Raw genomic sequence first — 70,308 nt, forward strand, 5'->3', positions numbered from 1 at the left:
CGGCAAGGCACTGGACGGACAGACATACAATGTTGACGTCGGTTATCCACTCCGATGCTTCGTGCTTGATGATTCAGATGTTGTCTTTACAAGCAGTTCTTGCCCACCGATTATGTCGGAGTGCAACGCTATTATTGATTGAAAAGGTTTGCTTGCATTAACTGTGGTGCAGGATGGTTTTGGTACCCCTTGTTTGTCTAGGCTGTCAGTACTGGCATGTAAATTCAAACTTGCCTTATATAAACACCAGGGAATTGGAAAAGTCTTGAGGTATCTGAAGATGGGCTTGAAGGCAAGGGGCATGAAACTGCCACTGGCCCAGCCATTGCAGAGGAAGCAAGAGAGGATAAAACTGGGGCAATGTGTTGTGGTACAAGGCATCCCCACCAATGATGCAGCAAAGGTGACCTAATTTTGATGCCAGGCTCCCAACTACTCTCCTTTGTTGTGAGATAGCAGTGGTTGACTTGCTACCTTTGCATCATGATACCTTATGTTGGTGAGATGTCTGATAATTGATGTTGGGTGTTATTGCTTGTTTATACAGTAGCAAACTTTAACTGTCTGTTACACTTTTTTGTACTGGAGTGTGAACCTGTGTCAGGGATGGGTCCAGGGTTGAGGGGTCCAGGTATAGTGCCTGGTGCTGGGGACCTGACAGGGTGTGGAGTGGGTGTGTACTGGTGCACCTGGTGTGGGATAGTTGTCCCTGGCCACTTAGACTGAAGTGGGAATGTGTCAGGGGATGACTCCCAGGTCCCCATGACCCCTCTCTATGTGTAAGTGGGTTATAAGATGTTGAGATCATGAGTGATCTCATGATAGTCAGGTTGCCTTACACTCCCAGTCCATCAGATATATGCTGTATGAAGCTATATTGTCAACAAGGGAGTAAAGGCTTTTTTCCTTTATCCCCTCTCATGTAGGTTATATACAAGATTGTAAGGTAGGCATCATGTCATATCCATCCCTGGCCATCGACTTCCACTCCCTCCGATCCCTCCGGTCTACCTCCGCTCCTTCTTCACTAACCTCGGAGCTCCTGTATTCCACAATCACCTCGGTACCTCTCGATGGTCACCACCCCCTCTTTTCAAGTTATTACCTATGCCTCCCTAAGTATGGAGCCCCAAAGGCTTCCGGACAGCTCCGACGTCCGCTAGCACACTCCTGCCTCCGCTGGGCAATACACTCGCTTGCCCTGCAAGCCCACCTTCAGGCCTATCCCTCCTTTCCGTTTCTGGGTTATTGCCTACCATTCCGTTAACCCCATAACCCGACTCGTCGGTAATATTCAATCGGCTAACGTCTAACCCCATTAGCTCCGCTCTGCTCGGCTCCACCATTTGTGGGCCCGTCCTCATTGTAACTAAGGTAGATGACTTTCATAAGTCATCACTATGCCGGCTAACTCCGGGTGTGGCAGTGCTGCAAAAGTTTTGGGAGCTTGACTCTGAGTCCGAGGTGGATAAACCCGATGAATATGTGTCCAAGTTATTCATTAGTTATTTATGTAATTAGGTAATTGAATTATTATTAGTCTACACTTTCCTGGCCGCAAATTCCTTAGTAACCTCGTGTACTGCCTCAGTGGGTATTCCACGATGCCCTCTATATTTTTTGACCACCCATGCAGCCTGACTACCATTCAAACCACAGCGGTAACTTTCCATGTACCGTAGTGAACGGTTTGCAAACCTATAAGTTCAATGTTATGTCAGGAAAAAATAAATTGTGAGGAAGATTTCTTACCTGTGCATCGCGATTATTGGCACAGAACCCAATGCCTTCTGTGCATTGATTTCAACATCTCCAACCTTTGATGATAGTGGAAATTCACAATAGATGTGCTTGGAATAACCCCATACTTGTTCAATGAAGTTAAGTTCACAATGAAATTTTGGGAGGAAGAGAATACCAAATCCAGCAGCCTCACAGTATGTTTGAAGGATAGACTTGATGTTAAGAAAATCATCTGAATGGAAGAGAATGTTGCGGCAGCAGCATTGTGCTGCTGTTCCGCGACATTTGAATTTATCACACTGAGCACGAAGCCCAGTGACATTGTAACCCCGCTCTTCCAATATTTTGGCCATCCCTTTGAAGTATCCAGGATACTTGGGGTGATCATCTGGGTAATAAAGGTGTTGTATTTGGCCATTCCAAGTTGTGTCCGCCATTGGCTTAGTTTCCATTTTGGGTTTCCCATCAGGCCGGTATATCACTGCTCCACTTTCATCCCGTGCAGTCACAGACACCCCCCAACCCAGCTTAGGACCCTTTGGCATCTTTGTTGCTGACAAGGCATCATCAGCACGCTTGGCGTGAGTACGAGCATTATCAAAAATGAGGACATGGTCATCATTCGGATAGCACTCCCTCATTATCTCCATGGCCTTCGACGCTTGTTCAATCACATCACCATTTGTGAAGTACCCATCTCGATTACTTCCTGGCTTGAGTATGACACGAGCACTGTGACCATCCTGACCCTCCAACCAACCATAATCAGCAGAGACAAAGTCCGCGATCATGACTGATGCGCCTTCTCCCTTCGCATAGGGCTTCGCGGTCTCCAACTTGTGGACCCAACGGACTTTCCGACGATCATGTGCATAGAAAATCGATTCATCATGAAACCACACCACAGTGCGACGCCCTGATGTGGAATCAGGTTCTTCCTCCCCATTTTCATTCCATTTTCTCATCAACTCTCCATATTCAGCCATTGCAGGCAGAAACATGTGCTGCCGATATTGCACCACATCCTCGCGTTCATGCCCATCAGAATACTGACCCCTTTTCTCCCTCTGCCAGCGATAACCCATCCCCTTCAGCCACCGTTGGCCTGTTCGGACAGATATGGGTTTTTCTCGGTTCAAGCGCTCACGCATTTCTGGGGTGTTCAGGAACCGGACAACATCCATTGCTGAGATGTATGGACCAAGACTCCGAAGGTGAGCCTCAATCTCATGTCTAAGATCCTCGTCTGTCACAAGTATGGATTCCTTCCACTTTCCATAGGGTTCATTGGGATTGTTTCGAAATCGGCCAAGAAATCGCGGCACCACTTTCGCAGCCGAGATGCATATGATGGCCCACAGTTCCATGAGATTGCAATCCACTCTGAAGCCTGGATCCAACCCATTTCACTGGGTGAACTCACTTGGCCAGAGCTGTATAGACGGAGCAACTGGAGCATTTGCTCCAGTCTCATTCGCGTTAAGTTGTCCAGATCTGCGTGCTTATGACTGGGGCCTTTTCTATGGGGACGGACAATTTCACTGATTTTTTCAGCAGCCTTGTCAACATCTTTTCGGGAGGGGGGAGGGACAAATGGATGGGAGTGGCAGTGAGAAGTTCGCGTGGGGTCATCCTCATTTGCCACTACTTCATGCAATGAGTCCATTCCAATTTGTTCAGCTGTTTGTGGTAATGCGCGCTGACATGGGACATGGGGGCTTTGTGGATTGGTTGCTGTGAGTGATTCAGGTGGTAGACTCAGACTCGCGCTTGGGGTTGGTGACACATCATTGATCTCAAAGTTATCGCGACCCAAAACACTGTGGCAATCATCAAGATCACTGTCGATTTCACCCTGATTGTTATCACTCTCAGTGTCCGAGTCACTGACAACAATGGGTTTATGATTGGGGAAGTGGGAATGGGAGTCAGGCATGTTGTTGGGGGGGAAATGATCGTGTATAGTCCGCTTTCTCTTGTCAATCATTGTCTTTTGGATCATCTTGTTCACTTTTTTCTTTGTAGCCCATTGTTTGGCTGCATGGAGATATTTGGTCCGCTCTGCTGGGATGCTGTTGATTGTGGCCCCAGCATAATGGACCTGGTTTCCTGCTATTGCACCATGCTTGCTGACTAGATGGGACAGAGCTATTTGGGACAGAGCTATTTGGGACTGAGACAGACACTCAAACAGAGCATTTTTCGGAGGAGGGATTGGGGTGTGATCAATGTTTTCATCAAAGTCGTCATCACCGGACTGACTTCCACTACTGTTGCTGTCTAGTTCGATATTGAAATTGTCGGTATCGAGAATGTCATATGCAAGAGTGTCATTTGCTGTTCCTTGCTGCATACATTCATGCTGGGGTGTCGGTGTCGGACTAAGACATATTCTCTAGGTGAGCGCATATAAAGTTTCTGTCAATTAAAAAAAAAAAAAAACTAAACAACTCCCTACCTTCCTAGAGTATCCCCCAAGGTTATTTGCTAGGCGGCGCTTCCTGTGTATCCGGCATGAACAAGCTTTGGAGGGAAAAGGGATATGTTCACTTTGGTTTCCTTTTTTGTATTCGGCAAAGGCCGCAATTCAGTTTTACTCGCCCATGCCCACAAATATCAGACTTGTGAATTTTTTTTTACTGCGAAAGTTGGGTTTAGAGTCGGAATACAGCGTCAGGAAATATATTAAGTCCAGCTCAATGAAAAAAAAATATAATAAAATTTGGATTCCACGAAGTCGTTAAGTAGCTCTCTTTCTACAACTCTGTGGTACTGCATTAGTCCCAAAGGTGTTGAGGTGAGAGTCAAACAGTATGCGAGTTTCACCAGAATTTGCTTCCAGAGAGTGATGACTTATGAACGTCGTCTACCTTATATATATACTCAACTTGTACATAGGTTACACCTCAGTAATAAAATCGACTAGAGTTTACCCCCTTCAGTTCTGGTTGCCAGTTTAGTAAGTTAGGGCACGGACGTGTTACTTGGCACAGCACTCCTGGCATAAGTCGCTGAGGCCGAAGCCCTCCACCATGGAGACACTCCTTCATCTCAACCTGGTCACTGACACATCATACATAAGTAATCACTCTCTGGAAGCAAAAATCACAAAACTGCATTGCCCTTTATCGTCAACACAGGACTTCCACTGCTCAAATGGGGGCCTGGAAGCTGTATAATAGACATCCTTCAGTGATTTGGTGGATTTAGATTTTTAATAAATGGGGTATTTGTTAGAACTGGGCGAGGGCAGACGATTCTGGAGGGGAACTGGAGACTTAGCAAGGAGGGACCTTGGCCTCAGCGACTCAAGCGGAGCGCTGTGCCATTGCTGTTTGTCCATTTGGTCCTTAATTTCATAGGTGGTGAGCAGGAAGTCTCTAGGGGGCATTTCAGGTCGATTTTAGACTAAAGGCCTAAAACGAGTATGTACAAGTGCCGATATATATAATGGAGAGGGTGAAAGCACAAGGAAACAAAGGGGGACCAAATCGGAATGAAGGCATCCGAACAGGAACAAAGGGATGACAGAAGCGGAGCGGTACTGAAGGTCATAGGGCAGAACCTGTGGTACATCTGAAAGGAGGTAAGGAGGGCAAAGCCCAGAGGGGCAGGAGGATGAGGGGAAGTGGGGATGATGACTAACTGGCTAGAATGGGAAGAAGCAGCAGTCCAAATAGGGATGAGGGGAAAACGAGAAAGATACATTACAAGCGGTGAAAGTGCTGAAGATGGTCCATGGAGCTTGGAGGTTGCAGAGGTTACGGAGGTTATGGAGGCGGGGTTGAAGTCTGAGGAATATTGGCAATGGTGTTTACATAGTATGAGGTCACCAATGCAATGGACTAAAGCTGAGGTGGAGTCAAAGTCTGAGGTAGGAACTATGACAGAGTCTTGGAGCGAAGGTACAAGCAGTGTCCGAGTAGGGGTATGGGACAGCGGTGAGAGGTCGTAACTTGGCAGAGGGTCGGCAGAAGAGGGTCAGAGGGAAGAGAGAGGAGAGAGGAGAGGAAAGGTGTCAGGTCTGAAGGTGAGTGTCGGAGTGGACGGAGATAGGGTAGGAGAGTGACAGAAGGGTGGAGGTGTCGTGAGGAGGAGTAGGAGGAGGAGTGAGAGGAGTGATGTTTAGTCTGAGATGAGTATTGGAGTGAACGGAGATAGGGTAGGAGAAGGACAGGAGGGTGGAGGTGGCATGAGGGGTGAGGGGAGGTGTGGTGTCAGGACTGAAGGTGAATATTGGAATGGACAGCGGTAGGGTAGGACTCTGGAGGTGGTGAAGATGGAGGTCTGGGAGTCGGTTTGGGATCGAGTATGTACAGATATGACAGTATTGAAAATTATTGACCCTTCAAGTTTTGCCATGGCCAGTGTGGGCAGAAATGAATGGCGGTAACTGCCAAAATTGAAAAAAAGAAATCTGTTCCTGTTCCCTTTTCCCTCCAAAGCTCAGCAGAACCGAGTACTGTGTATGCCTCCAACAAAAAAACGAAATAATTTGGGACTATACTCCCAGATTCTTTTTTCCAATCCATATCTCACATATTCTTGTTTTCTGATTATTTACAGGTTTGAAAATCGCTTGCAATATGTTTGCTGTGCACAGCCACACCAGAAATTTCTGGGAGAGTGATTACTTATGTATGATGCCTACCTTAAATACATGTGATTAATGCAGCTTGGGACCACATGGTAAAAGTGAAGGTATTGTGTCAGGTACAAACCCAACATGATAAATAAGGAATGAATAGGGAGGGCCACGAGTATGTGGCCTATCTCCCTTACACTATGGCTCACAGCCTACCCTGTAACAGCCCATCCTAGGGCACAGTACTACTGTGGGTAAGAAAGTGAGAAGAAGGTTAGCTTCTCACTTTCCCACAGTGGCCACAATTATTGTATCTCAGCTGGTGGCACACCCTGAGTTGGTCTTTAGTGTTTATACAATAATAGTAGAAACAGTAAAGAACCACTCAGTAGTCACATGACTATCTATAAAGTGAAGATTGAAAGAAATAACCCACAACACAGAACACAACACTCCCCCTCAATCTAGCTCCACCTTCTAAGTCCCAGTAACTCACATTGCTCCTGGTGAAGATCTCTAGGGAGTGCCTTGGTTAGAATGTCAGCACAATTACTCCTAGATGCTACCCATTCAATCTTCCCAAGTCCACCTGGTCCCTAATTGTCAGGGCATGCCCTGGCATGCCCCACCTGACCCCCGCTCTGCACCACTTCTCCCTCCTCTCCCTCTTCCTTTCTCCTTTCTTTCTTTCTTTCTCTCTTACATGGACCACCTTTCCCACTGTTCAATGTACCACCGGCGTGCATGCCCATTTCCCCTCCTGTATCTTACCATCCCTACATCGCCACTACCACCGCCGCACTCGCCCTGCACCCACAGTGGGCCCTCTCAGGATCTCCCGTGGAGGCACCCAGAGAGCCATGGCTGTGTGTGAGGGTGACGTGGTGCGCCCCATGTGACCAATCCTGCATGTATATAATAACAGCTGGAGTGGGAACTGAAGAAGTAGCCTTCTTCTCACATTCCCACTTCAGACTAAGTGGTCGGGGACGCTCACCCCACAACGGGATCGCCCCTACGCACAGCCGCTATTCATCCCACCAAGTCCTGCATGCTGGGACCTTGCTGCTTTCAGAGCTGTCCCTGACACTAATCCAGTAGTACTTGGTGTCTAGGTGCTTCATCCTCCCATGATGTTCTGGATTTCTGCAGACCTTGATGGTAGACTGATTGTCCATCTTTAGGGGGAAGCAGTGTAAGGGGTTGGTGTAGGTGCCAACCCTGGTTAGCCTAGTTCCTCAGGCTGCCAACAAAAGTAACTTGTATGAAGTTATTATTTGCAACAGTATGGGAGGAAAGGCTCTCTTGCTCTTTCCACTTTCCCACACTATTGTATGTACTTTGTATATACATGTTTATTACAAGACAATTATACAATTATGTAATGGGAAATGAGGGGTGGGGTTACCACTCCTTACAAGCAGGCTTGAGGATAACCAAGTTCTTGAAGCAAGTGTGACATCCAAGTCCCATCTGAAGCCCCAGCATTTGCTGCAATCAGTTCTGCCTCTGTAGTGGACTTGGCCACAACATCCTGGCATCTGCTAGACCAGTTGACACAGGATGACCCAATAAATGAGGCATAGCCAGAAGTGGAGCAAGCCTTCTCTGTGTCACCAGCATAGTCAGAGTCAGAGTAAACAGAGGCAGTAACCCCCCCAGAAACAGAAGGTCCAAATTCCAAACAAAGTCCAATGTCCCTGTTGTCATGGCAGCCTGACACCACACGAGGACAAAGGGGAGGTGGAGCCACTGGCAAAGCATTGCCGAGTGGAAAACCCTTAGTCACACAAAGCGTCAGAGAGGTGCTAGTTTCATGATTGTTGTCTGCTTTGTTACATAGTTAGATAGGCCATAAAAGGGCAAGGATTACCTGAGTGCAATGCTCAACCATGCTTGACATCATGCTCTAGGTAAGTCCTCAGCCTTACAGATTGTACATAGTTTACACCATGCTTGACATTGCGCTCTAGACATCGCATCTTCACACTCCCGTTCATCTGAGTTCTTCCCATGCTGATCAACAGTCCCCACCAAGTACCTAAACACCCTCTGAACTGCATGCCAGTGAATCTTGGCTAGACAAGAGTTGAAGCGACTCAGAAGTCCCACAGCATATGCAATGTCAGGTCTGGTACCAATGGCCAAATACATAAGGCTCCCAATTGCACTCAAATATGGCACACCAGTCATAAACTCCTTTTCCTCCTGAGACATGTCCTCAACTTTTGAAAGTGTGATTGAGGGGTCAAGGGGAGTGACAACAGGTCTGGAATGCTGGTGATTGAAGTGTTGTATGATGTCCAATGTATGTTTACATTGGGAGAGCCAGATCTTTCATTGTGGGCGATTATGATGTACTTCAAGTCCCAAGATGTAACTGAGCTCCCCCAGATCCCACATTTCAAATTTGGACTTGAGCTCAGCTTTGAGTGAAGTCAGAGCTGCCAAATTGTTGCAGGCCAGAGTGAGGTCATCAACATAGACTGGAATGATCACTTTGACCTTGTCCTTTGCCCAGACCCAAATTGAATTATCACTGGGACATCTCTTGAAGCCTAGAGCAGTGAATGTCTCATGTAGTTTTTGATACCACTGGCGAGGGCTTTGTTTCAGGCCATAGAGAGACTTCTTCAAGTGGCAGACCAGATTCTCCTTCCCAGGTTCCACAAACCCTTCAGGTTGGCCCATATAGATATCTTCCTGGAGGTCACCATTAATGTAAGGGATTAACCTTACTTCACTATAATTCCAATTATAGTGATATCATTATTTCTTTATTTATTTGTGCTGAGATATGTAAATTACATATATATACCTCGGAGTAGTTGTAAAGGCCCGGTAGCCTTTTACCTCTACTCCATTGAATATACAGCCCATCAAAGCTTATGTTTAGACAGACCTACTGAGGCCTGAGGTGAACGGGGGAATGGAACATTACCATCCCCAAAATAGTAAGCAACCCTTCAATTAAGGAAAGCAGAGGACACATCCATATGGTGAATTTCAAGGTCTTCAATGGCAGAGATGGCAACGGTGGCATGAAGGGAGGCAAATTTAGTAACTGGAGCAAAGGTCTCAGTGTAATCCAAGTGTGGTTTCTGGGAGAATCCTTGTGCAACAATCCTAGCCTTGTACCTTTCAATGGATCCATCAGGGTTCTGCTTGATTTTGAATACCCACTTTGATCCAACTGGTTTTCTCCCCTTTGGGAGTGGCACCAAGTCCCAAGTGTTGTGAGAGAGCATTTGAATGTGTTCCTTTAGTGCTGCCTGATGCCAGAGAGCCCGATCATCACATGTTTTTGCCTCTTTCATTGACTTGGGTTCAACTGTTGAAGTGGCAAGGGCAAACTCAATCATCTCTTCAAGGGACAAGGCCTTGGGCTGTGATTTGGCCAGAAGTGAAGCAACAGGGGCCATAGCAAGTCTGTCCTCTGATGAATCTTCCTCATTGGGCTCCTCAGCACCAGACTCAGAGGATTCAACATCAGGGGTGGACTCTCTACATCAGCAAAAAATTGTTATGCTCCTGAGTGCTCCGGAGTATGGAGAGCACTGGGAGAATCAGGAGGAGATTGGCCAGTCCAGGAACAGCTCATTTCCTCCAGAGTTGGCCAGGTACTCCAGGGCACTCCCAGGAGGGCATGGAGCATTGCTTTGTGCACAAACATATCCAGTAAATACAATTTAAATGCTTCAAAGTGTATAGGGGTGAGAAGCTTCTGGGAGCTCCTGGAGCATTTGAAAATGAAAAGGAAAAAAGAGGGAAGATTCCCATGAATACCTCCTACCACAAGACTAACACAACAAGACACTGCTTAACATTTAGATCAAACACTATACTATATATCAAGGACACTGTTAGAACTGGGCAAGGGTGGACGATTCCGGAGGGGAACCAGAGACTTAGCAAGGAGGGACCTTGGCCTCAGTGACTCATATGGAGCGTTGTGCCATTGCTGTTTGTCCATTTGGTCCTTAATTTCAGAGGCGATGAGCAGGAAGTCTCTAGGGGGCATTTCAGGTCAATTTTAGACTAAGGGCCTAAAACGAGTATGTACAAGTGCCTGTATATAATGGAGAGAGGTGAAAGCATGAGGAAACAAAGGGGGTCCGAATCGGAACAAAGGTGTCCAAATGGGGACAAAGGGATGACAGAAGCGGAGCGGCACCGAAGGTCATAGGTTAGAACCTGTGGTACATTTGAAAGGAGATAGGGAGGGCAAAACCCAGAGGGGCAGGAGGATGAGGTGAAGTGGGGATGATGACTAACTGGCTAGAATGGGGAGAAGCAGCAGTCCAAATAAGGATGAGGGGAAAATGCGAAAGATACATTACAAGCAGCGAAAGTGCTGAGTATGATCTGTGGAGCTTGGAGGTTGCAGAGCTTATGGAGGTTGCAGAGGCAGGGTTGAAAGTCCGAGGAATGTTGGCAATGGTGTTTACGTAGTATGAGTGTTACGGGGATGGGGGAAATTCTGTCAGGGACCGACCCGGGGTCGAGAGCGCCCGGGTGTATCGCCCGAGGCTGAGGGTCCGGTAGGTATGACGCGGGCGCGCGTAGCAGCGGGCCCGAAGCAGACAAGGGTCCCTGGCCACTAAGACTAAAGTGGGAAATGTGTTATTGTCATTATCAAGGGAAGTGTAAGCTACTTGCCTAAAGTGGGAAATGTGAGAAGAAGGTTGCTTCTCAGTTCCCACTTAGGCTGTGTTTATATACATGTGGTTGAAGGCCACGTGGGAAGCGCCACGTCATCCGAGCACACAGCCACCTCCGTCTGGGTACCTCCGTAAGAGGTCCTAGGAGCGTCCGGTGTGCGGGGGGTCGTCCGGTGTGTCCGGGTTCGGGCGCGTTACGCTGCAGCCGGGTCAATGGTACATTGATACAAAGGAAGTCGTCCGTGTGATAAGAAAGGAATAAAGGGGAGAGAGAATAGAAAAGAAGGAGAGGAAGGAAGGGAAGGGAGAAAAGGGGAAGAGGGGGGAGGTCGGGAGGAGTGGATGGTGGGGCACCGGGTTAGGTGGGGCCGGGTCAGGCGGGCGTGCCCTGACATCACCCCCTCCTTAAGCCGCTTCGCCTCGAAGCGGCCAGGTGGTTCTCCCTCTCTCTCCCGGGGGCTTGGGGGTGCATTCTGTGGAATTCCTCAATTCGGTCGGGGGCATGGGTTAAGTGGTCCCGCTGGAGCCACTGGTTCTCCGAGTTTGGCCAGCCCGTGAATTTTACCAGGTACCAGAGTTTCCGGCATAGCCATTTGGAGTCTAATACCTTTTCAACTTCGTACTCCTCTTCTCCATCTACGAGTTCCGGGCCCGGGTGGGGGTCGAGGGGTCATTCTGCGATTTCATCCGGGTGGTGGGGCCTGATGTTCGTTACAGATACAACCAGGTGGATCCCTTTCTGTCGTGCGGTGAGTTGGAGTTTGACAGCGGCAGGGGAGACGACTTTGACTATCTTGAAGGGGCCGAGCCATTTGTGGTCCAGTTTCTTGGTGGGGCGGTCGGTCGTGTAGTTCTGGGCATTGAGCCAGACTTGGTCACCCTCTTGGTACTTGGGGGCTGCTTCACGGCCCCGATCGTAATAGCGGGCCATCTCGTCTGCTGCATGTTCTAACGCCGCCTTCGCCTCCTCTTGCATTTTCATCATCCTTGATGAAAAGGCATCAGCAGCCTCTACTTCAGACGTACGGGTGGGTTCTGTCCCCATCCTGGGGTGTTGCCTGGTGTCGAGTTCGAAGGGGGTCCGGTGGGTGGACGAGTGGATGCGATTGTTGTAGGCGAACTCTGCTAGCGGGAGCCAGTCTGCCCAGTCGTCCTGGCGGTGGTTGACGAACACTCGGAGGTAGGCTTCGATTTCTTGGTTGACCTGCTCGGTTTGTCCGTCCGTCTGGGGGTGGTAGGGTGTTGAAGGGGTGAGTTTGACTCCAAGGAGGTCTGCGAGCTCTCTCGAGAAGTGGGAGACGAAGGCACTCCCCCTGTCACTGAGGATCTCCTCTGGGAGCCCGTGATGCTTCCAGATGTGTTCTAGGAAGAGTCGCGCTACGCCCGCTGAGTCTATCGTCGTTACGGTGGGGACCGCATGGATGCGTTTGGACAAGCGGTCCACCACGACCAGGATGGCGTTGTACCCCTTCGACTCTGGGAGCTCTCCTACCATATCCACTGAGATTATCTGCCAGCGGTGGGTGGGGACTTTGTTTGGGGTGAGCTTCCCAACCTTTCGTGAGGGGAAAGGTTTGACTCGGTTGCAGGTATCGCACCCGCGTACGTACCGCCCGACGTATTCTGCCATCCGGGGCCACCAGTAGTCACAGGAAACGAGTTCTAGGGTTTTCCATCGCCCCGGATGCCCCGTTGCCCGTGCGTCGTGGTGCAACCATACCAGGTCATGGCGGAGTTGCTGGTCTCTCGGTACGTACACCTTTCCTCGGTATAGGATTAACTCTCCTTGCTTCTCCCATTCATCCAACCTCAGGGTCCCTTCTCCCAGTTCCCGCATGGCTTTCACCACCCTCTCGTCATGCTCCTTCGCTCCACGTATCCTCTCTAGGATCCCTGCCTCCTCTCCCTCTACCGAGATCGCTTCTGTTGCCCGGGCTTCAAACCAGGTGGGTTGGAGGAGTGTCAGCCCCTCGTTGTCATCCTTCCCCTTCGGGTGGTCAGCGCATCGTGAGAGTGCATCTGGCTTCCCCATGAGCTTCCCTGGGCGGTGGACGAGGGTGAAGTAGAAGCGGGAGAGGAAGAGGGACCAGCGTGCTTGGCGTCGGTTTAGCCTCTGGGCCGTGCGGAAGTACCCCAGGTTGCGGTGATCCGTGTAGACCTCAACCCTCTCTTTGGCACCCTCCAGGAAGTGCCGCCACTCTTCAAGGGCTCGGACGATCGCGAGCATCTCCTTATCATATACCTCGTAGTTGCACTCCACGTCCGTAAAGCTTTTGGACATGAACGCTACCGGGTGGAACTCCCCATCTGACTGAAGCTGAGAGAGGACTGCACCGGTTGCGAAGTTGGAGGCGTCACACTCGAGCCTGAAGTGGCCGGAATCAGTGGGGAAGGAGAGGACGGGGGCAGTGGTGACGGCCTCCTTAAGGGCGTGGAAGGCGTGGTCCTCGTCCAGGCCCCAGTTCCAGACTTTGGTCTTCCGGGTCAATGCATGAAGCGGGCGGGCTTTCTCAGAGAAGTCTCTGATGAACCGGCGATAGAAATTCACAAACCCTAGGAAGGACTGCACTTCCTTTACCTTGGTTGGGGTGGGCCAGTCAAGGACTCCTCTAATCTTCACAGGGTCCATCGCGACACTTCCCTCGGAGATGATAAGTCCCAGATACTCGATCTGCGTCCGCTCGAACTTGCACTTCTCTGGCTTCAGGAAGAGCCTCCTCTTTCGCAACGTCTCCAGGACTTCTCAGACGACCCTCTGGTGCTCCTCTAGGGTAGTGGTGAAAATGAGAATGTCATCCATGTAGCAGATGACGACCTCTCGGTCAATGAAATCCCGGAGGATGTCATTCATCATGGTTTGGAAGGTCGCGGGTGAGTTACATAGCCCGAAGAACATTACCAAGGGCTCGAACAGCCCTCGGTTGGTTGCGAATGCGGCCTTCCACTCGTCACCGTCCTTGATTCGGACGTTGTTGAACCCCCAGCGCAAGTCTAGCGCTGAGAAGTACTTGGCATTGCGGAGGCGGGCCAGGACATCAGAGATGAGCGGGAGCAGGTATGAGTTCTTTACCGTGATCTCATTCAGTTTCCGGTAGTCCTGAACTAGCCGTAGTGACCCGTCCTTCTTCTTAACAAAGAAGACTGGGGCCCCCATCGGGGACTTGGACGGTCGGATGCGTCCGTTCTGCAGGTTCTCTCACAGAAACTCGTCCAGCTCCTTCTGCTCTGGCTGCGAGAGTGGGAAGGTCTTCCCTCTGGGGAGCTTGGCGTCCGGCACTAGATCAATGGCGTGGTCCCAGGGTTTCCGGGGGGGGTAGTTGATCGAAGGCCTCTTTCGAGAACACATCCCGGAAATCTTGGTATTGCTCTGGCACCAGTGCCTTGAACGATACGGGTTCTGCCTCCGGGCCTTGGGCTTCTTGGGCCATCCGCTGGGAGGGTGTGGTAGTTGCTCTTAGCTCGTGTCCCCACTCTGGAGGAATGATCGCAGCATAGATCCCATCTCCAGGCTCTAGTGTGGGGTCTTGGTCACCTTGTGCTCGTGGTGGCCGGCAGGAGGATGGGCAGCGGGACATGACGACCTTTTGCCGTACCCAGTCCACCTCCGGGTTGTGGTGGAGCAGCCATGAGTGTCCTATGATGAGGGACTGTCGCCCGAGGTTCGCGACTGCGAAGCGGGCCCGCTCTGTATGGCGTCCGAATGTCAAGAGGGCTTCTAATTCTTCGGTTATGGCCCCATTCTCGTTTGGGGTTCCATCGACGTTACGGACGGGGATGGGTGTGGGGAGCGGGGTGGTCTTGAGCTTGTGTCTCCGGACGAACTCAGGGCTCACGAAGTTCCCGGTGGCTCCTGAGTCTAGGAGCGCTGATACGGACACGGAGGCAAGGGAGGTTAGGGAGGTCAGCCTTACGGCAAGGTTGAGGGATCTCGGGGACCGTTTGGAGAGGACATAGATAGCAGGTGGGGACACTGCTACCTCTGGGGCCGTCTCTGTGGTTTCCTCATCTTTGCGGGCTCGGGGTGCTCCTTTTCTCCTTTTCTTTGCGATGACTCGATGGAGCTTCGGTGCTGGTGACGGCTCCTGGGCATCGTGGCATCTGCGTGAGCTATCCCTTGTGGGTGGCTGGCGTGTGCTCCTTACAGGCTGGGTCTCCGGGCGTCCTCTTGGGTCCGGGTCCAGTCCTTTCCCTCCTGCTTCCGGTCCTTTCGTCGCTTGGCCCTTCAGCCCCTTCATCAGCGTTTGAAGGTCTTCCGGGTGCAGGCGTCGGGTCTGGTGGGTCTCAGGGTGCGGGTTCGTCTCTCGTCTGGGACGGGTTACAGGGGTCGCAGGTGGGGCAGGTGGAGGGGGCCCGGGTGGGGGCGTGCATGGCTGCGTCCTTTGGAAGTGCCGCCACTGGCTGTCAAGGAGCGTGGCTTCACGCTTCCATTCGGCCCAGGTGATGGGCATAGGGCGGAGCTGGTAGATGCTCTCGTGGAGCCGGGAGTTGATTGCCCGCTCGAAGCGGTCGACTAGCCCTACGTCGCCTAGCTGTGAGGTGGGCCCTAGTATCTCAAACTCCTGGATGAGTCCGTCCACGGGGTCACTTCCCTGTCGGACAGTAGCCAGCCTCTGCCGGGCTGTAGCCGCCCGGTTTGGGTCTTGGAACATGGTGTCAAGTTCTGCATTGAACTCGTCCATGGTGGGTGTAGGGGAGCCTGTCCTCAGTAGCGCCATGGTGCGTTGCGTTGCCCATGCTCCTGCAGTCCCTCCCTTCATGTAAGAAAGCATGAAGAGGACTTGGGAGAGGGTGCTGGGGAATTCGGCCGCGCGGACGTAGAGGTAGATCCCGCATTCGGCCTTAAAGCGGTCGAGGTCCTCTCTGACTCCCGAGAAGGGGGTGGGGGGGGTGACTTTGGGTGGTCTGGGTGCGTGCGCAGGCAGGCCCTGGGCTTGGGCTACCACAGTGGCCTGTAGTTCCTGGAACCGGGCCAGGAGGTCGTCATACTGTTCTTGTGTCACCATGGCGGGGGAGGTGGGGGGAGATGGGGTTGAAACCTTCTTCTGCTGTCAGGGACCGACCCGGGGTCGAGAGCGCCCGGGTGTATCGCCCGAGGCTGAGGGTCCGGTAGGTATGACGCGGGCGCGTGTAGCAGCGGGCCCGAAGCAGACAAGGGTCCCTGGCCACTAAGACTAAAGTGGGAAATGTGTTATTGTCATTATCAAGGGAAGTGTAAGCTACTTGCCTAAAGTGGGAAATGTGAGAAGAAGGTTGCTTCTCAGTTCCCACTTAGGCTGTGTTTATATACATGTGGTTGAAGGCCACATGGGAAGCGCCACGTCATCCGAGCACACAGCCACCTCTGTCTGGGTACCTCCGTAAGAGGTCCTAGGAGTGTCCGGTGTGCGGGGGGTCGTCCGGTGTGTCCGGGTTCGGGCGCGTTACGCTGCAGCCGGGTCAATGGTACATTGATACAAAGGAAGTCGTCCATGTGATAAGAAAGGAATAAAGGGGAGAGAGAATAGAAAAGAAGGAGAGGAAGGAAGGGAAGGGAGAAAAGGGGAAGAGGGGGGAGGTCGGGAGGAGTGGATGGTGGGGCACCGGGTTAGGTGGGGCCAGGTCAGGCGGGTGTGCCCTGACAAATTCCCCATTCCTCGATCCGTTCTTATAGTGGGATGAGTGAGGTCATATCTGGTCTGTACCATAACAGGATATGTAATCGATGAATGATCCCAGTCTTGCCTGGGGGTGGACGATCGAATTCCCATCGATCGTGATTGGTGATGTAGTGAGCTATTAAGGGATTGATGGTAGGTAGTCGGAGATGCCAGGACGGACGGGTCAGCCACGAGTACTTGGCGCTCCTCAATGGAGCGTACCGTGTGCGAGGTCGCAACTTGTGAGATGGGTGAGAACTTTGTATAGTTGCCATCGGGTACTTGGCGTTCACAGTGTGAACGTACCGGTAGCGGGTTGATGTCATAAGCGTGCAATGAGGACTGACTAGTAGGGCCTTCAGTGACTTGGCGTTCCCAAAGGGAACGTACTGTTGGCGGGGAAACATGATGACTGGCGAAGGAGGGAACAGACGGTGGATGGGCGGCGACTTGGCGTTTGTGTAGCGAATGTGCCGGCATCACGGGAAGGTGGGCCTCAAAGTATTCACGATCTCCATGATCGTGAGGTGACGTCGTATGTTGAGTACTGGGGGGAGAGCGGAGTGACGAGGACCCATAGGGTACAGATTCAATAGGACGATACACATGTCGAGAGTCTTCGACTCTCGACCTCGAGTTCTCGCGGCGAGGGCCGTTAGAGGACTCGATATAACCAGACTTATAAGACATATTGAGAGTTGTACAGTCACATGGGTTCAGTTGAGTCACAGGGAGGGTTGTTACAGAAGACGGTACACGAGACAGTTGTAGAGCAGTTGTTAGTTTGCATCAGCAAACCTGGATGTGGAGGCCTGAGAGCTCATAGAGCTCTCAGAGCTCTCAGAGCTTCAGTACTTTGAAATTGCAGGTCCCCTTCTCTGAGAGCTCCAAAAAGTAGTCAAAGCTCTGAGAGCTCATAGAGCTATATTTGCACACAGGGGACTATTATCTATATGAGCTCCCTGAGTGTTTAATTTACCCAATATCAAAATTTAAATTTAAAAGCATTGACTATGGCATCATGTGACTAGCCATAGCCAACTCCCTACCATACAAGGGACTGAACAAACTCAGCTTCACTTTCAGCACCAATGTGGCACCAGACACCAAGGGTATGTAGCCCAATCAATATATAGACCAAATTTAGGGATATAAATGCAGTTAATCTGAAATTACTTAGGGAAAATGCGGGAAAATGAGTGGGGGGGAAATGGGGGGGAAAATGAGGGGAAAATTGAGGGGGGGAATGGGGGGGAATTGGGGGGGAATTGGGAGGGGGAATGAGGGAAAAATTAAAGGGGAAAATGGGGGGAAAATGAGGGGGGAAATGGGGAAATTTGGAGGGGGGGATGAGGGGGGAAATGAGGGGGAAAATGGGGGAGGAAATGGAGGGGGGAAATGGGGGGGGAATGAGGGGAAATTTGGAGGGGAGGATGGGGGGGAATGGGGGGAAAATTGAGGAGGGAATTGAGGGGAAAATTGAGGGGGGAATGGGGGGGAATGAGGGGGAAATTGGGAAGGAATGGGGGGGGGAATGAGGGGAAATTTGAAGGGAAATTGGGAGGGAATGGGGGGGGGGAATGAGGGGAAATTTGGAGGGGGGAATGGGGGAGAAATGGGGGGGAAATTGAGGTGGGAATTGGGGGGGGAATGAGGGGAAAATCGAAGGGGGGATGGGGGGGAAATTGAGGGGGAACTGGGGGGTTTCTAAAAACTTGAAAAAAAGTCAGGGAAAATTAAGGAAAATTCAGAAAATGGGGGACTTTCTAAAAAAGGAGAATGTCCAAAAAATCAGGGGGAAAATCAGAAATTTTGGGATAAGTTAGGGAGAGATATTTCAGGAAATTAGGAATAATTGGAAAAAAAAATTAATTCACTTTTTTGATAATTCAATGTGCATTGGAAAGTGCCAAAGTGGGGCAATGTAGCAATGTATGTTTCAGTGTTAGAAAAGTCTCCCACCATGTTTTGGTGAGTGTCAGGGCACAGCCCCTCACTATTCCACAATCCCGCATGCATGCAGACCCATGGGAAAGTTCTGGGTAAGTTACTCACCCAGAAACCATCACAACCACAACTGTGGGAACTTTCTGGGTGAGCAGCTTGTTCCCACGGGGGGGTGCCATTTATGGGGAGTCAACAAAGAGCTGAAAACTGTATAGTTCCTGGCTCCCATTTGTAGAGGAGGTTGAGAAGGTTTAGCCCCCTCAGTGAGTTTGAGGATCTCGGACTGGGACTAGATACCCCAGCGACTAGGAGGATCCCCCTGGGCCCGTCACAGAACAAGGGCTGGGCCCTGACAGTGAGCCAAATAACCATGGCTTTTTGACCATGGGAAATTTGGTGTCAAAGGCTTGGATGATATCTGAAGAATACATCAGCTTTTTGTTTGCTTTATTTTCAATTTACTTCATTTGGAACACTTTGTTAAAACTGATTTATACCCTACATAACATGCATGGTTACATTGCCACACTTTGGTGCTTTCCAATTCACATAGAATCATCAAAATTGGTTGAGTTTTGAGCAAGAAATGAGATGAAAGATAAAGTGCAAATTTTTGAATTTCAGAGTTTTCCTCAAATTTTGTAAATAGCAATAAAAAATAAGGTGCTGATTTTAGTAAACACAAAAGGTATATGAGCTCTATGAGCCCACTGAGTTCATAGAGTTCATAGAGCTCATAGAGCTTTCAGAGCACTGACAATGGCCATTTTACACACATATATATCCATATTATCTTTGCACTGCTGGTGCCAAAATAACTAAGCAGATTTCATGGAGATATGAAGACCATCCATGATTTAAAAACAAAAAGCTCTATGAGCTCTATGAGCTCAGTGAGCTCATAGAGCTCATAGAGTGTTTCAAGTAATGATGCTGGCCATGGAATATGCATTTCCAAAAATGTATATACATATTATCTTTGCACTTCTGCATCCTTAGGAGAATAAAATCATTCAAACATTTAATTTTCTCCACCCAATGTGTAGAGGGTGCACAGCAAAAAGACTCAATTTGCTCACAGAGCTCTGAGAGCTCCCTACCAAGTTTGCTGATGTGCGGGAACTGCCTTCGGCGGTTTCCGTACAAGATGCGTGACTATCTACAAATGGTAAGGTCACGGGAAATCCCACGAAACACAAATAACCTCGGCCAGCACCAAAACCCCAATGGGGAAAGCTTTGCACGAGGGGGGGAAAGGGGTAGAACGGGTAAGGAGGATAGGGTATCGGGATAGAGGGCGGAAGGGAGAAAGAGGGGAGGAATGATAGAGAGGGGAAGTCTTTGACCATGCGACGGATATGGTCGTTGGAGACTCCGTATCCGTAACAATGAGGTCACCAATGCAATGGACTTAGGCCAAGGTGGAGTCAAAGTCTGAGGTTGGGACCATGATGGAGTCTTGGAGCAAAGGTACGGGTGGTGTCTGAGTACAAGGTATGGGATGGCGGTGGAAGGTCATAACTTGGCAGAGGTTTGGTGGAAGAGGGGAGGAGGGAGGAGAGTGATGAGAAGAGTGGGGAGAGGAGTGGAGGAGGAATGGTGTCAGGTCCGAAGGTGAGCATCGGAGTGGTGAAGGAGTGGAGCTGGATCACCTTATGTAACCAGTTTCCTACGTCCAATAACGATATTAGAGTTTGTGCTGATTTGCGTACTGACCATGTTTTGGTTGCCAAATATATAATTGTTCACTGTCTAAACAACAATAAACACCCCCCAACGATCTCACCTGACGTATAGATCGTCTATGGATAAAATTCTATATTGACTTTACTATGATTTCCAGTCAATATTACACCTAGATATACCACTTTTCAGTAGGATGTGATTTTCCTGATATTTTATTGAAGGAAAACTACTAATAAAATAATTCCATAATAAATGTTACTCAATACAGGAGTGACCAAACTGCTCTTTCTATCACTTAGAGTGCATGCTAGTTATCTAGCAGGTTCAGGATCGCTCACTTTTCTCCTGTGGTGTGATAACCAAATATTACTGAGAGATTATTCAATTAAGAAGTCCCTCCACCAAATTCTCACTAATTCTCACTATGACACTTTTGTTCAGCTGTGTCTAACTGACCCTAACTCACACTTAGAGTGATGTGTTAGTTTTATATTAGCTAACAACTAATATTTGCTTTTATCTTTTGGAGCAAACAAACCAACCACTGGTGAGGAGAATTAAACATATATTTCTACCTGAGGTTTGAGAGGGGGCAGAAGCGGCGGCCTTTTATGCTTTTCAGAGGCCTCTCTACTCCCACGCCTCGCACTAGTTACATGTGCTACATTTGTATTATAGATAGTTCTAGAATGATATAGGGGCTTGGGCTGTGTAAGCTTAATAATGGACTTAGGACATGACTCAGCAATAAGTAATTCAGTTCTTTGTCTTTTGGGCCGATCTTAGCGGGGTCTTGTAGCGCTGAAGCTATGCTCTACACCGCCTTAATTACGAACGGTTATCTTTAGAAATGACTCGGCTATAAAGGAACTTTCTAGACTGTTCTCTAATTCACCCCTTTTTGTGAAGCCGCATCATTACTAATCTGCTAGAGCTTCCCCAATTAATTAACTGATCCGCAGACTTCTGAATCGCTTTATGCTTATGATCCGAGATCCAGATCATCAATCATTCCTTTATTCCGATTTATTTGAGCTTAAAATCAAAAAGTTTTGATGAATCATGGGAAAATATACAAGATCCATTTTCTTTAGCATTTTCTCCTCTTCTGATGCGATCAAAAACTGTCTGCCCACGCCGGGGAATACTCTGTCATATGGTATTCGGTCCGCCAGACTTCCGGGTGCCAATATATTTCCCTTGAGTCACATTACTTTTTGTAAGAATTAGCAAATAAATATATATGAATTATAAGGTGTTTCGCCGTTTGAGCGATATCTCCGTCAGTTTTGAAGCTTTTAGAATGAAACAAAACCGTGGATAAAGTTTAGAAACAGTCCTTTCAGATGGTAAAAAGATTACAGTCAAAAGTTTACTGGTTCCCGAGATATTTACATTTCTTTCCCAATGTTCCTTCTTATTCTGCTGTCTATGTGCTATTTTCTTGTTGTAGGGATATATTCTTTGAATATTACACCTATGCCAGGTTCTAGGCATGCTTGTAGTAGATTAAATCTCATGCTACATGGGTGTGGATAATTTATAATGATCTTCTAATGTCTGTCCAGTCTCATAAAGATCATGAGATCTGTTAAACATCTGAACTTGTCTCCTGATTGTTGACTATTGTGATAGATCATTGTTTTATTCTTTGAACATTATTTCTCCTACAGCGGATGGAGGTAGGGTAGGAGAGGGATGGAAGGGTGGAGGTGATGTGCAGAGTGAGGAGGAGTAAGAGGAAGAAGGTGGCAAGAGGAGTGATGTTCAGTCCAAAGGTGAATATCAGAGCAGATGGGGATAGGGTAGGACTCCAGAGGTGGTGAAGCGGAGGGTCCGGGAGTCAGATTGGGATCAGGTTTGTATGGATATGACAGACACTGAGACTCACCAATACACAATCAAAATTTATGGCCTGATAGATGATTAATCTGGCAACTTAATCACTTTCAGGCTTGCAGAATATGGAGGAGGGGGAAATGGGGGAGAATGAGGGGGGAATGAGGGAAATGAGGAAAATTTGAAAAATAGGGACTTCTAAAAAGTTGAAAAAAAAAATTAGGGAAAAAATCAAAAAAAATTCAGGAACTGTAGTGCCTTTGAAGTGCTTTCAGGATATATAATTATTTGCGAAATTGAGGAAGAAATGATGGAGAAAAATGGAAAATACTTTTGGAGACCCGAGAAATAATGAGAACTGAATTGATGGGAAAGTCTGAAAATTGAATAGGAAAGTGAGGGGAAGCCTTGTAACATTGTTATTTTCTGCTGTTCTGATTTTTCCCAATTCTTCTTGGTCTCATTCCCAGCTGCTCCTCAATACTCCTGGAAGCTCCTGAAAGCTCCTGGGAGGGTCCAGGAGCAGCTGGGAGTGTGAGACCAAGAATCAGGAGAAATCAGAACAGCAGAAAATAACAATGCTACAAGGCTTCCCCTCACTTTCCTATTCAATTTTCAGACTTTCCCATCAATTCAGTTCTCATTATTTCTCAGGTCTCTGAAAGTATTTTCCATTTTTCTCCATCATTTCTTCCTCAATTTCGCAAATAATTATATGTCCTGAAAGCACTTTAAAGGCACTATAGTTCCTGAATTTTTTTTTTTTTTGATTTTTTCCCTAATTTTTTTTTTCAACTTTTTAGAGACCAAAATTTTCCTCCCACTGCTCCTGGCACATTGCATACTCCTCACCACTCCCAGCTGCTGCTCCTGAACCCCCTCCCAGGAGAACACTATTGGCTCCAGGAGTGCCCAATCTGCTGTTTTGTCTCCCACATGCTCCAGCCACTCTTGGTTATGAGCCCAGCCCATTGAAGGGCTGTTTCGAAATTTTCACTTTTGGGCTGAAAACTTCATCTTGTCATCAAACTTCTATCAATTCTAAGCTCTCTAGTGCTCTAGCCAACTCTTAACAGCCCCTGTCAACTTGAATCTGCCATAGCGCCCTGGGTTTTGCTTTGTTCAATGCCTAAGTCTGCCACGTCATTACTCGCGCGTTGAACTCTAACGCCTCAAAATCTCGCATCAATCGGATCTTTCGTTCCTCTGATACAGACCATTCTTTCTCTGGTCTTGATACTGCTCTAGCTCGTCAACGCTTGAACGAATCGCTGTCGTTCTTTGCCACATCATTCTTCGTTCATCGAACTTTAAGCGCCCCGAGTTTCGTATCGATCGCATCATTAGTTCCACCAACACAGACAATTCTTTCTCTGGTCTTACTACTTCTGTAGCTCATCAGTGCTTGCACAAATCGTGTCGAAATTTATACCACATTTAGCGCAAACAATGACCTTTCGTCTATCACGTTTTCGAACCGATCAAATTACCCATCCTTTCGAAAATCGTCTTTCAATATTATTGTGACTTTTAAAACGCTTACAGCACCTCAACGGGTCCACAGATTGCTCTAAAATCGATATATATCGTACTTCGCTTGACAATCTATCATCGTTCCCGGTTTCGCGACAATCACACCATTTCCCCACCTGCTACAGTAAAAACTTGTTTTCAACAAAGATTCGCTCTAGTTATCTCATTTCTTGATCAATCGTTTCGAAATTGTTGCAAAAGCTAGATTGATTGACAATGCCTCGTCGCTTTAAGTTTCACACCAATCGCCGAACTTGTTCAAATTCTATGAACACTTCTTCCACCCCCTCTCCTGTGTTGTCTCTACACACTGCTCTCTCTGCTCCCCCTGTCCCCATGCCAGATTCCTGGATTGCAGACACTGGTGCCACCTCACATATGACTCCACATCGTGAGTGGTTCAATCAGTATTCACCCTGCCACACCCCAGTCAGGCTTGCAGACAACAACATCATCTATGCTGCTGGGGTTGGTACTATTGTCTTCACTCCCATCATAAATGGCATCCCCTCACGTCCAATTGAGTTCTCAAATGTCCTCCATGTTCCCTTACTCCAGAACAACCTCCTCTCAGTCCTCCATCTGACCAAGAAGCACAACTTTGAGGTCCTCATCAAACAGTCAACTATGACCTTCAGGCAGAATGTGTCATGGCTGTGCATTCCGGCCCAGTAGCTGCCTGTCCCGATGCTGCCTGAGCCCATTCCCGCTATGTGAGCGTGAGTGCGAGCCCCAACCCTCATCCCTATTCTCCTTGAGGACTTCCCGCTCACTCCCCGCTTGCCCATGGTTCCCCAATACTAGACTGACTCCCCCACTGCCACACCAACCTCCCCACCCTGAGTCCACCTCCAGCACCGCACCAAGCACGACTCCTCTACCCTGCCCACTTGGCCCCTGCAGGGCTGCTACCATTCCCACACCCAACTCCAGCCCAACTCCGAGTCCAGCGCTGCTATGATACCATCACCGCTATCACAGCCCTATGCTCCTTCCTTTATTTATCTGTTATTGTTTGTTTTGACCCTCAGTCATTGCCGGCCACTGTGCAGCCAACCCCACTCCTTATTCATGTTTGCTTCCGGACCCTTCGGCCTTCAGCCCAGGTCCGCTCCCATTCATTCTTTCCTCCTATATATATCCTGTATACTACATTATAGTACTTTAGCTCTAATATTGATTTGACCACGACCCCTCAAGTCCTGACCCCAACAAGGCAACCCCAGTAAGTCTGAAATGAGGGCCAAGAGACAGCTAGGGGGCACAGCGCTCCTTTAGAGTCGCTGAGGCCAAATGCCCTACCCTCAGGCCTTGTTTGTGGCATCATGGCCATTGCGGCCTATAGCAGCCCACAACGGCGACCTTTGGTGCTGAACCCGGACCAGTGTCTAACAGAATGGTCAACTCCTGTTTAAGGCAGCAGTGTCTGATGGCAACACTGGACTTCTTATTGGATCTACAACTGTGCAGTCTGCTCTGAGAGCCTCCTCTCTTTCTCCTGAACTTTGGCATTGACGTTGTAGGGGTGGTGGTCACAGACACCCCAGAACAGGCGATATATCGGGTCTCACATGCAGGATAAAATGTTAGAAAATCCTACAGTGGAAATTTGGCTAGGAATCAGGTGATGAGGTTATAGTACCAATGGAAGAGGATGTTGAGGCGATTCTGATGCATGTTATGCGAGGAGAATCAGTGAGATATTGACAGAGATATGCAGATTTCAGTTGTGTATTGCGATGCATGTCACATGTTCATTGCACACATGTGGGAAATGGGGTGCACAGATGGTCCCTGGCATCCCTCAGGCTTCATAAAAATGGGGATAAATATCCATTGTTCATGATATGACTGGTCAGGAGGATGTGCCAATTTTGGGACCATGGCGACATGTGGTTGGAAAGTTAGGAAAATGTGCCAGATATTCCCCACCTCAACACTATCTCACTCAATTCTCCATCAAATTGGATGCGGTTTGTTGTGTTGGATAGCTGTAGTTCAGGTGAGTTGGTTGACATGAAGGGAGCGCAGTTGTGTCAAGTGGTTTTGTTGTGGTTATTTCTCTTCATTTCTATTCAATCTGCACTTCTACTTAGTGTCATGTGACTGCTGAGTCGCTCTTTACTGTTCTTACTTGTGTAATAACACTAAAGTCAACTCAGACTGAGGTATCTGCTGAGATACAATAGGTTTGGGCTGGAGATGCAGGTTGGGTTTTCCACGGCCACTTTCTATTGTTTTATAATTTGTTGCTTGTGATATTGTGTTTCCTATTCTATTTACTCTTGCAACATGACCAGATGAGTCATATGGAACATGCTGGAAGCTCGCAGATGTGTTTTCAGGGTTGTTTGTATATAATATTAGCTGGTTACATTTGTAACAGAGATTTCCCCTCCGCTATGTTTAGATCTGGTCACAAAGTGAAGTGTGCTGGAGGCGTGGTCAAGTGCAGTAGTCTTGAGGGAGGCAAGGAAGCCTCACAGTGTCCTCAGGGAGATCCACACCGAGTTATAGGATGCCAAGTCCCAGTTGAGTTTTGAGTTTGGTCTTGATTCTGTCCAAGGAAGCCGCTTGCTGGCCCCCCCTTTTTTGTTTCTCATCCTGCTGGGTGGGAGTAGGTGTGGTGCAAAGTAGTTGAGGTGGTGGTGATCGTAGTGGTAGGTTGGTGCACTGCTGTGCCACACATCCATTCCCTATCCGGTCCCCGACCCCCTTGTGCTCTGCTACCCCGCTTGCAACGTCTCTGCCACATTGGGAGAACTAGGCCGAAGGAACTATTTTCTGGATCTTATGTGAAGGACTTGGACATTGGAACCCCTCTCTCTACCTCTCCTCTCCCTGACATCTGTGAGCATTGCCTAGCTGGCAAACAACATCGCCTTCCTTTCCCTGATGCTGCCTCAAATCGGAGATCCAAACCTCTTGAACTTGTACACTCAGACCTTCATGGTCCTATCTCAGCTCAAACTCCCCAGCAGCACAGGTACTGGATCAGCTTTGTGGATGACTACTCTCGCTACAGAGTCATCTATTTGCTCCAGAACAAGTCACAGGCCTTTGCTGCTTTCAAGGAGTTCAAGGCTCTTGCAGAAAATCAAACTGGTTTTCAGGTCAAGGCACTTAGGGATGACAAAGGGGGGGAATATATGAGTAGGGAGATGGACCAATTCTTGAAGGAACATGGGATTATGAGGGAACATACCACCAGAGGGACCCCACAGCAGAATGGAGTGGCAGAAAGGACTAATCGAATATTGGATGAAGGGATTACTTCCATTCTGCATGAGTCTCAACTTCCTGGTTCTTTCTGGGGGGATGCATTGGGTTCCTTCCTCCATGTCTTAAATCATTCTCCCACTTCTTCCCTCAAGGACATGACTCCCTATGAAGCCTGGTTTGGTTCCAAACCATCTCTCTCCCACCTTAGAGTTTTTGGTTGCCAGGCCTATGTCCATGTCCAGAAGGATAAGAGGAAGAGTTTTGAGCCAAAAACACATAGAGGTATTTTCATTGGGTATCCAGCAGACTTCAAGGGTTGGAAGGTTTATGACTTGTCAACTGGCAAGACTGTGATCTCAAGAGATGTGGTTTTTGATGAGCAAACCCTGCCTGGTATTGGACCTGGTAACCTTAAAGACACTTATCACCCCTTACACTTGAAGCCAGTGCCAGAGTCAGGGGGAGATCACTCATCCAGAAATTTCTTTACTCCTCTGTCTGACTCTATATCTGACATTTTGACTTCTGACACTGTCTCCAACCCTCCACCTGTCCATCACCCTCCTTCTCCTCAACCACCACCATCCATTTCTCCTTCTCCTGCACCACCCTCTCCTCACCCTTCACCCTCTCCATCACCTGGCCCTTCTACCCTTCGTCGTACAACTCGCTCCAATGCTGGGAAGCCACCTGGTGAGTGGTGGAAAGTCAATCCTACCCCATCACCTCCTCCTAGCAAGTGGGATGCAAGGGAGCCAACTCCAGATGTCCAATCTGACTCAGACCATGATGGCTCTGATGAAGATGACTCTGAGTCTGACATGGCTGCCTCTGCCCTGCTGAGCAAGTCCCTCTCTAAGGCTCTTTCACAGGAGGAGATGGTTGAATTTGCATTCTCCACTTCAACTGTTGAGCCTAAGTCTATGAAGGAGGCCAAGAAACGTGATGACTGGCCATTGTGGCAGGACACCCAAATGCTGTCTCATGACACATGGGAGTTGGTGCCACTTCCAAAGGGGAGGAAATCTGTTGGTTCCAAGTGGGTTTTTAAGATTAAGGAGAACTCAGATGGGACTATAGAAAGGTACAAGGCTAGGATTGTTGCTCAAGGTTTTTCCCAGAAACCCCACCTTGACTACACAGAAACTTTTGCCCCAGTTGCCAAATTTGCTTCTCTTCGCTCTCTCCTTGCCATTTCAGCCATTGAAGACTTGGAACTTCATCATATGGATGTCTCCTCTGCCTTCTTGAATGGTGATCTGGATGAGGATATCTATATGACTCAGCCTGAAGGGTTTGTGGAGCCTGGGAAGGAGCACTTGGTATGTCACTTGAAGAAGTCACTCTATGGCCTGAAGCAAAGTCCAAGGCAATGGTATCAAAAACTCCATGAGACTTTTCTGGATCTTGGTTCAAGAGGTGCCCAAGTGATAATTCTATCTGGGTGTGGGGTAAGGACAAGGTGAAAGTGATCATTCCAGTCTATGTGGATGACATTACCCTTGCCTGCAATGACTTGGCAGTTCTCAACAAAGTCAAGTTGGAACTCCAGACAAAGTTTGAGATGAGGGATCTGGGGGAGCTTAGTTATATCTTGGGATTGGAAGTTCACAGGAATCGTTCCCAACACAAGATTTGGCTCTCTCAACACAAACACACTTCTGACATTCTCAATCGTTTTAATCACCAACATTCCAGACCCCTTCTCACTCCCCTTGATCCTTCCATCACACTCTCCAAGGTTGACAATATGTCTAAGGAAGAAAAGGATTACATGTTGGGAGTGCCATACTTGAGTGCTGTAGGTAGCCTCATGTATTTGGCTATTGGGACCAGGCCTGATATTGCCTATGCAGTGGGGTTACTAAGTCGCTTCAACTCCTGCCCAGGCAGAATTCATTGGGAGGCCATTCAGAGAGTGTTTAGGTATCTCAAAGGCACTTTGGATTATTGCCTTGAGTTTGGGCCATCTCATTCTGGGGGAGTCTCACTTTCAGTTTTCTCTGACTCTGACTATGCTGGTGACACTGAAAAGGCTTGTTCCACTTCTGGATATGCCACCTTTATTGGTTCTTCATGTGTTAACTGGTCTAGCAGACGTCAAGATGTTGTGGCCAAATCCACCACTGAAGCAGAGCTCTATGCTGCCAACTCTGGAGCCTCAGATGGAACTTGGATGACATACCTTCTTGAGGAACTTGGATATCCCCAAAACACCCCATTCCCACTTCAAATGGACAATGAGTCCACCATCAAAGTTGCCAAGAATCCAGAACACCATGGGAGGATGAAACACATCAACACCAAGTATTACTGGATCAGGGATCAGGTGGATTTGGGAAAGTTGAAGATCCAATGGGTTGCTTCAAAGGAGAATTGTGCAGACATCCTGACTAAGGCTCTTCCCAGAGACCTCCATCAACATCAATGTTCCTTGTTAGGACTTAGAAGATTAGAGTTTGATTGAGGGGGAGTGTTGTAGTTTGAGTTGTCTCTTTTCATTCCAATCTTCACTCTATATATAGTCATGTGACTTTGGAGTCGACTTTATCCTTTCTACTTATTGTATCAAGGCTAAAGTCTACTCTAGACTGCCCCAGGGCTGCTCACCTGAGTTACTACATTTTGGAGAGTTTGGCCCCACGAGCTTAGTCGGCATAGAGAGCTGCTAGCCCTCTTGCAGCGTCCCATGCCAAGGACTTGGGCAGAATGGAAACAAGAAGCCACCCTCCTCGACAACCAGTGGCGGCACTTCCAGGTGACACAACCCTGCCTCCCCCTGTCTAAACCACCCCTTCCCCCCGTGAGACCGCCACTGACAACCCCCACAGCCACGGCCCCGCGCCCCCCAGCTCTGCCCCCTCAGCCAATGGACCTCGACCATTCGAGGGCTGACCTGGGCTATGCCACAACTGCAATGCACTGGGGCACTTTGCACGAGACTGCCCCCTCCCAAAAGTTCGCTGAATACGCCGCATGCACCTGGAGGACCTTCAAGCACTCGCAGAAGGGCTGAGAAGCCAGCTGATGGAGACACCCGAAAGAGACAAAGGGGGAGAGGAAGCAGACCCCCCAGAGGATTTTCGGGAAGGCGACCGGTGAGGGATGCATCCCAGCCACCTATGAGCAACAGCACCCAGTGCAAATACCGAGATACGCGCGAGTCCGTGCCGTTGTCCAAATTCCACCAGGTAATTGCTAAGAAACAGAGGAAAACCGCATCCTCAACCAAGAAAGGCACGAAACCTGCTGGCCCACCCCTTGAGGTGGCTGTCTCCCCACCTGCCATCTATGTGCTCACCAAACAGTCCCCCTGCTCCCTCAACATGAAAGTAAAAGTGACTGCATTACCATCCCTCACCGCAGTCACCATGTCAGCGCTGTTAGACTCCAGCATGACTGGGAACTTCATAAGCCCAGACTTCATCCAGCAGCACAGGCTCGAGACAACCCCGCTCCCCCAGCCCATCCCAGTGCGCAATGTAGATGGAACGCCAAATGAGAATGGGGCCATCACTGAAGAGCTGGAAGCCCTGTTGACGTTTGGCCAACACACAGAGTGGGCCCGCTTTGCCATGGAAAACCTAGGGCAATCATCAGGCACTCGTGGCTGCTACACCATAACCCAGAGGTCGACTGGGCACAGCAGAAGGTCATCATGTCCTGTTGCCCCTCCTTCTGCCGGTTGCTGCAAGCAACTGCTGAGCAGACCCCCGAAGTGGAGCCTGGGGATGGGATCTACACTGCCATAATCCTGCCAGAGTGGGGGCACGACCTAAGGGCGATGACCATGCCGTCCCAACGCCTAGCGGAGGAAGCCCAAGACGCAGAGGTGAAACCGCTGACGCTGGAAGAGCTGGTGCCCAAGCACTACAGAGACTTCCGGGATGTATTCTCGAAGGAAGCCTTCAATGTGCTGCCCCCCCAGAAGCCTTGGGACCACGCTATCGATCTAACCCCAGATGCCAAGCTCCCTAGAGGCAAAACCTTTCCCCTATCCCGACTGGAACAGAAAGAGCTGGATGAGTTCCTACATGAAAACCTGCGGAACGGGTGCACATGCCCATCGAAGTCACCGATGGGCACCCCCGTATTCTTCGTCAAGAAGAAGGATGGGTCCCTGTGCCTGGTCCAGGACTACCGAAAGCTCAATGAAATAACGGTCAAGAACTCATACCCCTCCCACTCATTTCTGACATCCTCGCGCGCCTTCGAAACACAAAGTATGTCTCGGCGCTAGATCTGCACTGGGGGTTCAACAATGTATGGATCAAAGATGGCAACTAGTGGAAAGCGGCATTTGCGACCAACTGGGGCCTGTTCAAACCCATGGTGATGTTCTTCAGGCTATGCAACTCCCCAGTGACCTTCCAGACCATGATGAACGACATCCTCTGGGACTTCATCGACTGGGAGGTTGTTATCTGCTACATGGATGACATCCTGATCTTCATGTCCACCCTAGAGGAACATCGGAAGGTTGTGCGGGAAGTGCTGGAAACACTGTGAAGGAGGAAGCTCTTCCTCAAACTGGAAAATGTTGTAGTTTGAGGTGTCTCTTTTTGTTTCAATCTTCACTCTACATATAGTCATGTGACTTTGAGGTTGACTTTATCCTTTCTACTTATTGTATCAAGGCTAAAGTCTATCTCAGACTGCCCCAGGGGTGCTAACCTGAGTTACTACAGAAAAGTGCAAGTTTGAGGAGCGCTGCATCAAATACCTTGGACTTGTCATCTCCAAGGGTAGCGTTGCCATGGTGTTGTAGTTAGTTCTCTTCATTTTCTATTCAATCTGTGCTCCATATAGTGTCATGTGACTGCCAAGTCGCTCTTTACTGTTCTTACTACTGTAATAACACTAAACTGCTACTCAGACTGAGGTATCCTGCTGAGATACAATAGTGCATCCTCATTTGTACTTCTCCCCTCTGACACTTGGGATCACCCATGGAGCCATCTGCGATAACCTGTTGTAGTTTGAGTTGTCTCTTTTGTTTCAATCTTCACTCTATAGATAGTCATGTGACTTTGGAGTCGACTTTATCCTTTCTACTTATTGTATCTAGGCTAAAGTCTACTCCAGGCAAGTCTTCCTGTATATTATCCTTTCTACTTATTGTATCTAGGCTAAAGTCTACTCCAGACTGCCCCAGGGGTGCTCACCTGAGTTACTACATAACCTGGCTCCACCTGGGCTGACGTGGCACCCCCCCACGTGACCCGTTCCCGCCTGTATATAAACCGAGCCATATTGTAATCTGAAAAAGGTGGCCACACCAGGATTCGAACCAGGGACCATCCAACATATATTTGGAGGTGATAACCACTACACCATGCGGCCACAACTGGTTCTCTAAGAGCCTGTAAGTCTTATCAACTACTAAGGTCTATTGACTACAACAAGCCGAAGCAGAACCAAAGAAGCAGCCTTCTTCTCATTACTGCTTCAGGCAAGTATCTTACTCCAGCTTAGTTTAGTCTAGTTTAGCCTTTCATCCTAATGACAATCATTACTGCTTCAGCCTAAGAAGCCAGACAGGGACATTGTAGGCAGGATAATTGCCCACGCACAGACTCGGCTCGGATACCCGATTCTACGATTAGGAAACGACTTTCATTCACGCGACGACTCAGTACAAATTTGGTATCTAAAAATAGTCCTAATTCGTACGATTCTGACGATACCAAGAACGGGACGTCCCAATCGGTGGAGATTTGACGGAGTTCTGTGTTGGAGAAGTTAGGCACAGCAGGTCACGAGCATGTGTGGGCGTGGGAATTTCAAGTGGCAACCCAGAATTCCAGCCTCACTCGTTCCCACAGCGTCTAATAAATTGGTAAAAATGCCTATTGGCTGCGTGAGAGTTATCTCTGGCTTCATTTCCAATTTTGGCTCTTAATTCCGTAAATCCGTTGAGAAATCGCTTATTTTCTTTTATTTTCATATTTTGCCATCATTTCAGTTATTGATCAAAATTCTTTTATTGATACTATTACCCTTTTTTTATTATTTCGCCTAATAAGGTATGCAGGTGCCATATGGTACCAATATTTCCCATCAATTATTTCTAAAAATAATTATTTCTTATAATCCTGTACATACCAGATTTTTGAAAGGAAGTTCTCCCCTCCCCCAATTTCTCTAAGGTGCTAGGACGCGCTAGAGTTGGAGTGAGTGTGTGGAATCCAACAGTAGGAATAAGGGCAACTGTCTAGCCCACAACGAGTGGGTAGTAGATTAGTTGAGCCCGGACCTTGCGGAATCCTGGAGAACCCACCACGGAGTTAAGGATCGAGAGTGTAGCGAAGTCTAGAGAGAAAGTGAAGTTTTGGAGAGTTTGGCCCCACGAGCCTAGTCGGCATAGAGAGCCGCTAGCCCTCTTGCAACGTGAGCCCAAGTGAGGGCCGCTCGCTATACATTCCTGTCACTCTGCCACCGCCCAGGCCGCTACCCCCACCTCTCCTGCACCATCCCTGACAGTCGACTCTGATCATGCATCCCATTAGAAATCAATCACCAGTTGCAGATTCCGACTTTGGAGATGCCACGGAACAGCCCATAGATCCAGTTCACCTCTTTGGACTCGTTTCTGAGGTCCCCGACTTCGTCAACCCTCCTCCTGCTGATCCTCCCATCCCTACTGTCCCAACCACTGACGATGCCGAACCCATCCCCAACGTAACTATCACACAGCTAGCCCAGGCCATCGCCAGTTTGGCTCGTCACACTGGACGTCCACCTCCTCCACCATCTTCCGCTCTCCAGACCAAGGTCTGTGAGCCCAAACAGTTCGATGGAAAAGATCCCCATGAACTCCGAGTATTTCTGGTCCAATGCGAATTGAACTTTCAGGACCGCCCCCTTGCTTTTGCTAGTGACCATGCCAAGGTCATCTTCACACAGTCCTACCTCAAGGGGATGGCCCTTGATTGGTTCAAGCCGGACCTACTCTTCAATCAGAATGCTCTACTTCGTCCTTGTTGGATGAATAACTACCAGGAGTTCATCAACGAGCTTCAAACCAACTTCGGTCCTCATGATCCTGTGGGCAACACCAAAGTCCAACTAATGACCCTGGATATGAAGGACGGGCACCACATTAATAAGTACGTCATCGAGTTCAATCGACATGCTTCTCAACTTCATGGTTACGAAGAAGCCGTGCTCTGTCATTTTTTCTATAATGGATTGCTGGAACGTATCAAAGATGACATTGCCAGGGTAGGTAAACCTTCTACTCTTTCGGAACTTTGGACCTTGTCACAGACTTTCGATGCATGCTATTGGGAGCGTAAATCCGAAGTGACATGCCACACGAAACCCTCCTCCAATGTCTTTGACAAGACCACTACCGCTTCTCACTCCGACCCCATTCCTTCCTCCTCCTCGTTCAACTCCACTTCTGGTAGCAAGCTTCTGAAGGACAACAAGAAGTCCAAGGTCAGCTCTGCTAAGCCAGATCTTTTGTCAAAACTCGGAGACAATGGCAAGCTCACGCCACAAGAGCGTAAGCATCATCTCGATGAGAAACTTTGCATGTTCTGTGGTCAGTCTGGCCATATGGTCAAGGACTGTCCCAAGTCTTCTTCTTGTGCATCTAAGGCCCACATGGCCCAGACCGAGGAGCAAGGATCTGCTTCCGCAGAGGCAAAAAATTAGTCCACACCCCCGTGGACTCCGCACGGACTGGGGGTTGCAATTCTTCCCTCCATGCACTCAAAGAAGTGTGCTTAAACGTGTCTTCCATCTCTGACTTGTCCTCCCTCCACATCCCCATTTCTTTTTCTCTTTCTAATGGTCTATTTTCTCCTCTTAATGTTGACCCTCCGGTTGATGTTCTACCCATTGTAGATAGTGTTGCTGATGTACCACTTTCTCCTCCTCCTCCTCCTCCTCCTACTTCTGTAGATCGTTCCACCTCTCTCCGCTTCTCTTCTCTCTCTTCTCCCATTCCTTCTTCTCTGTCCGATGTAAGAACAAAAAATAAACTCTTCCACACCTATGAGAACGTTCCCGCACTCATAGATCTGGGTCTTCAGACTGCTTCATTGACAACCCATTCGTGAAGAAGCTGGCCCTGAAGACATATCAGATTAAACCTCTACAACTATGCCTTTTTGATGGTAGCACTAACTCAATCATAACCTGTGCTGTAGGCGGGATAATCGCCCACGTGCAGCACTGGCTCAGATACCCGTTTCCATGATTAGAAAACCCTTTTTATTCATGCGACGACTCGGTACGGAATTGGTATCTAAAAATAGTGCTAATTCGTACGATTCTGACGATACCAAGAACGTCCCAATCGGTGGAGATTTGACGGAGTTCCATGTTGGAGAAGTTAGGCACAGCAGGTCACGGGCATGTGTGGGCATGGGAATCTCAAGTGGCAACCCAGAATTCCAGCCTCACTCATTCCCACGGTGTCTAATAAATTGGTAAAAATGTTTATCGGCTGTGTGAGAGTTATCTCCGGCTACATTTCCAATTTCGGCTCATAATTCCGTAAATCCGTTGAGATATCGCTTATTTCTTTTATTTTCATATTCACCATCAATTATTTCTAAAAATAATTATTTCTTATAATCCTGTACATACCGGATTTTTGAAAAGAAGTTCTCCCCTCCCCCAATTTTCTCTAAGGTGCTAGGACACGCTAGAGTGGGTGTGAGTGTGTGGAATTCCAACAGTAGGAATAAGGGCAACAATCTAGCCTGCAACGAGTGGGTAGTGGATTTGTTGAGCCCGGACCTTGCGGAAATCCTGGAGAACTCACCACGCGGAGTTAAGGATCGAGAGTCGAGCAAAGTCTAGAGAGAAAGTGAAGTTTTAGGAGAGTTTGGCCCCACAAGCTTAGTCGGCATAGAGAGCCGCTAGCCCTCTTGCAGCGCCGTTGATATTCCCCTCCGCTTCGCTTCTGGAAACATCACCCCCACGACTTTCTTTGTCACATCGCTGGATGGATCTTGTTCCCTAGTCCTAGGACACAACTGGCTTACCTGCTACAATCCATTAGGGCCGTTCACAGTTAGTTAAATTGGGCCCAAACTAATTCTAAATTGCATCCAGATTGGCCCGAGTTTTGCCTCACATGGGACATGAGTTCAGAGTGAGTTCAGGTTGAGTTTAGAACATCAGGTCAGGCGTTCACAGTCACACTGCTTCTAAACTGTGTCTAAAGTTGCTCGGACCCGATTTCCATAAGTCCGTCACTCATCACCTTGCACTGTATTATGTAATAACTCCACAGTTCTGATGCCTGTTGTGTCTGACCGCCAGCGTCTCATACATGCTGCCACCCAGCATGCCCTCCGACTACGTGCCCATTACTATCATCAATGCCGACATCTCAGATCCAGCAATTTTTCGAATTCTAGTGATGACTCTTATGACCCTAGCGACGGACACAGTGCCAGTGTAGACTCCTTATCCAGCAGCAGCAGCAGTGACAGCAGCAGCAGCGACAGCAGCAGCAACAACAGCTCCTGTTGCCTATCTGTTGCATCTTCTAATGCGGAATGTGACCAAGCGCTGCAAACTCTCCGCCGCTCATATTTCCAGTCTTTGTTCCGTGTTCGACACTTCCTTTCCACTCTCCTTTCCATCCGTGTCCTATTCCCACATGATGTCTCAAAATGCAGCCAGCTAGGGCTTGTTCTTAGGTGTTATAAAGAGGATGACCATGTGCACTTTCGTCGAAACCTCCGCATCTCACCTCGTACATTCAACATTCTCCTCACTCTTATTCGAGATCACCCCTGCTTTTATAACAACTCTCAAAATAACCAATGGCCTATTGCACAGCAGCTTGCCATTGCCCTATTTCGGTTTGGTCATTTCGGCAGTGCTGCATCTGTTGATGCGATTGCACAGTGGGCAGGTTGTAGTGCTGGGACTGTTGTGAAGGCCACACGTCACGTCGTTATCGCCTTTTTACCGCTTCACAACCAGGCCATTCGATGGCCAAATGTAGACGAAAAGCGAGAAGCATCAGATTGGGTAAGCCTGGAGGCCAGGTTTTTGCATGGTTGATGGCACACTGATTCCTCTTGCATCGAAACCTGGGCACTTTGGGGAGCAATTCTTTGATCGTAAGTCCAACTATTCTCTTAGTCTTTCGGTGCATGCAATTCTTAGTGTGAATTACTGGTGCTGATGGATTTTCTAGCTTGTGACACTGCCAAACCTTCGGATCATTGACTATGTGCTTGGCCCTCCTGGCAGCATGCATGACTCAACAGCATTCAAGGAATCTCGCACTTTCAAGGATTCCAGCCAGCTCTTCCATGAAGGTGAGTGGTTGTGGGCCGATTCAGCATATGCACTGTTGCCGTGGTGCATGGTACCTTATAAGCGCCCACAGTCACTCATACCATATAACCACCAATTCAACTACCACCTGTCAACGGTGTGTTACATATCTAATATGGATTTATAAATTACCTAATGCTCATGCAAACCAGGTACGCATCAGGTCTGAGCATGCTGTAGGGTACCTTAAAGGTCGGTTTCAGTCACTGCGTGGACTCCGTCAACAAATTAATTCAGAGCGTGACTACGTACTTGCACTTGCATGGGTCCGCACCTGCTTGATTATCCACTCATTTGCGGCACGTGTGGAGGATCATGAGTATGAGAGTGATTTTTGGGAATGGGTTGATGAGGGTAGGATTGATGAAGATGAGAGGGAGGAGGACGGACCTGTTGAAGGTTTTGTATGGGGTGGGGTAGGACCACCTCTGCCAGGGGAGACAGAAGCGCAACAGAAGTGCCATCATGTACAAGAAGCACTATTTGATGCTCTGTACTAGAACTCGAAACCCCATTGGCAAAAAGTATATAAACGTGGTGGACTTAGTGCCTCAATAAAAATGCTGCAATCATGCTTGGTGTTGCTGCGCTTGAACCTGCGCTAATTGGACTTGAAGTTTGAGGGACTCAATTTCATGTTTTCGGCACATCTTCTCTTTCTTGGGTTCGGGTCGTGCCATTTGCTGCACATGGTGGTATTGTGCCTCTTGCTGAGCTTGAGCCTGGTCAATCCGTGTGGCTTCATGGAAGTCAGTCATAAAATCCTTTCGGGCCTTTGGGCCTGGAGTGCGCGATGTTTGCCGGGCTGGGTCACCCTTTGATTTTGCCACAATAGATGTGGGGGTCCGTGCCAATGTACAAGAAGAGGTTTGGGATGGCGTGCTAGGATCTTCCAAATCCAGCCCTGGCTTGATATCAGGGAGCTGTGGGTCCGCATGGGGAAGTGGTAGATCCATGCGGAAAAGTGGTGGTTCCATGTCAAGAAGTGCTGGATCAATGTGAGGAAGTGGGCCGGGTTGGAACAAGATCGGAGATTCAAGAGGTGGAGATGACCTGGAAAGTGAGGGTGGATGGGAAGTAGTTCCCCGGACCTAATTAAACTTGCCATTAGTTGAAAAAAAGGGGGATTAAAGCACACAAACTCACTGAATCAAGACCATTCTCATCTTCCTCATCCAGAACCTGCTTGTCAAGCTCAGCAGGACTGGAGACAGCTTGCTCCAAGTCGCCAACCATCTTTTCAACACCGCTTACTGAGTTTGACACCATCTGAAATGCATACTTGGGATGCTCGGACCACCAACCATTCAGTGTGTCCCACCAAGGGAAAAATGATCGAATTGATTCTTGAATCCAAAACATCAGTAGTAGTATGGAAATAATCGGAAAACACTTCACCTAACTGGTTATGGTAAGACTCAGAATCCCCCGCATCACCAAGGTTTTCGTCTTTCAAGCCTTCACCAGTACTCCTCAGCATCTTGCGACATGCAGTATATGTCTTTTGTAAACTATAGTTGAGGAACCATCAGATGGCCCGAAGCAGGCACCGTGAGATGACTTACTAGGTAATCCGACCCATAACAGATGTTGCATAACGTTCAGGCTCCATTCGGTACACTGCACACTCACCCTCACCCTCGACATCAAAAACTGCCTTGGCTATTTCACGATAATACTCAACCTTAGGCTTGCTACCAACAACCTAGGTAACGGTGAACAATAAGCTGTCCATGAAATGTCGGAATACTCACTTTTTTACGAGACTGCTTCTTTGCATCCTTTACTGAGTCACTGAACATCTTCAGTCAAACATCCAAGTTATTTGAGAGGTAATCAATCAAGCGGTAAGTCCAGTGTTCATTGGAATCCCATTGAATTTTCGGAGGCCTTGATTCTGACTTAGCCTCGGCCTTGACAATGGTCAGTGTGGCATCAGCCTCACCATCCCTGGGCATGCGTGGATGGTATTGTATCTCAGCAGGATACCTCAGTCTGAGTAGCACTTTAGTGTTATTACAGTAGTAAGAACAGTATATACAAGAGGGGACTTGCCTGAGTAGCACTTTAGTGTTATTACAGTAGTAAGAACAGTAAAGAGCGACTTGGCAGTCACATGACACTATATGGAGCACAGATTGAATAGAAAATGAAGAGAAATAACTACAACAGATGGCGGCCAGGCCATGGCTGAGATGGAGTAACACCCTCTGCAAGGTTCTTTCATTTTGGTGGCATCAACAGTCCGATGCAGTAGTATGTGATGGGAATGCGGACGGCGAGGGCAGGTGACCTGAGCTGAGAAACTGTACAGTACTTGACTTCTCATGGTTCACGGACTTACTCGGGAGTAAAGCCGAGTCTAGAGGCAGTTGAGGTGAGTGACTTTACATGAATTGGGGCTCTTGAGCCCCAAGTTGAAAAAGATCTAAAGTCACGCTTTAGATCCAGTTTGCCTGAACTTTTGTTCACTTCAGAAATTTCACTTTAGGTTCACTTTAGACGAATTTACTCAACCATGAACCACCCTATTGATTGACTGGGTCTCAAGCAGTATTATGTTCCAAACTTCTGAACCTACCAAGACAGTTACTCTGAGCTCTCCCCTGTCGTCTCCGGCACCACTGCCATCATCCGACATCCAACCATCTGATGTTCTGCTAGCACCTCAGCCCCAGGCTCCCATTCCTCCGATACCATCTATTGAGTTCGTCAGCCATTCCGCATTCGTGAAGGCTTGTCAACTTGAAGGATCAGTATCCTTCAGCCTAACCATCCCTTCCAAGGACAGCCACTTGAGGGCTGCCTCATCCCACACCAATTCCGTTGACCTTTCAGCCATTCCAAAGGAGTACCATGAGTTCGCAGATGTGTTCAGCAAGAGCAAAGCCTCGATGCTAGCACCGCACCGTGAGCACGACCTGAAGATTGACCTTGAGGAAGGCACTTCACCACCCTTGGGAACTATGTATTCCCTCTCTACTTCGGAACTCAAGGCTCTCCAGGCATTCTTAGATGAACACCTAGCCTCCGGGTTCATTCGTCCCGCTACTTCCACTCATGCAGCACCAGTCCTCTTCATCCACAAAAAGGACGGATCCCTCCATCTTTGCGTTGACTTCCAAGGGCTGAACAAGATCACCAAGAAAGATCGCTACCCACTTCCCCACATCTCAGACCTCCTTGATGCACCTAGCTGTGCCACTGTCTATACCCAACTCGACCTCCAGCATGCTTACCACCTGGTTCGCATTGTGGCAGGCGACAAGTGGAACACTTCCTTCTGCACGTGCTATGGTTCCTATGAGTGGCTCGTCATGCCATTCAGTCTCACAAATGCACCTGTGGCCTTCCAGCAATTCGTCAACACGATCTTTGCCGACCTCTTGGACGTTTCTGTGGTAGTCTAGCTAGATGACATCCTTACCTACTCAGAAGACATGGCTTCACACCAGGAGCATGTCCGAGAAGTTCTTAGGAGACTCCGCAAACATGGCCTATATGCCAATCCGAAGAAATGCGAATTTCATATGGACACTATGGAATATCTTGGATACTGCCTTTCTCCCTCCAGACTCACCATGTCCATCGAGAAGGTTAAAGCCATCCAAGATTGACCCGAGCCCCGTAAAGTCAAGGATGTCCAGTCCTTCCTTGGCTTCGCTAACTTCTATCGGTGTTTCATCCACCAATACTCTGACATTGTGGTCCCCTTGATGTGCCTCATGTGTAAAGGAGCCCCTTGGTTATTCTCTGATGACTGTCGTTCTGCTTTCAACACCCTGAAAGAAGCCTTCACTTCCACTCCCATCCTGACACATTGGACACCCGACACCCCCCTCATTGTAGAAACTGATGCCTCCGATTACATGATCTCCAGAATCCTGTCCATCCGTTGTGGTGACAGAGAGATTCACCCCATCGCTTTCCGCCCTAGAACACTCTCGGTGCCGGAGCTCAATTACGACACCCATGATAAGGAACTGCTTGCCATTCACGATGCATTCTGATTGTGGCGCCACTACCTTGAAGGTTCAGGAACCCCAATCGACGTCGTCACCGACCACAAAAACCTTGAGTATTTCTCTACCACCAAACTCTTGACCCAGCAGCAAGCCCACTGGTCAGAGTTCCTCTCCCAGTTCCACATGACTGTCCGATTCCATCCCGGAAGACTCGGAGTAAAACCAGATGCGTTGACTAGACGCTGGGACGTCTATCCCAAAGAAGGGGATATGGACTACGCTCGCATCAATCCACAGAACTTCCAACTGGTCTTCACTTTGGAGCAGCTCACTGCATCCTTACAAGCCACATTCCTAGCTGCCACAGTAATCTGGGCAGCTGTACTCGTCGACACAGAGGCTCTCCATCGAGACATTCTAGCCTCCCTCTCCTCTGATACCACAATCTCTTCTCATCTCGCTTCCCCCAACCTCCCCAATTCCCACTGGTCCATTGATGCTGAAGGCCTGTTAAGGCTGGACAACCACATCTACGTTCCGGATTTCAATGATCTTCGTCTCCGCATTTTGCGAGACAAACACAACCACCAGCTCTCCGGACACTTCGGTCAAAACTGGACCCTGGACCTAGTCTGTCATGATTATACCTGGCCAGGCATCCATAACTTCGTCAAGAGCTACGTGTCCTCCTGTACTTCTTGTGCCTGTGCCAAAGTTCCCCGTCACAAGCCTTACAGCTTACTCAAACAACTCCCTATCCCTGAACGTCCTTGGAACTCCATCTCCATGGATTTCATCGAACAGCTACCCTCCTCTTCCAGATTCACTTCCATCTTGGTCATCGTGGACCACCTGTCCAAGCAGTGCATTTTCATTCCTACCCACAATACCATCACCTCTCTGGAACTGGCCAAGCTATTCCTCCTCCATGTGTTCTCCAAGCATGGAGTTCCTTCCCACATCACCTCCAACAGGGGTCTGGAGTTTGTTTCTCATTTTTTCCATTCACTTGGTAAAGCCCTTGATATCTGCCTCCACTTCACCTCCGGATATCATCCGGAAGGAGATGGACAGACCAAACAGATGAACCAGATGCTCGAGCAGTACCTGCACATCTATAGTAACTATCAGCAGGATAATTGGTCCAAACTCCTACCTCTCATGGAGTTCACATACAACAATGCTCCAAATGCCACCACAGGCATCTCTCCATTCTTTGCCAACAATCGCTACCATCCGAACATCACTGTTCACCCGGAGTGAGACCTAACATCAGTATGCGCCCAAGAGTACTCAGTAGATCTCAACTCCCTCCACCACTTCCTTCGCAAGGAAATGCACCACACTCAGATCCGTTACCAGGGCCTGGCAGACTCCTGTCGGAGTCCTGCCCCAGCTTTTGAGGTAGGAACTTTGGTCTATGTAAAGGCCAAGTATTTCCATTCCACCCGACCTTCCAAGAAGCTCTCCAAGAAAAACCTTGGCCCATTCAAGATCATTGCCCGCATTGGAATCCACTCCCTCACTCTCCACCTGCCAGAAAACATGCGAGCCATTCACCTGGTATTCCATGTCTCACAGATCGAACCCTCCGTCCCAAACATCATTCCGAACTGCCACCAGCCACCTCCGCCTCCAATAGAAATTGAAGGCAAAATGGAGTTCAAGATCGAAGAGATACTCGACTCCAAGATTGACCGATGTAGATGCAACAAGTTGCTCTACCTGGTCAAGTGGCTAGGCTATGAAGGGACCGATGAGGAGACACAATGGCTCCTTGCCAGTGAACTCGATCATGCCTCCAACCTCGTTGAAGCCTTCCACTCTCGGTACCCAGACAAGCCTGGTCCTGAAGCTCCTTAGGAACCTCGACTCCTCTCCCATCTCTCCTTTCCCTCCAACTCCTCATTTTCATTTTCATTTTCATTTTTTCTCTCTTCTGTAAGTACAGCTCCCCTCACCTTACTAATTCTGGGCCTTCAAGGGTTCAGGCCTAAGAAGGGGATACTGTCATATCCATCCATGGCCATCACCCTCAACCACCTCCGCTCCTCTGCCACTAACCTCGGAGCCCCTGGTTTCCGCAATCACCTCCGACCCCCCCCCCCCCGATGGTCACCACCTCTCCAATTCAATATATTACCTATGCCTCCCTAAGTACAGAGCCCCAAAGCTCTCCAGACAGCTCCAACATCCGCTAGCGCATTCCCGCCTCCACTGGGCAATTCACTTGCTTGCCCTGCAAGTCTACCTTCAGGCCTATCCCTCCTTTCCACTTGTGGGTCATAACCCATCATTCCATTAAACCCGCAACCCGGCTCGTCAGTAATATTCAGTCGGCTAACATCTATCCCCATTAGCTCCACCCCACCCTTGCTGTAACTATATATACTTAACTTGTACACAGGTTACACTCCAGTGATAAAATCGACTAGAGTTGATCCCCCTTTTTAGTTCTCATTGCCAGTAAGTAAATTAGGGCATGGACATGTAACTTGGCACAGTGCTCCTGGTCTGAGTTGCTGAGGCCGAAGCCCTCCACCATGGAGACAACTCCTTCATCTCACTCCAGTCTCTAACAGCAACGGCCCTACTCCCAAGAATGACATTGCGACCCTCACTGCATCCCCATCCAAACAGGCTCTCTGTAAGTCACAGTTGCAACACATCTCAATAAAATGCTGAAAGGCGGCCCCTCTCACAGAAACGTCGTTTGCGGCCAAAATCTTTCTCACTTCTTAGTTTCTGATCTGTCTGAGGCCCCCCTTCTACTCGTCCTACCTTCCTGTCTCAAAGAAACACCACACCTGACTAAGCTCTATGTACATACTGTCAAAAAGCGTGTTTGATTTAATACCACAATGTTTCTGCTGCCATGGCTGTGCAGGTTTCTGCAATGTGAAGCACACACTCTAGTCTATAAGGACAGGAAGAAATGGATTACCCAGGATCCATTTCTTTAACAATAGAACCAGGTATGTTGTAAAGTTCAAAGTTTCATAAATCAGATATGCTACATAGAGTTAACCATTTGGTTCAGGAATGAGAAACTGTAGACTTTTGACTAGTCCAAAATTCATCAAATTTTGACTTGTGGTGTCACTGTAGTTATCAGAGTCAAGCAAAAACTGTGAACACTCTTCAAGGTGTGGAGAGCTGCCAGTGGGCCACCATGGGATTGTCTGAGCCTCCTACTACATCCAAGCCAAAAATCAAGGGATGTTTTATTTGCTGTGAGGTCTCATTCTCAAATATCTGGATACAATGCTCAGAATACATTGAGGACATATGGGATTGCACATACCGTCGTTGCTGAGTGATCTGAGAAGTCATCCAGATCATAAGCTACCTTCGTCATCGGCTGGCTGAGAATTTCGGCCATTGTAGATACCGAGGCAAGGTAATGATGCCGGTGTGAATTCAACTCCCACAACGAGGATTGTAAAGCATGGGTCAGAAGTGGGGATTCCTGCACTGAGTTGTATGGATCTGGACACAATCGATGGTGAATCAGCGATCGAATATCAGGTGCGGAGATTCCTAACCGTCTCCGAAGTTATGCACAGGGTTATGAATCATCACCATGAGAACCGGGTGCCTCTTCAAAACATTGTATGCAAACGGAATAATGAGAACCAACGCAGCTGGCGACGCTCGCAATGATAGCCGTGAGAGACGTTTCACAAAGGATGCAAGCAAAACTGCCGGTAGGTGACTATCGGGATTATTCAGAGATTAACAGGGGTCTATCCCGCATGATGCTCACGACGAAGAAAGAAACGCCTCGACAAGACGAAAGAACCTCGAGCGATGTTTGGAGTGAAGTAATTCCTGATCAATGAATCCGTACAGCCGCCGATAGAAATCCGGGTAATCGCTGTGGCCGTAGAAATCAATCTGACGGACATTTGTGAATGGTATGCTGTGCAACCTACATATTATGGCGAACAATGAGTTGATAGAGGGTATTCAATGCAAGGAGCCCAGTTGCACCACCTAAGCAATGTTATCACATTCATGACTCATCCAGCAAGTAAGGAACGCTGACCCTGATCGACACAGGAAGCAATCCAATCCATGAACCTCAAAGGTTGATCCACGTGAGGAATTGCCACTGCATGCAAAATTGAGAGTGCTCGTGTCGAAAGAGCTGAAGACATTGGTAGCTGTGGCAACAGAAAAAGCCAACAAGCAGAAAATACTGCCCTGTGAGAGGCTAGAGACTCGATGGAGTCACGAACAGAGGTCTTGAGGTGACGAGAGACTCGTTTCTCATGTTGTCCCTCCTCAAGAGTTTCAAAAAACAGTCCCCAATCCTCGTCAGGATCCTCTTGGGTGCCATTATAAGTTTCTGGATTAGCATGTTTTGTGTTCGGGAACATGCAAAAGCGTCCCAGTTCATCGGCAGTGGTTGGTAAAGCGTCTATTTTTTCTAAGAGGGCCAAGAGGTTCCAAGACATAATCATTTTGACGGGTCCCGAAGTTTCACTCTTGAACATAAGCCTAAAATGGGCACTTAGCATCATTTGCGGAAGTCAGATTACAACTTACATTGATTTCTTGAAGAAAACCCATCGAACATCGTCAAATGCATTGAGCCAATCATGAACAAACACCTCTTTGACATCATTATCGACTAAATGAGAGGGAGTTGAGTTCTTTTGGTGATGTGCTCTTATGGATGCTGGACACAGTAAGAGAGCTTTGGTAACTCTAGTCACAATGCGTAATTGAGAGGGCACAGAATGTGCCATAGAGTCACGTTCGGAAAAGCATTTAACCAAGGAGAGTAAGATATTGAGCGAATCGACCTGACAATTTACCGTCAGCATTTCCAGGGCAACAGTATACACGACAAACCCGAAGTCGCGCTTCTTCATCCTTCAACAGACCGCAAAGAAGCTGAATGTAGTCGTCCATGCGTTCATGGAGCCATAAACGAACCGCCCTAGCCTCCACTTTAGCAGAATGGCCATGGTGCTCGCTGATGAGCTGGTAGAACAGACGGTACAGAGCCCAGATAGACTTGTGCGCAACTGCGGAAGTGTTGGCGTCAATAGCAATCCTGACTAGAGATGAAAGGGAGTTGAGTGAGCTGCCCTGTTCAATGGAAGTTTTAAGGCTGTCTTCCAGAGCTTGAACATTTTCGACGCTTGGAGTGCACATGTCAGGTCCGTAATTTTTCTGTCACGTGTGCCGAGGATTTTCTGAATCCCCAACCCCCACCACATGCATCGTACTATTCCAATCTCAAGCAAAGCGTCAAGACTGCCCATGACTTCGAAAATGGGCAATAAAGACTATTATAAAGGCATTGGTCATTGCTACAGCGCCCTGTTGTTGATATGCTCAACCTCGTCTTCGAAGGCACGCGAGCGGCATTCGTTCCTGGAGGACATAGGACGGGAGCCCCGGGGAAACATATTCGAAAGGGGAAGGGCGACTATCGTTTAATAGATGAGCACGTGCGATTCTTTGTCGCGCCGCCGCTGGCCAACATTCTCGCGTCTCCGGTGCGTCACATTTTACGCTGCTTGCGGTTCTGAGCTGATAGCCACACTGGCAAGCTTAAACCATACGTTTACAGTAAAATTGTATCTGGACCAAACCGTGCTGTATATGGGAAGCTGGACAAGAGTGGATTCGATGGCTTCCGATACCTTCAACTTGCACGTCTTCAGCAGCCCGGACATGAAGCATTTGTAAAATAAGTATATATGCTCAATCTAAAACGCCAGTGTGCCGGTGGTGGCCTGATCCATTGCCCTGTGGCGTCGAGATGACATCGCAGTGTGCATGTCTGTCAGACTTCTAAATGCCACGTGCGTCATAGCCACACATCTATCGTCTTGTCGATCGGCTTGTCAACAGCCATGGAACACAGCGGACCCAAGAGTCCTATGCCCATTGTTCATGTTGACTCTGGGCTCCGAAAACCAGCACCTCACCCATTTCCAACTTCTGACGGCGGGAGTGTCCTGACATTGAGCTCCAAAGGAAGTTCCACCATCAAGGCAAGCCGCGCCAACATTTTCCATGGCATCCGATTCCCAAGGCCTAAGCCGCCTGAGGAACGGGAGAAGAAGAGACCAAAGACCCCACTAGATTCTAACCCTCCGGTGAGGGATTCTTACCCTTCCACATCAAACCTCCCTCATAAGATATATTAGGGTTCATCTGCTTTCGGGATACCTGGGCGCCACATTCTAGACACCCTCCACAAAGGAAAAGGGAAGTCCAAGGAGCCGCATCACAATTCAGAGAGCCGAATTCCTACATCTCTCACTCCTGCAGAAGAGTATCGTCGCCTCTATCAGCACAACTTCCCAGATAGACAGCCTCTTCCTCGCGCTTACGGGTCTAGCCCCGCCATTGACCTGGCTACAGCATCGTCACTAGCGTTGCAAGCGCTTATGTCTCCCAATTCCATGCCACCAACCGCTAAAACTTTCCCTTCACACTCGTCTCTCCAGGATACTCCAGTCAACAGCACTGATTTCCTGAACGAGCTAGAGGCGGCCGCCGAGGATGTCATCCCTTCATGGCTTGTTGGGAGTAGTCACATGAAAAAGACCGCAGCATTATTAGCAGTATCGAGCCACACTAATCATGTCTCTTCTGCGCCCCCGCCCAAACTCCATTCCGAATCTCACCAACGGAGGAATTTCCCATCTACTTCCAATTACTGGAGTGAAGATGAGGAAGAGGACATTTCCCCCGATGACAAGGAAGAGGAAGGTCCCTACAGGCGCCCCCCTGTTCGTAGGAAGGATCGACGATCCAAAAACAGAAAACCAAATCCCGAGTATAATTTCGCCACTCGACCCTATGCATTATCATCCAGGCTCCCTTCCGCTCCCGGAGGAAGCATGGCAGGCGCAGATTCTGTAATGCTGGCTCTCAGAATATAACGCCCCGTCAAGGAGACTTAAAGGGTGTAGGTGGGTTTCCTTCCTTTTCCCTTTTTTTTTTCTTTTTTTCAAGTCTGCAAAAAAGTGATGTTGTCTGAATACCCCATTTCGTTTTTGGATCGATTGTTGTATTTATTGGGTATCACTTGGTAGTGTACCGGTCCTGTAGCCGAACCATCATGCATTGACACCCCAACATTGCAAAGCCCCAGAGTACTAAAACCCTTCCCCGCGCCTAAGTCTGTTGAATTTTGGCAGCGTTTCCTTCAGATACTCCGCATGTTTGCGGCGCAGGTCCATCTCCTGAATACGTCCCCTACCGCTCCAAACCCTTCGATCTGCAGAAGGGCCATATACAGTCGTGAACTCGTCAAGTATCTCCTCCTGTTCTGGCACTAAAAGGCATCCAACCCCAATAACGCAATAGGACGTGATCCGCATAGTGAAATGCACGCGCGAGCGTATTGAGAATGTATTTCCGTCACCTATTGAAGGGCACTCCACCCCTTTGGACAAGGTCGGCAGCGGTACGCAGAACCGTGAGTGTTGGCTACTTACTGCAGCCTACCTCAAAGAGGTTGTCATCCCCTATTCGCATTGTTTCTTTCCTCCTGGTGTTCATGCATGTGATTAGTCCAGCGAAACCAAGCCGAAACCACGCTAACTAAGTATACCTGTTGATAATGATGACAGCTTCCTCAACAATACAATTTGCGCCAATCACAATCGGACCAGTGATTGCAAAGATAGTGGCTTTGGGATGGATCACAGTGCCTAACAAGGAACCGGTAACCAGACTCAAGGGCAGAAAACACGGCAATGCCTCACCTGAGCCAATCGTGATGTCTCCCCTCAAATCTACATCCTGACAGACGACCGCACGGGAATGGATCGCAAACTTATCCTTTCTTAATGGGCATCAAAGTCAGGGCCATTGAGGAACTGGTTCACAAGCTAGTATCACACATACATCGGGGCCATGACATGTGATGCAACAAGATACTAACCGCCCGGCGCCTATGCCTCCACCATACATGCATCCCATCTTACATACCCTCCCGGCTGAACTCTCATAGTAGGTAGAACTTTCACGCATAAACAATGGCTCATACCATCATCAAATAATCACCATTTTCGCTCCTCAGCGCCCGAAGGAGGCCGGACCTCAACCTAATAGTATATATATAAATTGTGTTCTTTTAATAAGTGCTAGTTCACGAACCTTGCCCCTGGATACCTTGATTGGTCCCCTCTAAGTTACTAAAGTCCTCAATAGGCAAAACAAAATGAACTAACTTCATTCCAGTCTGTCGACAAAGATGTTCCCCCACTTTCAGTATAGCTCTTGAGCATAGCGCGCTTGGTGTCCTCATCTGCATTCGCATATAATTGTTGGAAAAAGCCATTGACCGCCGCATCACCGCCGGCATTTGGATCTTCAGCGCTGGTCTTATCCTTGCCTTCATTCTCAAGAGCGGAAGATGCTAATGCCTCCCAGTTCTTGCCTGATTTAGGCTGGGATTCAGAAGGCAGTGAAGAGGCAAAAGGCGCATTCGGATCTTTTGTTCGGGGAGCTCAAGTTAACTGCGAACCAGCCCCTATTAGGACATGCGGAAAGACAGTACCAGGGAGGTTGATGTCCTGCACAAGACTTCCCCAGCGGATAGCTGCCACTTTGGCTAACACAACTTCGATCTTGACTTGTCCGACACGATAAGTGCATTTGCCTGGATCGACTGTGGAACGCAGGGGATCCAAGACGAGTTCCGAACCACCGTACTTGAAGAAGAACTGGTATGCAAGGTACGAGAATGTAGCACGAAGGGGGAATCGATTACAGGACTCACTTTCCGGGGCTCAAACGCAATCTTGACATCATCTGGGATGGCATTTTTCACGAAGATGCTCAATTCAACCTTCTGGTCTGTCTCGAAGAACGCATGCCTTTGAATGTTGTAGAAAGACGGGGCCACAGAAGCTTAAAAGCGGGAACACACCTTGGCTCCATTGGCAGAAAATACTTATAAGCGTTGGAGAGTTGATGAGATCAAGTTTCAAGATGTTCCGTCGAGTTCTGCGCCATGAGTTTAAATATTAACCAATTAGCACGTGATACATTGATGATGTCATCTTGATGGACTTATGTGCGCCCAGGGCCTCGACGATGGATGTCAGTCGAGGGGGAGTTCTGCTACCACAGCGAACACCCGGCACGGGCCTAAACCTTCACGCGGTGCCCCTGTTTAAAACTAATTAGGCCTCTAACATCTGAAGGGAGGATGACGTGGCCACCGTGGTAATGCCAATCAACCGCAACCCCGTAAGCCCAGAGCCGCACTGGCTGGAGAGATGCAAGAGCGCGGGTGCACGTCCCGCCGTCAAGCCAACCCTTCCTTTTTCTTCTTACCACTACCTTTTTGGGATGACGAGCGCGATAGTGGCAACGCCAATGGTGACCTCCGTAAGCCCAGATGGGACTGGCCAGAGGACTGTGGGTTCAAGTCCCACCGTCACCCCAACCCTTCCTTATTCTTCTCTTCTCCACTACCTTTTGGGATGGTGAGGTGCAATAGTGGTAGCGCCAATGGTAGCCTCCATAAGTCCATGGGCAGGCCGGAGGAGTGCAGGTTCAAGTCCTGCCATCACCCCAACACCCTTCTTCCTTCTTTCTCCACTACCTCTTGGGATCATGGGGCGTGATAGTGGTAGCGCCGGGAGGGCCATCACCCAACTCACTTCCTTCTCACTTTCTCCACCGCCTCTTAGAGTGATGAGGCGTGATAGTGGTAACGCCAGGCTGCCATCACCGCAAAACTTTCATTTCTCTCCACTACCTCTTCAACCAACGGCCCCTCCACCGCATGTCTTTATTGAACACATGAGCTGGAAGCCACTTAACACCCTTGGCTGCCATCCTAAACACTGAACGGCCAACCGAGACGCAATCTCACAAGAACACGCTTCGCCTCAACCCACCCACAAGAGCTGCTGTCACGCTGAACAGCCAACCGAGACATAGCCAAACCCTAGGCCTTGGTTATCAATCCAACAACACATGGAGCCTTCACCCAATTCACCCGCAAGAACTGTGCCCACACACCCCACTTTCTTCGTCACCTTTCTGGGCTTACAGCAGCAAACCGCGCGCCCCCTGCACTGGGGGTCGCGTGTCTCTTCTATGCACTATTTCTTCACTATGCTTTACATTTCTCCACATCATTTGTTACTATTTTCCAGTGCAGGGGACGCACGTCCTTATGTGTTATCTCTTCACTCCGCTTTACTCTCCATACCACCTGATACTCGATGTCTCATCCACCCATTGACACTTAACTCCTCTCCACCTACTACTTTCCAAACATTTTTCACCCGCGTCATTATAGTACGGCATATGCCGATAGGCACAGATACGTACTTTAAAATGAATCCATCCATCCATCCATCCATCCATTATGTGCGCCCACTCAGCTGGATTGAAGTGATGAGCACGGAACAGACAAGAATATGAGATTAAGGCGGCAGATAGGGAAAGATGCGCTGGACAACTAGATAGGCAACTAGCAGAAGAGCGGTTGCAAGTATGGGCGGCGGCTTGGTGTCTGACTGAATAGAAGAGAAGAACCCGCATAGACACCAAAACACAGTGTGGAACTGTCAAGATTTGGAATATTGAGTCTTGAGAGTACACGTATCACAAGTCCCAGAGTAAAGAACAGGTAGAAAGCCAGCGGTAAAATATGTTCTCAATACTAGTCCATCAAATCTGATCACCGTCGATAGCGTGGAGGCTGCAGCGAGGTCTTTGAATGATCATACCTCCCCCGCTGAGGCGGATCCCGTGCGTGCCTCATATCACCCAAACCATCAGTGTTGCTTTCAGGACGAGGGCGTGAAGTTTGAAATTCGATGTGGGCTCTACTCTTGAGCTTCTGAGCAGACTCAATCTGCTGGGATCTAGCCTTCTGTTGGGAAGCTGGCGCACACAACCCGAATGTTTTATCCCTTTCTTAAGCACAAAAGACAAAAGGACGCACCGAGACTCTCCGCAAACCATTCGTCGCGAACTTCATGTGGATCCCATAGATCCCGAGGAAATTGAGTTCCTTTTTCGTCAATCCCCACAAATTCCACCAATTTCTGGTATATATGGGGGTTTCGAAACGCTTTGTTCGACATCAAATTATCATTAAAGTGTTTTCCTTGAACCTTAAGCGACCGAAATTGTCTTATCTTCGCCTGCACATTTGAACATCAATTCAGAACCTCCAAACTCTTTCACAGATCATGCTTGCCTCGAGTGCTGGGTCACACGGTTCTAATGGCAGCGGTGGGAGCCCATACATCTTGTGCGTTGGTCAACGGTAGAACGCTCTGCTCACTTGTTGGGCGTATCTATTGAAGTACATTCTGCACGTGGTCCTTGTTCCGGGTGGATGTTGACCAAGTCACGTCACGCTCCACCGAAACGCTTTCTCAAATAATGCCAAGAAAACCATCCCACACCTCACATCGACACAAAGTTGGAACATCACATCGTGGTGGTGCAAGAACTTTTGATGTGACTGAAGACTCGTTGCCCACCTCCTTGGCTACCAACGAACTGCGTGCGTGCATATGTAAAGCGTTTCGTTCTTCTCTACGGTACTCAACCAGGCCGATCAGGGGCGGATGCCTTCTCGATCCGTGTTGCGATGTGGGTATGTTCTTGTCATGAATCCCCCCGAGCTTCTTCTGTGTGACAATGGGATAAACAAGGATTTCGGCCATTGCGACCCAAAGAGATGCAGTGGGAAAAAGTTACAACGATTCGGTATGATCGAGGAACTCAAGGTGGGAGCGCGCTTCCGAGGAGCGGTTCTCAGGTGAGAGACCTCTTGCGAGATACAAACATCCATCAACGTTGTTCTAGTCCGAAGGGAACTATCTGCGTGTCTCCCTCCGATCGGGGACTCGTCGAATCTGCTGGCCTTGCAGTAGTTGAATGCTCATGGGCACGTTTAGAAGAGGTCCCGTTCTCGAGGATTCAGTCGGTAAATGACCGCGTGTGTGAGTCCACGGTGCGCTTATGTGGCCAACCACGCTGACAGAAAAATCAGTGCCGTATCTCATCGCCGCGAACCCCGTGAATTATGGAAAACCATGGCGCCTGAACTGCGTGGAGGCCTTAGCCGCCGCCCTCTCAATCGTCGGTTTGGATGACATGTCTGAGAGACTCTTGGCTAAGTTTGGCTGGGGACATTCGTTCACTGCGCTAAACCAGTGCGTTGGAATGTTTCAAGCGTCACCTTGCTTAGTCTAACTGCGTTTAGGGAATTTATTGATCGCTATCGGACCTGCCACTCGGCTGAGGATGTTCTTAGTATGCAGGAAACAATCCTAGCAGAACTGCAAGACGAATATATAGCAAGACACCCCCCTGGTAAGCCCTCTTCTCCATCAGCTTCAGAACTGGTGTGAATGTAATCCCTAGAAACCGATGGAGAGTTATTACCCAGGGACATCATTTCGCCAGCAGAGGATAGCGATGACGAATCCACCCCAACCAAGAATACTTCCACCGTGGAGACCGATGCTCTAGGCAATTCAGCCGTAGTGATAGTGTAGCGATCAGTATAATTAAACTGCGCGCAACTCTTGTACATCAGTCTCCAGGTTGACCAGACGCGCGCTTATAATTTGAAAGTGAACCTTGATATATTGCAGGATAAGTCACCTGACGCTGTTGAACTTTCTTGCGATTTTGCAAACTGCGCAACAACGCCAAAAGCTCTCCAGATGAAGCTCGTTCGGTGCGTACCCTTCAATGCCATAGTGGATCTTCTCTTGCTAACCTCTCTCCCAATCGTGACAGGTTCTTAATGAAATTGAACAACGAGACCGTCACTCTCGAGCTCAAAGACGGCTCAATAATTCATGGGACGATCACAGGTGCGTCAGGACGTCGTCTATATCACGTAGTATAGACTTAGACAACTGCATCTTCAGGCGTTGATGTTCAAATGAATACACATCTTAAAACCGTTAAAATGACCGCCCGAAACCGTGAACCAACCTCATTCGACACCTTCACTATCAGAGGGAACCATATTCGCTACTTCATCCTCCCTGATTCACTTCCTTTAGACACGCTCTTGGTGGATGACGCACCGAAACCTAAAAATCGTAAAAAGGACGAGGCTCGTGGACGAGGTCGCGGTCGAGGCATTGATCGAGGGAGGGGCAGAGGCGGTCGCGGCGGCGGTCGTGGAAGGGGAAGATTCTGAATATCATTTTCATCCTGTGCTACTAGTGTGTGTCTTTTGTTCAGTATCCCGTGCCTCCTAATGAAAATCGAGTGCCAGTAGTGCTGTACATTAGACGATCATCCTACATAACTATACTCCCAGACCACCGAGGGAACATTGTGCAATCCCTTATATTTTCGATCCCTGTTATCCAGCTGATGAATCTCTCGACACCCATCCCGAATCCACCATGAGGAAATGTCCCAAATCTGCGCAAATCTAAATACCACTCCATATTTCCCTTATCTACCCCATGCATGTCCATCGAAGTGAGAAGATGATTCAATCTGTCTTCCCGTAAGGAGCCTCCAACAAGCTCTCCAACATGGGGAACAAGGAGATCAAAACAGGCAACAGTTTCGATCCCACTTTTTTCATCTGTCGTAAGATCAGAGGGATTGAGGCGCATGTAGAAGGGTTTCTGCTGTGCAGGATAATCTGTAATGAAAACTGGCCCCCCGATCAATGTCCCCGCAAGCCACTTCTCATGTTCACTCTGGAGTGGAATGCCAAGTTTGATCGAATGCAGAAATGAGCCTGGACGCGATGTTTCTTGCTTTTGTAGTTCCAAAATCGCTTCAGCATAAGTCATCCGAACCCATTGATGTTCAAGAGATGCGACTCGAGTAAAATCGTCCCAGGACCCGACTGAATTATTCCCGGAGAGATTTGATGAACGGCCCGACTCTGTTGAAGGATGACGAGTATTTCGTTGGCTAAGTTTCCAAATCAACTCAATCTCCTCTGAGGTGTTTGTCTTTAGCTGCAACAACGCGTCCTTGAGACTATCCTCAACTACCGTCATAACGTCCTCCAAATTCTCGATGAAAGCTATTTCAGCCTCCAACATCGAAAATTCGGAAAGATGTCGATGTGTTTGCGATCCTTCAGCGCGGAATGTGGGCGAAATAGTGAACACTCGCGAGAGAGCGGCGCAAAGGGCTTCCAGATGTAGCTGTGTTGAGACTGTCAAATAAGCGGGCCTATCGAAAAACTCGGGTATTGAGGTGACGCTCCGGGAACCAGTTTCTGGCTGGGCATTTCCGCTGTGATCATACGCGACCTTCGAGTCTTCAACAGAGCAAGATGCCTGGTGTTGACGCAATGCGGATTCGGTGGTAATGCGAAACACCTCCCCCGCCCCTTCACAATCATTGGAGGTCAAGATAGGGGGGTTGACATGTGTAAAATCCCGGTCCTACGAAAGATTGAGAGAAAGCTAACACAGGATCCACAAAAATGCATACTCGAAACCACCGATGCAAGGCGTCAGTCAAGGCATTCCGAATCCGCAACACAGCCAAACCTGTTGGCTCACGAGGTCTCAGGTGGGCATGTTTTCTCGAATGTCGAAGACTATGGTGGTTTTTTTGAAGTGGGTAGGACTGCAAGTACTTTGAAGTGAAGATGCTAGAGAGAAATCAAAAACGAACCGTCACATCGCAAGCCCCAAGTCGGAACAACTCCAAAGCTTGGAGTTCCAGCGCCTGATCGCGTCCAGGACTGCATGCAAGAGTACCAACAGCACGGACCGAATCACCAACGCGCAGGCTACGGTAGAGCGGCTCAGCAATTACCAAAGAAAGATGAACCACTTCCTACTTCTGAATCAAGGTGCGATCCACCACAATTTGTAGATTTACGGGCGATGTACCGTCACCAACCCCCACGAATGACACAGATTTTTGTTTCCGAATGCTCCGAATCCACCCATGAACGGTAATGGCTTGTTGGTGCTGGACGTCCCCAAGAAGTATTTGTCGTACAGTGTATGACAGATCTCTGGCGGGAATCGTTTTCGAATGTTTGGAACAAAGAAGTCGACGTAGTGAGAGCATGTTTATTGTTGTTTACCCACGCGCGGGGCTTCTCATCATACCGAGCAAACGCGACTATTGCAACCTTCACAACGCGTTAATTTTCCTTCCGGAACTATAGGAGGCAGGCCAGGCCACAGGGACGCGTCCTAAGAGCCCTACTAGCCCCGTATGGGCATCCAAGGACTCTTGCCACTGTTAAAGTCCATTCACGAACATCGCAAGCTGTCTGACTTTTCCGGAAAGACGTATGTGCATCCTTCGGGTGGTGTATTTCAAGGCTATTGATTATGGTCTCGATAGGCTGGCTGTAGATGGCTATGTCTGGCTGCATCGGGGGGTATACAGCTGTGCAGCTCAACTCGTCAATGGAGAACCAACTACGAGGTGAGGTGTATGTATGCCATAGAGTATTTAGGACTCACTATCCACTATCCCAGATATGTAGACTTTGCTATGAGCCGGATTCGGCTCCTCTTACATCACAACATAACGCCATACGTAGTCTTTGATGGCGGTCCATTACCAGCAAAGAGGATTACCGAATCTAGACGCCGCCAGTCTCGACAAGAACACCGTGAAGTTGCAACGTGTTTATTGCAACAAGGAAAGAATAACGAAGCATACGAACATCTTGCAAAAGCTGTCGATGTCAGTCCTGAGCTGGCATACCAATTCATCAAGGTTGAGCAAGCTTTGTACCTATTTTGTCCAGATGTTCCAACCATTCCTCTCAGGCATTAAGGGCACATAGAGTACCGTATATTGTCGCCCCTTATGAAGCAGATGCCCAACTTGCATTCCTCGAGATTAATAGCACAGTGGATGGGATCATAACGGAGGATTCAGATTTGCTCGTTTTTGGTTGCAAACTCGTACTTTTTAAGCTTGATTCGGATGGAAACTGCATGTGCATCCGACGTAACCGGTTTTCCACAGTGAGAGAAATCAGTCTTCATGGATGGACGGATCAGCAATTTCGTCACATGGCTGTTGGTACATCTTCTTCGTTCATCTCCAGGTGCTTACCTGCAGACAGATTCTTGCTGGATGTGACTATCTCCCATCTATCCCAGGGCTCGGGCTCAAGACCTCCCACAGATTGTTGCGGAAGTACAAAACTGTTGAAAGGGTCCTGCAGGCTATCAGGGCACAATCCCGCTTAAAAATACCCCCCAACTATTTGGAAGATTTTCGAACCGCAGAACTCGCCTTCATCCGCCAACGGGTCTACGACCCGGATTCTGGGCGTCTCGTTTGTTTAACGCTAGACTCCATCCCCATTGAACAAGGATGTGAAAGATTCATTGGAGAGTAAGTTCATTTCACAATTGGAGTGGTGAAAACTTAGCTTTCACTATTACCTCAGAGACATGGAACCATCACTCGCGCGATTAGTCGCTCAGGGAGACATCAACCCATTGACCTTGTGCGAAATCGTTGACATACAGCCACAATTCCAGCCGGGGGACTTCTCTCTCTCGAAGCCCGCATCCGGTACGCAAATAGCCAAGATCAAAGAAATATGTTCCGAATCACTGCCCATAACACACTACTTTAGTATGTGCAGTTCATCGTAGATGATGGGTTAACTCTTAAAGGATATACAGAGCCAACATCTTCCTCGAATGCATCAACAGGACTTGTGCCTAATGCTGACTCGATATTGGCTGCAAAAGAAAATATTGTGGTTCGACGACCGAAACCGCGAAACTCCTCCACATCCTCAACACCTCCAATCAGTCAGGCGAGGAAACGTAAGCTCGACACCCAAGAGGATAACTTAGATGGCTTTATCACAACCCCCATCTTCAGTCGCTATTTTCGACGTGGGCAGAGGCTCAACACATCTCCTGCTTCCGAAGGAGAGCTAGTTGTGTCTCCAGACGCCCCGCACACTCTCATTTCCGGTGATAATTCAGCAAGGGTGAAATTATCACTTAGGAAATATTCCTTTTCATCCGATTTTGATGAAATTCCGAGTCCTGCCCGCCAACCCAGGTCACCGGAAGGTTCGAAATCACGGTCATTTTCCGATGAAAAGCATCCGCTTCTGGCATTACATGTCTCACCAATGGATCAGCCCAGTCGCAAGCTGCACCAAGATTCACTGCCCTTTCCCGACATGACTGGTGCTGTAGATGGTGTCCAATGTCATGCGGGACGTGGGGCACGGACCACGTTTGTCGACTCACAGCGTCAATATCTTGATGCCGATTGTATCAACGCAGCACACTGTGCCTTGGAAGACCCTTTCGTCTTCAGCGACTCGAGGGATAAGGTGAGAACACAGGATTTGTATAATCAAGCGCACTGAGTCAATATTCGTCGTCCAACTCCAGCGCGAAGCGTCGCTACAAAGTGTCATGCATAGTGCCGAGTTCCCTCACAGTGCAGTGCTGAGCCGCCACACAATGGGTCTAACTCACCTGGACGACACATTTATAGCTTGCCCACCTAGCGGCATTATCACTGGTCACGACAAATACTTCTCCCACCCGCTCAGCTACGAGCGCAATCTGAGGGCCGAACATAAGTGGGTCGTTATTGGCCTGATGATTATAATCTTAACAACTGTGTCCTTAGACCATTACGGCTACGTTGATGATTAAGGATTCGAGAGCATCACAACAAACTCTTGTTCTAGCAGTGAAACTGCTCCCGAGCCAATTGGGATAGAAAATCGGAAATGCTGCAGGAGCGGTTTACATTATGATGCACTCTTTATCCCCCAACGCTTGACTCTTGTAGCCCATTTCCTCGAATGTTGACGGCCCTTTCTTAGCAGGAAGCGCATCACCTGAGGCGATTTTGCTTTTGTCCGCCTCATCTAAAGTCGCCGGGGCTAGCTCTTCGGCTGTAATCTCATTCTGCACGCCCTGAGCTTGAGTAACTGGTTTCAGTTGAACGTCCAAGTCATTTCGTAATTTCGCAGGAGTCAGACGCCGGAGCTTTGTGCGAATTTTACCAGACGATGGGCCTTGAGATTCGGTTGATGGGTGGACTCGTGGCGGACTCAGCAACTCGGGTCGAGATGGTTCTGGTCCTACATCTTGGGGAGTCTCTATCGCTTGTCGGGCAGCCTTTACAACGCGAGTTCCATCTCCAGGGTTAGAAGTTGCCTTGCGCCCGGCAGCTTTGGAGGCTTCACGAGCCAGTGTTCGTTTCCGAATAAGGGTGTTCTGAGCAAGCGAATCATGCTCCTCACGGGACAGGACAGATGGGTTTCGCTCGTTAAGTGCCCTTAATCGTTCGGATGCATCCGTGTTGCCACGTTTGGATGCCTAAGGGAAAGAAATTGTTGAAACATCGCCAAAGGGAGGCATCAAGACAAACTGGATACATACCCTTGTGTACCATTTTCTAGCTACAGCTACGTCGATGTTACATCCAACGCCAACTTCGTGGTAGTAACCCATAGCGAACTCCGCAATGGGGAAACCCCTCCTGGCAGCCTTCTCTGCAAAGGTAAATGCCAAGTGCTCATCCTTATCGAAGCAGCCTTCCGCCCCACAAAGGAACCACTTGCTCAACGCCATATCTGCTTCCTCTTCTCCCTGTTGGCTGGCGAGGCTGTAATACTGAACGCTTAGTAATGGGTCGTAAGGACAGCCCATCTTTGAATATTCATATGCCCATCCAGCCTTACATTGAGCAGGTGCGAAATTCAAATAGGCAGCATGCTCAATGTACCGTCGAGCTTCTATCATTCGTGGCTCGGCGTGTGAGTTAGGAAGGTATGGCGCGAAGGTAGAAGCGGGCAGTTCCAAGTGGGAATACTCTCCCAATAGCAACATTCCAAAAACGTACGCTGGTTGGGGTGTATCCACGTCGGACCAATCTGCAGCGTGCTTCAGCAGTGGAATGGCGGCTCGCTGGTTAATCGACAATCCCAACTGGCCAAGAAGCTGCGCCTGGAAAAACATAAGCTGTCTATTTGCGATCAATCCCCGCGCAAAGTTGGAACGTACCATTCCCATTCGCTACCCAAGAGCAGATTTAGCAACTAGCGTACTGACTAGAATACAATACCTACATAAAGGCAGTTCTTCTCTTCGATTTTAACGCCACGTTCATAACACTCTCTGGCCTTTTCAATCTGGTTCACTCCTTCGTAGTCCCTACCAATCCTGAACCATGCGGGGTCAAAGCTGTTTCGAGCGGCGGTTTCGAAGTCCTTGAACGCCGCCCGGAGATCTCGCTTGATGTAAGCAGGAAACGATCCTGACGCCGCCAGCGTTCCCCGGAGATAAATAGCTTCTGCCGCATACGGGTATAATGGCTTTCCAGGAATCTGGCTCAAAGAAAGAATGTGCTGAATGGCTTGGTCCACTAGCACCTCGAGTCGAGGATCCAAGTTGGGTGCCAAATTGTCATTATAGAGCCGCCTTTCGCTGATCTGAATTCTCTCAACGAGATCAAGGACTTGCTTTGACCATGATACCTGGCGCGAAGGGTTATTGATGGTTTTAACTGACTGAGCTGCGGAGGAAAGCGAAGGTTGCGTAGGCAAGGACACAGTGAGCACCGGAGGATCGCCTAAGGAAGGCAAAGGATTGATGGGTGCAAATGGTATGAGTAAAGGACGAAATACTGCTGGAGCTGTGACATCATATCTTTTATCCCCATTAGGCTGCCCGTTAGCCGGCCGAGGTGAGAGATGTTGGTGTTGGGCAGCCACTAGAGGAATCGTCTGGGAAACAACCGGAGACAGCGGATATGAAATAGAGCGGTCTATAACAGGCGGTGCTTGTGGCAGTAAATGAGGTGCTGGGGAGAGAGGAGGAACAGAGCCTGGTGACACCAGAGAAGAGATCGCGGTTTGGTACGTGGGATCTGGTGGTAATCTGAGCGCATCGAGAGCTAATGGTTCCCTCGATAGGTTCATGTATGGTGTTGTGAAAGCATCATTGCCGAAGTTCGGAACAGGAAAGGAAGGTGAAAGGGAACTCTCCAGAGATCGGGTAATCTATCCTCCGTGTTTTGAGATTGAGAACAGTAGCGAGGAAAAGAAAACTTACATCTCCAGGTGTGCTGCTGTAAGATCTTTGTGGCACTGGGGATGCTAGAGGAGTATGGAGGCGGGGTAAAGATTGGAGAGGTAATGGCGGCGGCGGCGGCGGCGGCGGCGGGATGAGGGGGCGCTCCTGAGAGGGGGATCGAACGAAACCGGGAGGCAGAGGCGGAACTGGAGGAGCCAAATCTCCTGAATTCTGAGTACTGGAGGAGTGTGGACGAGGAGGGACGGGAGGCGCCGCCATGAATCTCCAGTAGATTTGAGTCCTAAGGAAACTTGCAACTTATACGAGAAATAAGCGATTGTTCCCACTGCGGTGAAGGGATTGCCTGCGGTGCTGTGCTCGATCGCTGTGCTGGTGCTGCGTATGGTTGTTGCATAAACGTACTTGTGATGAAATGATTATATAAACATTATTATTATTTCAAGATTTATCGGATAAAATGGCTTAACCTCACAGCCACCCGAAACGATGTCCACCTTCATCCATACCCTCACGGACGCGTCAGAAGAATTAATAACATGCCAGGCCCACAAACCGCCCCAAGTCATTTCTCTACGCCTACACGACCCATCCCAACGAAGCTTCCACGGTCACCTTTATTTTCCTCTTTCCCGATCCCCCTGTTTCATTTCAACTTCTTTCATCCTCTACTACCCATAAGCCCACGACAACCCCGCCCACGACCTATTTTCATGCATGTTCCCGATTCGTTCCATTTCTTTTCACACCCTCACACCTCCAACAACTTAACATTACCTCCATGTTCACCTCGAGTCTCGATGCATCTCCTTATAACCCATCCAAGACCCATAAAATTCTCACAGTATCTCTCTTACACAAACCCATTTTCCAATCTCTTTCGCATTTCCATCATTTGCCTCCGAAATTTAATGTTCACAGTAGCAATTTCTCAACAACTGCTAAGCCTTCTCACCTCATGCATAACCTTCTGCTGTATGATACCATTACACATACATGCCAAATATTAGCCAAATTGGGTTTGCAGTTGTTGCAGCAAACACTGAATGCACATTTTAACACACATCTTATAGTGTAAAAATACAAAGAGAAAGCCATAGAAGTGCAGTAACGGAATGCGGACCCCAATTAAGCGCTGGACAGTATATAAAGATGCCTTGGAATAATTAGACATGATAGTGTGTGCATCGGCAACTTGGTGACAATCACTTTTCATGGTATGAATTTCAGAGGTCAGTAGATTCACCATAATGCTACGGAAACTTTATCAATCCTTCCTAAAATTTACATACACAGAAATGAGATGGTACTCTATTACGCAAAATTTTTTATTGAATTTTTTTTATTACATAGCGAGATTCTGGTCTAGCCTCCAAAAGCGTGAATTTCGGAGGCAAATGACTGTAATACGACGGGCTCGGATACGTGCTTCCAGATGATCGCCGCCAACCAACCAGCCCGGCGGTCGTCCGTCGGCTACAAGTAACACCTCATGCCTGCCCTGGCAGCACTCGTTGGCAGAAAAGTAGTCCCCATCAGCAACACAATCACGCCGCTACCCCGGAACCCAACTGCGGACGCAGCACCTGTGCGTAAATCCAAACACAAGTTGCGAATTAATTCGGTCTCTAAAATAAAGCTGAGCTGATCGCGTCAAAGCAAAGTATTTTCCGAATGCTGAAACCTGTCACTCTGCGAACACCCGCACCCGAGGTGTGGCAGGATCCCAGGGCCCGTGTATCTCACTAACACATGACTCAGTAAGTGTTATCCACAAAGCGCATACGACATACTTCTTGAATCTTTGTGCCCATATGAATAAACCAGGGCACGCAAAGGAGACAAAACTCAGGGTAAATATCATCCAATGGGAAAGTTGAGTCGATATAGATCGCATCAGATCGGACGCATAGAATGATATAGCGACGGAAAGGGTTAATCTGGGCAATGGATGCTGGCGTTACCGCTGCGTGAGCGAAGTGTCCCATTGTGTGCATGCAGCTTACCACTAAACGGAACGAATAAGAGGGTAAACCCCGAACAACTCAAAAGCAAGCAGTGTCAACGCGAAGACACCTTCATTTGTTTCAAGGCGCGATGCCAGTACCACTCCCGCACAAATGGCCGCATTCATTGACAAAATAGCTGTGAGTTTGTACAGCCCAGGAGGCGATACCTTATAGTCTGCAAGGAGTATATGAAGAATGAAGAGCATCGCAGCTAGAGCCCATATGAATCCGAAGAGGATGCCTCCGTTAGCGTTTTGAGGACTGGGGTAGCGGCAGTTAAGGCAAGGAACACGAGGATGAGGGCTTCGCAGCATCTGCAGAACAAACTGGTCAGCGACATTGAGTCAGAGGAAGGTTGAAGTCTGTCCATGCCACACACATGGCATGCTGAACTTTCCAACAAGCCCACTGTCCATCCGTTCCCAAGCAATGGTGCCCATAACAAAACTCATTACACAGGTCCAAATAAGAAGCCGTGGTCAAGAGAACGCCCAAACAGATGACAAAACGTCGCGATGAAGACGAAGACAATGGCGAGGGTCTGAGTGACAGAAACATGTATCCAGGATAAGATCAAAATACGAGTGAACTCGAACCGTGCTTCGCAGACACAGTGACCGAGTGTCAACAGTCGAGTTCTGGTCTACCCTATGAATCACACCCACCATTGCGCCTGAAAGCTGGATTAAAAGTGCCCGGCACATAATTATCCGATATCCTTGCTTTTTCCATTAAAGCTCTCTCCCACTGGCCCTCTTCGGTGGACTGGTGCATTTACTTGTTTGATGACTCAATGCTTACGTAATTGGTGCTTTTGGTTGATGCTGCTGCCTGTGGACCATATTCCACAACCTCCCACACTGCTGGAAACGTCTTTCTGGCCGAGGGCGGCCATCGATCTGTCTCAAATACCATCCGTGGCCGACACCTATCTCGCCGACCAGAGTATCTGGACTAAAGAGCCATTCTTGACGTGCCAAACTGAACGGACGATCCCACTTTTCGGCGTCAGAGTACAATGCGGTTGATCAAGGTAACTCTTTTTTCTGCATCTCGCCCTAACAACCTTTGGACGTCAACTCTCAGGTAATTCAAGCCCAAAGTTTGTTCGTGCTCGACCTACGCATTCCCACACTCCGCCCACCTGGATCTTCGTGCCACATCCCTTTGGGCTTCGTGTTTCAACCCTTTGCAGAGCAACGTTCAGAGAAAATGCAATCCCGTTGGTTTCATTTGATGGCAACGGTCCGCTCCGTTGTCTGGAATGTCGCACATATGTGAATCCTTGGTTCAGATGGACGTCTGGCGGGCAGAAATGGATGTGTAACATATGCGGCACTGAAGCTCAAGGTAATTCTGCCTCATTTACACCGTAATTTTACACTAATCCGTGTTGATGTGCATGTAGTTGATCCTAGCTACTTTAGTCCTTTGGGTTCTGATGGACGAAGAGTCGATCTCTCTGATAGGTTGGAATTGACATCAGGGACAGCAGATTTCAAGGTTCCTGAACCATATTTTTCCACCCCCCCGCCTCCCCGAATATTTCCAACCTTACCGAATATGGCTTCTCCACTCGTGCCGGTCACGTCCCCGAGAGTCCCAACCGCGATGCGTGTCCTTTTTGTGATCGAATGCAGTCCGCTCGCCGTCGCTAGTGGCCTTCTCTCCGAGATTTGCAAATCGATAGAAGATGTTTTATATCAGAATGACCAAAACGTTTCGGGGAAGTCTGGCTTGGCGGACTGCGCTGTCGGTTTCTTGACATTTAACGAGACCCTCCAGTTCTATGATCTTTCTGTGCGTACGTTACAAAGATCGACTGTGATATCATCCCCCTTTTAATCTCTGACTCGCCAGAGCTGTGCGCCCAAGGAACTCGTTGTTGCGGACTTGGATGACGTATTCACTCCACTGCATTCTGGGCTCTTTGTCAACCCATTTGAGTCACGGTCCGTACTGTGACATCCCTGCGTTTCCTTGCCCCTGAGGACTACTCTAGGACAGCTGTGTCAAATCTCCTCACTTATCTCACCCGATCGCCCTGGTCTTCCCACGGCGATACTAATGCTGTGGTACTTGGACCTGCACTTAAAGGCGCGCTTTCAGTTTTGGTCAGTCATTGATCCCTTGCTTCATTAATGACCATCCAACGAACAGAGGGCTGTATCAGCTAGACATTGGAGGCATGGTAATGCTATTCCACACAAGCCTTCCAACGCCAGTGTTGGCCCCTCTACACCACTCAGCGCGACAAGATCTGATCAAGATCCCTCGTGTTTCTCTCAGAGCCCTCATTTTGGCGTGATGTCGGCGAAGAGTTTGCGGGAGCGGGTGTTGGAGTCCACCTCTTTTTGTTCCCCGCATCTATAATCAACGTGGCTGCCATAGGTTTTTACCCTCACCTCTCTAGTATTTGCTTCCACTCAATGTACCCCACTTATGGAAGGAAGTATAGCAGCGATCACGGGTGGCGATATTTTCTATCACCCAAATTTCCAACTTGAACGCGATGCAGCTATGCTGCGAAGTGAAATTCGTCGCGTAGCTTCGCGTGAAACCGTGTACGACGTTACATTGGTTGCGCGTATTTCTTCAGGCAAGTATTGTCAAACTGATAAGCCTGGCGCTTCATTCATGAGATGATCTATAGCCCTTCGGCCTTCATCGTATGCTGGGAACTTTTATGAGACCCCCACTTCAGAAATCAAGTTGGGTACACTCGATTCAGACAAATCTATCGTCGTCGAGATGTCGCACAATAATGACTTGGACATAAATAAAGACATCTACGTTCAGCTTGCAGTGCTGCATACGTCCCGTTCTGGTGAGCGACGTGTTAGAACTGTCAATTTGGCACTAGGGACATCCAGCCTGGCCGCAAACGTCTTCCGATACGCTGATATTGACGCATGCACCATAATTCTTTACAAAAGGTACACTTGGTTAAAATGATTGTAAAATTTCCTTCTCACTCTTCATGGTGCAGTGCTCTCCAGACTGGCTTCAAAATCACTGGATGCCGTCAAGGAAGCGTTAACCATGGATTGTGCAACACTTTTGTTAGCGTACCGTCAACATTGTGCGGCGTCGACCCGTCCAACCCAGGTAACTCCCGAGCATGTAATCTTTGTATCGCACGTTGCCAGATCTGCTTCCCGTCGCCGTAGTTGATAATTCCTGAGGCGTTCAAGATTCTTCCAGTGTATGCACTAGGTATCCTGAAGCATCCTGCGCTCCGAGGTTATTGTCTTGCATCTTTCATTTCACTACTCAAAATTCTATTGTTGCAGGAGGCTCAGTCTCTCCCGAGCTGCGGAACTATTTTCGCATCAAAGCTAATTCCATGACCACTCCTAGGAGCATCTGGAGTTTGTATCCGAAGATGTTTGCGTTGCACGATCTTGACTCATTTGTTGGAATGCCCGATCCGAATACCGGGTGGATCCCAATTCCACGTTACATTCCTGCGTCTCACAAGTTCATGGAGTCTCACGGGATCTACTTGATTGGTGGGTTCTCTACCTGATACTCGGTCCACATACTGATTCGTGGTTAGACAATGGCGAGCTTACTGTACTTTGGGTTGGAGCCAACACCTCACCGATGCACCTCCGGGCTCTCTTCAATGCGGATGACGTTTACGACATGCCGGGCACTGTAAGTACTACGTTTCTGAATGGATACGACCAATGTAAAGCGTTGCATGATGCATGAAGCACAATACGCCATCTTCTTCGTCACACTTGGCGCAGCAACTGAGGAACATCGTTTCGGTCTTGGAGAGACACCGAGGAGGAATAGTCCAGCCGTTTCTTGTTGCACGTCAGAACATGGACGGCTCGGAGCTACAGATGGGCGACATGCTAGTGGAGGATGAGAATAACGCAGCAATGTCGTACATCGATTGTCAGTCAGATGCCCTGTCTCTGAGCACTCCTCTCTCCAACGATTTCTCTGCAGATATATGTCACCTCCATAAGATTATATATTCTGCGGTGAGTGCAAGCAATTCGTTTTTTGAATTCACCTCGGCTCCATCTCTAAAGCTAACATCGAATAGAGGCGTAGGCGAATCCAAATTTTGGAATAGGTGAAGACGATTTACAATCTAATTCCTAACTCACTCCTCGATAATATATATCAGTATCCTCGCTGTGCTTTGGTTATCATTACGTTGATATCAGACAGCCCAACGACATGTGTATATACATGATACGCCAAGGATGAGTTCTGACGTTTGTGCGAATATGCTTAGGTCAGCTGGAAAACTCCGCGACTGCACGAGGTTTGTTGAAGCCTCAACCAAAACGCATTTCCATCGCGCTCAGGCGCTTCCCCTCGTTCTTTTCCCGTTTTGCCGGCTTTTTCTTACGCACTTCTGTGTTGGTGTGACACAGACGTGTCTGGTAGCGCAATCTCTACCGCATAGACGCTTGTTGTCAAACTCTAGCAAAACTCCGTCAGAAATCAGCTCGCGTCGTACTTCTTCACGTCTTTTTCTCGCTATGTCGTCATTTATATCCAATGCCGCCGACGCTCCTCCCGGTTTCGGTGTATTCCAAGCCGTTGAAGATGACTTGTCCATCCAGCGAGGAATACGGGAACAACTGCAAGCATTGATCGATGACAAGAAACGGCAGCTCACCCTCGTGGGGACTTTGGGGCAACGGTTTCTTAGTCAGGAAGTTGAACTTGAGGAGCGTATACAGCAAATGGATGAAGCAGAAATTGAAGCCTCACAGTCTGGCGATTTGGAGGCTTCTGCACATATTAGGGACAAACTGGAAGACTTGGCCAGAACAATGCAAACGTGGGAGACGGAGAACCAAGAGATGTGGGCTAAAGCCCTTGCTCTTGGCACATCAGTAAGTATAAGGGTCAGATATTCCTATACTACCGCCGTTCATGCTGTCCGACAGTTGGCTAATGGCGAAAAGCCGAACGTCGATCCATTCACTGCACCATCCTCCTCTTTCAGTTCCTCATTAAGTGGGGATATGTCATTTCACCCTGAAGTAGCCCCTTCGGCTGCGCAATCCTCCCGGCGTGCCAAGAATGCGGGGCTGCCGAGGGCAAATCACGTTGGTGAGTTAGATTGGTATGAAGATGTGAGTACACTACTCCATTTTTACTCATGTCGGGATCATTGAAATAGAATTCGCAACCGAGATTGGAAATTCGTTGACACGCGAAATCCGCCGCATGCACGCGCTGTTGAGCGAGCGTGATAAAGCCTTACAGGATCTGAAAGAGGAGAGAGATGATTTGGAGCGCAGCTTAGAGACCCTTCGGGCATCGTTCAGAGAACAACAGACGAATGCTGGTCAGTTGAGGTCTGACAAGGCTGCAGGTTCGGTTTAACTCACAGTTCACAGAAAAATATAGGGAGGAGAATTGGAATTTGGAGTATGCACTTCAAGAATTGCGGGAAAAACTGAACGAGGCGAACGCATCTACTCAAAGAGCAGAGGCTGAAAACAAGCGCACACTCAAACAGCTTACCTCTGCTCGGGAAACTATCGATGCACAAAAGAACGAAACAGAACGGCTGCAAGGCTCCTTGGATGATATTCAATCGAAGCATGAGACCGATGTTGCTCAAATGAGAAAAACTACCGCTAGTCTTCAAAGGGAGAAAAGTGACTTGCAAACAACCCTGGATACTTTGAAATCTGATTTGGCCAAGAAGTCTAGATCTTTGCCAAATCGTTTTGGGTCTCCAGTGACACCTACGGATGCCGCTGGGACTCCGGGAGATGATGACGATGTATTTACAGGTGGTCACTCCACGCGTCGGAGGTACGATACCAGCAGCTTACGTTCCCCAATTGATGGCACGGAAGACGAGTCTTGGGCCGACGTCTCGCCGACAAAGCCTTCCATAATAACCCCTTCTCATCCATCCACGGAAATAGAGGCTTTGAAGCAGTCCCTCGCCCACGCCCATCGACAAATATCAACACTCAAGAATTCAGTTCAACGTGAGAAAGAGCAGAAGCAGGAGTATCGTCGGAGACTCGCCCTGAAGGGAGAGGCTCCCGATGAATGGGAGGACGACGAGGACACGATGGCAAGCCCGATGTCCAACCGGGCGACCATTGAATCGCCATCTCGTGGGCTGCCGGGACGGAGGCGGGGCGGGAGGCTCACGCTCGCTCAGAAGCTCGGTATTGTTGCGGCGGAGAGAGCGCTTGGAAGTCGTTATCAAACCAATGATGCAGAACCATCAGCCGTGGGTCTTGGGGGCAATAATATCGATGATGATGACGAGCCTTCTCCATTTGTTGACCAGAAGACCAGTCGTCCCACCAGTATAGATGGCATGGACCCCGCTTTTGCGAATGTGTTACAAAGTCTTCCCTCGAGGGAGTCTGTGACGGCAATTGACACTGACGAAACTCGCTTTGCAACTTTCCCTCGCCGTGCAAGGGGTGGTGGCGCTTTCAAGTCGGAGCCTCGTCCACCGTCAATGGGTGATATCGCTCCAACAGCATTGAGCGCAGAACTAGGGCACCCATGGTGCCCAGGTGAAGGTTCTATGACGACTGCCAACGAGAGCATCTACGGTATTTACTCACCTGAGTCTCGTGAGATCGGCGTCCAAGTTGAACCACTTCCAAATGTCATCACGACCGATGCCGGCGTGCAGACAGACGAGCAGGAAATGGTCCTCCGCACAGCATGGCCGAAGTTGGTGTTCAGCATGAGAGCTTCCCAGCCCTACGTGCCTCTGCCGCGGTACAGACTCAACCTGTTATGGTGCATGTGTCGACATCCACCGACCCTGAACCTCCTCGTCTCAGCTTGGGTGTTTCAACTGACAGTCAGGCTGTATGCGACTCGTCGGCACAGACAATCTCCCCGTCTCTTGGTCACACTTCAACGCAGACTATTCCACCACCAACAGTGGATGCTGCAATCCAAACGATGGGACCCGGAGTCCAACCAATTCCTGTTCCGATCATTGTTGAGCCCTTGCACCACCCTAGCGAAACGTCCCCTCCTGCAACTTTGTCATCCTCCTCCGATCAAGTGATTCCCCGCGCTATTCCATGGAGCAGACCCCGGCCAGTAGGGATGATTTTCGAAAGTGACTCCGAAGAGACCGAGACAGAAGGGGAATATGTCGATGCCAGGGAATCGGAGCCCACCC

The 70,308-nt window shown here is 48.8% G+C and overlaps 1 protein-coding gene and 1 non-coding gene across 2 annotated transcripts; both read right to left on the reverse strand.

The window, feature by feature from the left end:
* Nucleotides 1–32,122: 32,122 nt before the first annotated feature.
* On the reverse strand, nt 32,123–32,195 carry EI90DRAFT_t348. The gene has a single exon. It is a non-coding gene; the product is annotated as a tRNA-OTHER (tRNA).
* A 5,786-nt stretch (nt 32,196–37,981) lies between these two features.
* Nucleotides 37,982–39,018, reverse strand: EI90DRAFT_1427028 (uncharacterized protein). The gene is made up of 6 exons (XM_039051793.1): nt 38,921–39,018; nt 38,732–38,871; nt 38,565–38,677; nt 38,400–38,512; nt 38,313–38,348; nt 37,982–38,266 (listed from the first exon to the last, which is right to left on the reverse strand). The coding sequence occupies exons 1-6, from the start codon at nt 38,966–38,968 to the stop codon at nt 38,258–38,260; spliced, it is 459 nt and encodes a 152-aa protein (XP_038907516.1). The 5' UTR covers nt 38,969–39,018; the 3' UTR covers nt 37,982–38,257.
* Nucleotides 39,019–70,308: the final 31,290 nt, after the last annotated feature.

This window comes from Cantharellus anzutake (genome assembly GCF_015039405.1).
Source record: "Cantharellus anzutake strain C23 chromosome Unknown EI90scaffold_314, whole genome shotgun sequence".
In the NCBI taxonomy this organism is placed as follows: domain Eukaryota; kingdom Fungi; phylum Basidiomycota; class Agaricomycetes; order Cantharellales; family Hydnaceae; genus Cantharellus; species Cantharellus anzutake.

Bases quoted from the DNA above. Each gene is read 5' to 3' on its own strand.
- EI90DRAFT_1427028 (XM_039051793.1), bottom strand. From the start codon at position 38,968: ATGTTCAGTGACTCAGTAAAGGATGCAAAGAAGCAGTCTCGTAAAAAA. The intron at 38,872-38,920 runs GTGAGTATTCCG...ACCGTTACCTAG, and splicing joins AGAAGCAGTCTCGTAAAAAA to GTTGTTGGTAGCAAGCCTAA. The intron at 38,513-38,564 runs GTGAAGTGTTTT...TTTGGATTCAAG, and splicing joins GTCTTACCATAACCAGTTAG to AATCAATTCGATCATTTTTC.